We start from the raw sequence: 72,089 nt of genomic DNA, 5'->3' as shown, positions 1-72,089 counted from the left end.
TTTCGTTACGGGAATGCGTCTACACAGTTAAACCCGAACTTTCAGGGATCGAACCAGAACATATCGCAGGGAAATTATCGCTAGGGCGGTTATCAGCAGGGTTCGTATAATCAGAATCAAGGGTATAACAGAGATGGTAACCGGGGTGGAAATTCATCTGGTAGTCAGGCCCAGCATTAAGGGTCCTCGGGAAATGCAGATGAGTCGATACACTCAAAGTTGGACACATTGTTGAAGATTATGACATATCATAAGGCTGAAACGAAGAAACAGATTGAGTTACTTGATAAGTCGTCAGAGGCAATGTTAAAACAGATTGGTCAGCTCGCAGCAGATATGGCAAAGTTGCAAAAGAGTGCAGGTAAACTCCCGAGTGATACTACAGTCAACCCGAACAACTACTGCTCTAGCGCCAAAAAAGGAAACAATGTGCACATCAATGCGGTAAGTCTTTTACCTAATTTTGAAATTTCTAGTGTTGAAGTTGATCCACCACCACAGTTTGTTGAAGGGGTGGTGGAAGGTGTTAGTGATGAGAGTGATTGTGTTGGTCAAAATGAAACGATTTTCCAAAATAACTTAAATTTAACAGCAAATGAAACATCTTTTTGTGAAAATTGTTCTTGTGATAAATGTTAAAATGGTAAATTGACCAACACAATGGATGAAGGGGTGGAGCATGATATCACCCTTAGTAAACTCCAAGACCTGGGAGTGCCGTTTTTATCAATTCAAATTGGGGAATTTAAAACTGATCGGGCACTTTTAGATCTTGGAGCATGTGTTAGTATCTTTCCCAGTAACTTCTATGATCAGTATGAATTTGGCCCGTTAGAAAGGGTAAACACCACCGTGGTGTTGGCGGACCAAACTCATACACTTGAACGCATCAAAATACCAACTTTTATTTTATATTACTAATTGTATTTCAAGTGTACCATCATAGCAAAAGCTAAATGTGGGGATACAAGTGCTTTTGGTAAAGTTGGGATTTTGATGCGTTCAATAAAGTTTTTTTTTTCTCGAAAATGAGGTTTCGGTTAAGCGACCCAGAGTGCTTTCATGTTCATTTTGCTGTGGTTAATCCAGTTACGTGTATATTTTGTTGTATTTGGAACTTTGTGGGTGTAGTTCACTATAAACCCTCACGAGACCCCACTCGTCCTCCCGGGCTACCGGGAGGTTTAAGGGCTTGTTGCATATGCTAAATTCAATCGTGATTCCTACGAAAGTGAGTTACGTATTTTAACTTTTTTAACTTATTTAACAAAATTTATTATAAAACGAGTTAATTCGGCTCGGTAATTGTTTTAATAGAATTAACAGAAAATCATTTGTAGGTCCGGTTGTCAGTTTGGTACTTGATCGAGACGAGGTATACGAGTGTTTATGAGAGTTCCCGAGCCCAGTCTCATTGATATCTGGTGATTTCAGTTTCATAATTTATTTTGTATTATTAGTTTGAATTTTAAAAGTGTAATTGTATAATTGTTAGTAGAGCCATCACATTTGAGCCCCGAGTTTTTAAATTGCTTAACAGTCAAAAAGTCAATTTCAACCATGTCCCTCAAATGTTCATTAATTGCTTCAATATTTTAACATTGAGGATAATATAAACCTCAAGTGTGGGGATGGGGGAAATTTGAAAATTTTAGCCCGATAGTACCTCGAAGAGTGTTCAGAAACCAAAGTTGTTAACTGTTAAATGTTTCCATTAATGCCAAGTTATAGGTTTCTGTTCATGGTTGGTTTTTCAGCTTCTCGATAGTCTTACTCACAAATGTTTTCATAACGAGAAGTTGAAAATGGGGTCGTTTAGGCGGGGATAACGAGTCATGGGGACAGGTACACATGTTTATATCGACAACCTAATTCCTCCGGTACGTGTGTGAGTTTGACCACATATATATGATACACATATAATACATAGTACACACATGTCATTTGAGTGCTTTCTTCAAGAGTGATTTGATTTTCTTATGGATTGGGATCGTAGTTGGCATAAATGCAAAAGTGATAGAGGCAATTAGGTTAAGCCTCGTCTGGATGAGTGAGAGTGCGGGTACTAGGGGTTTGGCCTCATACATTATACATATGAGCGTTGGTAATGTGAGGGGCGGGGGGTTGGTTCCCTTAGAAAACATTTCTTGGACCTATTATTTCATTCGATTAACCTCGATGTTATATTACGAGACGATCCGGCTTAATAGGTTTCTTTGTATTTGTATTTGTTCTTGTATTTGTATTTGTCCAGTATTAAGCATCACGTTTATTATGCTTAAACAAAATAAATAAATAAAAATAGCAAAAAGCCAAAAAGATGTCTGTTTATATTCGGTTATGTAATTAGTAGTCCGTTTGTGTTTGGTAAAAAAAAAAGATAAAACCAGTGTTTATTTTAGTATTGTTAGTTAGTTGTTATGTAATAAGCCGGGCCAGATCGTTTGAGCTACTTGAAAATTCCCTTCCATACCCTTACACCTAGCCCCGTTACAACCCTTTTTAAGTCCTCTTGATTTGCGTTTGTGTCAAAGAAGTTTATGGATGGACAATTATTTGTACTGGGTACTGAGAGCAGAGTGATACTAGCACATCTTTTGCTAGTCCAGATATTAAACCGAGTGGAGAGATGTTATATTATGAGTGGTATGAGCATGTGTGCGGCTATGTTGTTTTTATTATATCATTTAACCTTATTTGTGGGATGCCGATCTAGAAAGTGTCAGTCTGGGAAATTGGGTATGACCTTAAACCTTACTTGTGTTAATGGCGATAACTGACATACCTATGATGGAGGTTAATGTTTAGTTTACAGTTTGCTTGAGGGAAAGCAAAAGATAAGTGTGGGGATGTGATGGTCGGGTATTTTGTATATATATTAGTGTATTAATCATGTAGTTTTATTGAGTATATTGTTATAACTTTGGTACTTCATACGTGCTTTTATATTTCAGGTCATTGATCATTAAAGATGCTAAATTGGAGACTTGTACAAGCATGGAATGATATCTCGAGAAGACCAAAGCATGATTTGATGTCTTGGGAAATCATAAGCCGATGCTAAAACTGAACAGGATGGGTTGACAAAACGCGACACAGAAGTAAAACGGGCATATCCTGGGCTAGAAAATTAGTTACGGGATCCATAATATATGAATTTTGGGTTTATCGACGAGAGGAATTTGAATATGAGGTTTTCTAAGGTCGCGATACGCGATGTAATGGGTCTATGTCCATCGCGATACGCGATGGTCATAAAAAGCGTTAAAAAACATGTTTTGACCTATATCTTTTATTTTACGAACCCTAATAAGTTATTAACGACTTCCAGCAGTTGTTAGGCAATTTTGGGTGAATTCTAGGGCTACCAATCATCTCTTGATTAATCCTAATGGCCTTCCTTATCATAATTGAAGATCTATCGATGACGATGCTCGGTTAGTCTTCTCTGAATCATACCCGGGATGTAAATTTGTATTATTCATTTTTCTCATGTAACTAAGAACGTTTATGTATATTTGTTTATAGTTAATCTATGGCTATTGATGTTTAGTATGTCTGTGTGTTCAATCGGTTTAGGTTTACGTTGATCTAAACGATTAGTTACCAATTGCTTTAATAATTGACCATAGGGTTGTTTGATTAGGTTGAATACGATAAAGCATATAATTGCCATTAACTGAGTTACACTGGCAGGGACTGTTTGATAATCAGTGTCGTGTGTAAAGTGATTGTTGATGCCTAAGGTTTTGTCTAGTTGATCAGTCTGTAGTTAACCGTTAATAATCAATCTCTTAGGTTGCCCGAGATTACTGTAAGTTACTTACTTGAAGTCCCAGGTGTGATTTGCTTTTGCTATTTGATTGAATTTTGTTTACTTGTTCGTTTGCTTAATTTTAAACTAAAACCATTTGCTTGTGTGATCAACACTAAAACTTGCTACTTCATAAGATTTTAAACTTGTTTGCATGATTCACATTTACCACATACTCCTGGTGGATACGATACCTTACTTATCTAGCTACTTAGATTAATCAGGTTTTTGCATGATTCAAACGACGGTCATCAATCATCTCCTTCGTATGATAACGAATGAACTCACAATTCGTTAGTTAAGTCGTTATTCCTTCGTTAGTGATTCATTATGATGAATTCGTGTTTAAATATTTACAACGAATTAAGCAATTCGTTATAGCGAATTACCTGATTCGTTATAACGAATGAGCCAAGAATAATAACGAATGACACTTTGAATTATTTTGAAATTTCAAAATTTAAAATTATTAAATAATTTAAATGTTTGAATGTTCGTTTTACTAATCTCGGGTTTATGTATTTTCAGTTATGGCTGACGAAAATGTCCAGGATGCTCCCGTAGCTGAGCAACCACAGGTTCAGCAACCACAGGAACCTGAACTCCCAATGTTGCCATTCGATAAAAATCATAACATCTGTGCTTTCGTTGGGTTGAATTTTTCCGAAGAGGACGTATTTCGCGTTATGCTTGCTTTCATCCGACGATCTCGTATAGGCTATGCTGTTACTTCTGATACGAAGATCCATTTCAGCATTATCCGACCATTTTATAATTCAGCTCGTTACGTTGAGTCTGACAACCAAATCGTCGCCGAGGTCAACAAGAAGCTGGTCGTCATTACACCTAGGGTTATCAGACGGGTGTTGTGGTTTGTGGATAATATGGACAACCCTTGTGAGTTTGATAAGGGGTTGACACGCGGATTATTTCGTCGTGTGTTCTATGTTGGCGCCCTTGACCGTACCATATACAACAAGGATAACTTGTGCCCCGCGTACAAGTATCTACTACATGTGCTAATACATTGCCTTGGTGGACGTAAGGGTGGATACGACAAGTGCCGTATCATGTTGCAATCGGCATTCGTCACTCTGATTTTGAACAAGCCGTTCAATTTCTCCGAGATGATCTACTACCATCTAGAGAAAACTTCTTGGTCAAAAACCGATGCATTAAATTCCTTATGTATCCACGATTCATTCAGCTGATCATTCAGGATCTTATTCCTGATTTGGAGATCAATTTGATGCTCAGAGACGACGTGCTGAAGCTCGAGCATATGAATGCTGACACACTTAAGAGGATGAAGTCGTATAGGTAGGAGACGCCGAGGACCAAACGTTTGCTAGGTCATTTGTCAAACCTGGCGTATGAAAGTCCTTCTAATGATCATTGGATCCACGATGATTCGGATTCCGAACGAGAGGAGGGACCAGGTGGGAACGAAGGTGGAGACGATGGAGATGACGGTGGTGATGTTGGACAAGGGGTTGATCAACGACGTGCTGACGTTGTGGCAGCAATTCTCATGCTGCACAACGAAATCGAAAGGGCAAAGCGATAGCAACTGAACATCCGCCCAAACGTCGTGTGACTCATGGATCTGGTGTGGAAATTGGTCCACATGAGCCAAGGTCGTCTGCTCCTCAAAGTTCGGCAGTGCCGCTTACTACTAGCACCCCGGAACTCACTTTGACGACTACACTTACATATGATCCAAGGCTTAGCATGATTCCTCAGTCCGCATTATCTATGATGCCAAGGCCTGCTGCTTCGGTGTTTCTCTGACATCGATTATGATGCCGACTCATCCTCTGGATGTCTCATTTTTGAGAATCAGCCGTCCTTAGGATCCAGTGCAGCTGGTACCTCCGACATTTCATTCTTTGACCCCAACCAATCAGATGGACATGCTCTTGAGTTTGATTCATCTTTACGAGAATCAAATGGCGGCCGATCATCAAGCTCAAGAGCAGATTATGCAAAACCAACGTCTTCTGATGGGTTACGTCTCTTACTGCCAAAAGGAGACGAAGGAGCTTCGTGAGATTGTCACGGCTCAGGGGGGTGAAAATCAAGGAACAGGAGGATCTCATCCTTCAGCTAACGTGCAAAGACGATGAACTGAAAAAGCTGAAGAACGATGATGAAGATCCTAACACTCCAGGTGCTAGAGGAAGTGAGCCGAAACAAGCTCACGGCTCATCCTCAGGTGCTAGTATAAGCGGTGGTGAAGGAAATGATAGACAACTTGTGGTCTATCATGACTCGACAAACGCTCAACCCATTAAGTCGATCAAGTCCAACACCATCATGTTCATGGATTTCAAGAAAGGAGTAATGATGAGCACTGCTAACCTTACGACATTAAAGAAGGTCAGTTCGTTTATCAGTCCCTAACGCGCGAACATATTTCATATTGTTAGGGTTGAATAATGAGGAACTGGACGCTTTGGAGGCAGAAGATGACTTGGAGGTGGTGAATGACGAGGAAGTATTACTTGATACGACTATTCCACACGGGAATACGTCGTTTATTTACGAAGACGAGGAGATTGAGATAGAAGATGTGACAGTAGAGGAATACCCCGATCTATACCAACGATCAAATGTTGATCAGGGTGTTCCTACATTTACTGAAGAACATGTTAAAGCTGCTGAAGACCATCTGGAGAAGACGTTGAAGAATAAAGCCAAGATGCAAGAACGGGATTTTGATCCGTCCGAAGCTGACATTGTTGGCTGGTACAAGAATCGCAACAAGCATGTCCGTAAGTTATCGAGGCCTATCGATACGTTGACCGAGAACAACAACTAGACGTTGTTGCACGGGCTAAAGCGAATCAGAAGACAACATCAAATCTGTGTCGACTGTGAAAGGTGACATTGTTTCTTGGTTATACGATTCTGAATTAAAGGTTTGTAAAATCAAGTGGGAGAACAACGTTTAGTATTATCAACATATCACTGACGTTCTCTCACTACCGCGATGGGATGTCCGTACCCTCGCGAGTCAGCCGTTTATTAATCGCGGTAAAGATCGTCGAGCAAAATGGTTTCACCAACATTTGCTCTTCGAGGTAAACCGTGGTTTTAAGTTCTTTAAGTCACAAGTCCCAACTCGTAAGCGCATTGACGAGAATGATCCTCGTACGGTTAGATAAAACTTGTACTAAAAGTTAAACCGCCCAAAATAATGAAGCGGGTACCTGTTAAGACATTCCGGCAGAATCTTAACTTATCGTTTAATCGTTGATATTATGATAACCGAACGGGTGAGGCAGTCATTATATTGGGTAAAGGTTTGAAGACCAGTTTTATTAGAGTTATCGACCCGATGTGGCTCGTTAACATATCTGAAACCGACAATGACGTGCTGTTCGTGAACAAGATTTTGATCGAGGCCAAGAAGACTACTACCGAGCTATGCAATTCCAGCGTGTCGTACATGTGTCACGAGTTCGGGATCCAAGAAAACAAAACGCTCAAGACGAGGGGTGTTTGTTAGTGCACGGTTTTGTCGTCTCGAGTCTTTGTAATTTATCGTTGTAATTTATTATTATAATGAAAGGGGTATTTATGGAAAACCATCAAGTTCGTTATGTATAGGCTAATTCGTTAAGGATATTTAACGAATTATCCAGTTAGTTATTTGTACAGTCAATTCGTTAAGGATGTTTAACAAATTGACAATAGTTTGTTATGTATGTTTCCCATTCGTCATGGAATATTGACGAATGGGGGTATAGCAAATCACTGATTCGTTATGATTTCCTTTTTAGGTTATGTAAGTTAACGAATTGAGCCAATTCGTTACGGGATGTGTAACGAATTGGGTTCCATCGTTTATATAAGGCCTTCATGCCTTGAGTAATTTAAGTATTGGTTATCTATTACACCGAACCTCTACTCATTCTCTCTCTCGTGCAATACTTCATTAAGATTAATAATATTACTGTTATCAATTACTATTATATATAACTAAGAACATATCCATTAACTAGATCTAAAGTCTAATCAATTGAATACGATTATGGATTGATCAGATATGAGTATTAAGGTAATTTCACATATGTCGGAGAGGATATGTATTGAAAGAATGGATAAAATTCATTTTAAAATTGGGTGAATCATAGTGCAACGTGGAAGCTATCATTTCATCTCAATCTATGGTAAATTATTTGTCTTCTTAGCTAAGCAAAAGAAAATTTATTATTTATAAAAGCCAAGTTATATAACTTTATAAAACTTACATAAATCACCAACCCCTTTTCTGTTTCTGAACACACTCCAGAACTATGGCCACTCATCAACGTTTGAAAGGTATATTCTTTTGTTGACAATATAGTTAATATTTATATGTATTATAAAAATTAAATAAAAGTTATTAATGTAAACTAATCATCACAGCCTCATGAACTTATATAACTATGTATTGAAAGTTCTATGAAACAAGAACTTAAACCTACATGTTAAAAATGAAATTTTTGTAGTTTTCATAACGACAATTTGTAAACAAGTATTTTTATATATTATTTAATTTACTTGACAAATAAGCTATAAATACAGATATTGTAGAATATGTGAGTTTTATATTTTACTCACTACTATAAATAATAAATACATTTAAATCTAATATAATTTGGTAAGGGTGAAAATCTACTGCATGAGACCAATTCTTGTTATATAAAATTTGTTATTTTAAGGATTTCATAAAATGATTAACCCACTTTGTTGGTTAACAATCATCACAGATAATGTGGATTATTATTATTATTATTATTATTATTATTATTATTATTATTATTATTATTATTAGAAATAAAATATGTATTAAATGAATTCCACGTCATCGTTATATTGTGATAAACTATAGAATTTGTTGTAATTTTAGAAAGGATTATTATGAAAACATTAAAACGTTAACATCTAAAAGCAATAAAATAATAAATGGTTAAAATAAGTACAAAATTTAGACGTGATTTATATCAGACAAGTTTCTAAAGGAATATAGCTGATCATATGTAGATCTTTGCGAGCACTTTTAAAACAAATAAGTATCACCTTGAAACTTTAAAGGTACGGATCCTTACCCCCACTCTTTATTGCTTTCATATTTAGTTGATATAAACCCATTGAGTTAATATATAATTATAACTCCTCACGTCTTTGAATTATCAATTCACTTGGATGTTCATTGGATTCCAATTCTAATAAAACAATGGTTTTAACTTTAATGTCATGCGATATTATTATGTTTAATTATATCGCATGTTCCAATATATGTTATGATAATATATTTTCTATGAGTTATGTGAATAAGATTTGTATTCCGATACCCTGAGTGCCGCTTCTCGTGGAGTGTCCCACGAGCATCTTGTTGCGAAACCGAGAACATGTGCACCAGCCGTGACGGTGAGATCAATTCATTGCATCTCTTAAGTACAAGTGGTACATATGACTATTAGGAGGTGTATGGATCGGTCATATGATTAATATTAAGGAGATGGATAGCTGGTATGCCAACTCGCCATCTCGTGTGATAAATATGCAGGAGTAGCTACCTGTGTATTGTCACGTTTTATGTTCGCTCATAGGTACAACCGTATGATACGATTTATTTTATTTAATAAAGTTACTTTGCATCGTATCATTATCATAAGTCCAATCTAAATAACGTTTCATTAAATTATTTTGAGCCTATTATTCCGTACTGAGCATTCGGCTCATTCCGTTGTTATTTATATTTATCAGGTACACAGGTTACTTTGGGCGGGGTTAAGAGAGAAGAATAAAGCATCAGCAATAAAATATCATTTAACCGTGCAATTTTGTAAAATAGCCTTACGTTTGCCTTGTCTAATGTATTATAAATTTTACAAGTAAATAAATAAAAATTATGGGTTTTGTTCAGAAACTATGTTTATTGTGACACATCAGCCCAATCCTGGTCGGGGTGTTACATTTATTATATAATCCTGTCCACTTTGTTAATTGATTTTTTAAATAGTTATTGTTTTCTATTGTCAAACTTTGCATCACTTTTCTCGTTGGGTTCATCAACATTTAGGGTTAGCTCTTGTGTCACTAAACTAATAATCGCTAGTCATTGCAATTTAATTGGTTTTCATAATATAAACTGGTAATTGGGTAGACCGGGTTCAGTTGTGTCAACAATTCGGTTAGGGTATTGTTTGTCATCACAACCTAACTATTAGGTCTTGTAATTAATACTGAAGGGTGGTCCATTGGACAACCCTTAAGTGATTTAAGACCGTTGATAGTCGTGCATTTAATCGGTTTATCTTGTGGAATTAGATAACTACTGTGTTGCTGTCATTTGCAGGTTAAAAGGAGGTTCCGGAGCTATTATGGTGTATAATGAAGAAATCAAAGGAACCGGCAAGTCAAGAAGATCAAAATAAGTGAAAAGGGGAGATTGTGGCTGAAGTCCACCATGGCCCACGGTCCAGACCGTGAGCCACGGTCCAAATAGCAAAAAGGAACAGAGGTCACCGCACCGTGGCCTCTGAGTCACCGTGAAGACCACTGTGGCCCACGGTGGAGACCGTGAGCCACGATTCAACATATCATGAACAACACCATGACCCACGGTGTAGACCGTGGGCCACTGTCCGGAAGCTGTAACTGCCGGTTTTTAGCTTATTATAATCGGTTTTTGTTGGTCTTTTCATGTATCTTCCGTTCTAAAACACCCTAGAAATGATTTTGGAGTCCATGAACAATACTTTGGTGATTGTGATCATTATTTTGGTGTTTGTGATTCATTCTTATAACTAATTGATGTGATGATGAATCAAACTTTGTGTGGCTAGTACTTTTTATGTTCTCTTCCGAATTATAAGGTTTCAATTGACTATTTGTGAATCGTTTATGTTATTTTTGGGATGGAAATTTGATCATTTGATTGTATTTCTATGGTGATTATGAGTTTGTTTTGTAATTGTTAGTATAGTATAAATTCGTGTTCTTGACTATCCATTCTTGGTTCCATAGGCAATCGAGATTTATTAGAAGAGAATTAGGGTTAACTATATTAAACTGATTATCGAGTGACAACCTTGCATTTTTATAATCCAAGTACTTAGTCCTCTTTTATCACTTTCAAACACATTCTCACGAACTATGTCTATGTAGTTCATCCCAAAAGTAAACGTTAACATTATCAATATTGAAAACCTGAAATCGGGGGAGAACATTGTTTCTCATATTGTTTTAAAACTTGTTTATTTGTTTCAATTATTTTCGTTAATCAAAATCAACAAATAAAGTACTTGAATTTACTTTTTGCACTTAGTTTAATATTAAGTAAATATCATAGCTACTTAGTAACACATTTTTCACAAACTCTCTATGTTCGACACCCGCTTACCGTTATCTAATTAGTTGTAATCGGTTTATTTTTGAGTGAGTCTTCGACCTCATCGTCAAATTTTGGCGCCATTGCCGGGGAGTAGTGCGCAACGTATGTTAGTTTTTTGTAGTTATTGTTTGTTATATTGGGTTTACGCTGGTTGTGTTAGTGTGCAGGTACCTACAGGTGTATGCATACTAGAAGATCTAACAGGTCATCACCACTAGTTATTGACCCTGAGATTGACCGAACACTTCGAAGAAACCGAGTCTTACTTAGGGAGAACAAGCTTCTTGGCTCTCAAACTGCATCAAACAGCACCATGGATTCACCAGCTCCCACTTCGGGTCAAACAATCCCAACCACACCTCCACCAAATCCACCTCCACCGATCACTACTACTATACCTACAACATCAATTGAATTGCAACCAACTCACACAACCGAACCCATAGTTGCTCATTACACCTACTCAACATCATCCACATTGTCTTCTATTTCCAACCTTTTTCCTACCTTTGGTGCATCGTCATCTCAACAAAACCCACAACTAACCTTTCAACAATCACAATCAAGCTACCAATATCATCTCCAACCTTTCATGCAACATTCAAGATCACAAGGTGACGGATACGGATATGGGTTTGGCAGTGAATTCGAGGGGTATGAAGTGGAAGGTTACTACGTGGGAGGTGATGGAAGCAAAAGGGTAAACCCGGGAAGTTTTGGTTATGGTCAATGGCAACAACTGGAACCGTTGCAACAAATTAATAGACAACCACCACTGGTTGTTCAACAACAAGCTCAACAACAACAACAACCGGTTGTTGTTCAATAACAAGTTCAACCGCCAACGATTATTCAACAACCACAAGGGCAACCTCAAGATCAACAATTTCAAAAACAAATACCCCAACCACATTTTCAACAATTTGCACCTCCAAGGCCCGTTTATAGGCAAATGGGTCAACCAAGAGTACCAATAGGGGTACCAAGAAGGCATGCAAGAGAAATGGTGAGGGGGATTGAAGCCCATGTTAGACCGATAATTACTAATAATCCGTCTCCGGTCGTTATTCCTCACAATCAACAAGGGAGGACATTTGAAGTGAGAACCAATTCCCCTCAAAGTCTCCCGAAGTATAAAGATCTAGCAACGGAGGAACCTTACTTTCACTTGAAGGCATATGACTCCATTTGCAATACAATTGGGGGTCAAGGTTTTACATTGGATGAAGTTAAGTTGGTCATATTTCAGTTTTCATTGGATGATAAGGCAAAGAGATGGTTTTACATTTTGCCTTCCGCATCCATTTATACTTGGGCCGAAATGCAACAAAGATTTTTGGAAGAATTCTACACGGCTCAAAAGACCAATGATGCGAGAAGGAGTTTGAGAACCTTCCAACAACAATCAGGTGAGATGTTTCATGAAGCATTCGAGAGGCTTAACACGATGAATAAAAATTGTCCTCATCATGGTATTGCTCTTTAGGAGTTGTTAAATGCTTTTCATGAAGGGTTGAGTATGAAGGATGAACGAGATTTGAGGTCGATCACGAATGGTACATTTGGTACCAATTAAGAACAAGATGATTGGGCATATTTGGAACAAATGGCGGTTACATCAAAGAGAAAGGCCCAAACTGGAAGAAGAGCAAGACCGGCGATTGGTAGACCACAAGTTCAAGACGTGGAAGAAGGAGGGGTACAAACCACAAATAAGTAATTGATGTTTTTACGAATTGTAACGAGTTGGGTCATGCTTCGGAGGTATGTGCAGTAGGTCAAGTACAAGTAGAAGAGGTGAATGCACTTTAAGGGGGGGGGGGTGGTAGGAATACAACATGAACTCCAATACTTACCACCCGGGTTGAGAAATCATCCGAATTTTCGTTATGGAAATCCAGCTACTCAATCCAACCCGAACATTCAAGGAAATCAAGGAAATTATGTTCCTCGCCAACAATATAATAACCAAGGTAATTTTCATGGCGGGAATAATCAAGGGTTCCAAGGTCAAGAGGGTGGTGGTCAAAGTGGGTCCGCAGGTCAAGGTTCAACAAGATATGTAACGGAGAAATCAACTTGATGAAGCTCGAATGCAAAAGGATGAAGTTCGAGATAAAGCCATCCAATAATTGCAACTGAAGTGTCAGAATTGAAGAAAAATAAAGGCCAACTGTCAACCGACACAAACCCGTCTCATAGTTCATCTTGTAACGTTCCTATAAATCATGTTAGTGCGTTAAGAAGTGGTAATGAATACAAAAAGTACTTCTCACCGGGTGTGGTTGATGGGGAAGTCGGGACATTACAGGTAATGAAAGTGATGATGAAATTGAAACCAATAAACCCACTAAACATGTCACATTTGAAAAACCGTTACAAAATCCGGGTCAAACCTCAAATTTAAAAGATAAAAACAAGGAAGTCGAACCAAATGCGGTTCCATTTCTTTCGGCTTTGCTTGACCCGTGTAAGAAAAATGTAATTGTTAAAAGGGTTCCTCAAAAAGAGGAGATGTGGGAAGTGTTTAAACAGGTAAAAGTGAATTTACTTCTACTTGAGGCAATAAAACAAGTACCCGCGTATGCTAAGTTTTTAAAAGAGCTATGCACTCAAAAGAGCCAACAAAAAGTTCCTAAACGGGTGGATTTAACTAAGCGGGTAAGTGTGCTTTTAAAAGGAGATCTTCCTCCTAAGCTTCAAGATCAGGGAACGCCCTTAATTAATATTCAAGTAAGCGATTTTCAAATGTCTAGGGCGTTACTCAATCTTGGGGCCGGAGTAAGCATTCTTCCGGGGGGGGGGGGGTTATATGACCAATATGACTTTGGTCCGTTGAAAAATGTTGAGACCACGGTTGTATTGGCGGATTTGTCTCATAAACTCCACCGTGGAATCGTGCGGGATGTAATTGTGAAAGTGGAGGATTTTTATTATCCTGTGGAATTTTTGGTGTTAGATTATTCATAGGGTGACCCTAGTCAACAACAAAATTTTATTTTGGTTCAACCCTCTTTGTACACTGCCCAAGCAATCATTGATTGTATATTTGGTGATGTTGACATGGCGTTTGGTAATCGAAATATGCGCCTTAATGTTTTTACTACCGTTGCTAATTCTTTGGGTAGTGAAGAATGTTTTATGGCAGATTTGGTGGATCATTGTATTCCTCATGAATATGATGAAGATTGTGTGGAAGCTTGTATTTGTGATGACTCTGAACAGGTACACGTGTGTGCTTTGAGGATGGATGAACAAAAACAGGATGTCTTAGCTATGCAAGAGGGAAGGCCACCATGGATACATCAATTTGAGAGCTTGCCAACGGAGATCAATTCGGACACAATGCCGTCTTTGGAGTGTCCACCAAAGTTTGAATTGTAGGAACTCCTAAGTCACTTGAAGTATGCATTTTTTGGGGAGAATGAAACCCTTCCGGTTATCATCGCTTCTAACTTGGAGAAAGAACAAGAGAGGGCGTTGGTAAAAGTGTTGGGAGCACATAAGGCTACCATTGGATGAACTCTTACAGATTTAAAGGGTATTAGTCCTTCAGTTGTTATGCATAAATAATTATTTATGAGGAGGCTAAACCAACAAGGGAGACTCAAAGACGGTTGAACTTGAATTTTCGAGAAGTGGTGAAAAGGAGATTATCAAGTGGTTGGATGCGGGGATCATTTATCACATTTCAGACAGTGCATGGGTAAGCCCGACACAGGTGGTACCCAAGAAAGCCGGCATCCAGGTAATAAAAGGTGATAATGGTGAACAAATCACCACCAGAACGGTAACCGGGTGACGAGTGTGCATCGATTATAGAAAAATAAATAATGCAACCTCAAAAGACCATTTTTCATTACCATTCATTAATCAAATAGTTGAAAAACTTTCCGTTCAAAAAAATTATTGTTTTTTGGATGGATATTCGGGTTACAATCAAATTGCAATTCATCCCGATGACCAGCATAAGACCACCTTCACTTGTCCATATGGTACTTTTTCCTTTAGGAGAATGCCATTTGGACTGTGTAATGCCAGGCTACTTTTCAAAGATGTATGATGAGCATCTTTTCTGATATGGTTAGGGATTCACTTTTGGCTCAACATTCGAGTCGTGTCTCGTTGATTTAGAAAAAGTTATAAAACAATGTGTTGAGACAAACTTGGTGTTGAGCTGGGAAAAAAGTCACATCATGGTGCAAGAGGGCATTGTGTTGGATCATGTGGTTTCAAGTAGGGGAATGGAAGTTGACCAAGCTAAAATAAAAGTAATTTCATCTTTACCACCCCCGAAAAATGTCAAAGGGGTGAGGTTATTTTTTGGACATGCCGGAATTTATAGGAGATTCATTAAGGGATTTAGTTGAATTTCAAAACCTTTATGTAATTTCTTATTGAATGATGTCCCCTTTGAGTTTACTGATGAATGTGTGCAAGCTTTTGACAGATTGAAGGAAAAGTTAGTAGAAGCACCCATTTTACAATCACCGGACTGGTCAAATCCGTTTGAAATCATGTGTGATGCTAGCTATAGCACGGTTGGAGCGGTATTGGGTCAAAGAGTGGAGAAAAAGTCAGTGGCGATATATTATGCGAGCAAAAATTTATCCGAGGCGCAATTGAATTACACCACCACTAAAAAAGAGTTACTTGCGATGGTGTACGCCTTGGATAAATTTCGTTGTATATTTTGGGAAGGAAAATTGTGGTGTACTCGGATCATAGCGCGGTCCGATATTTGATGGAAAGGAAATACGTGAAACCACGTTTGATTCGATGGGTGTTATTATTGCAAGAATTTGATCTTGAAATCCGGGACAATAAAGGTTGTGAGAATGTAGTGGCGGATCACTTGTCTTGGATTCCACTTGAAGGTGATCCGATGGAGATAAATGAAAAGTTTCCGGTTGAACAGTTTCTCGCCATCTCAACCGCAGCGTGGTATGCCCACTATGTTAATTATTTAGCCACGGGTGCGATTCCGGAACAATGATCAAAGAAACGGAGGCAATAATTCATGTCCCAAGTCAAACAATACATATGGGATGAACCGGACCTTTTCAAGATTGGAGCGGATCAATTTTTTAGAAGATGTGTACCCGAGAATGAAGTGCAAGAGATTTTGACACGTGCTCATTCATCAGCATGTGGGGGGGGGGGGGCATTTTAGTGGATCAAAAACGGGGTATAAAGTACTAACATGTGGGTTCTACTGGCCAACTTTTCAAAGATGCTAATGAATATGCCCGACAGTGCTTGAATTGTCAACGAATGGAGGGTATATCTAAAAGGAAGGAAATGCCTTTACAACCCATTTTGGTGGTCGACATTTTTGTTGTTTGGGGCATAGACTTTATGGGCCCAATTCCGAACTCGTGTGGGTACTTGTACATCCTTGTTGCGGCTGATTATGTGTTGAAATGGGTTGAAGCGGTTGCAACAAGAAGTAATGATCATTCGTGGTTTGTAAGTTTGTACAAACTAACATTTTCTCAAGATTTGGTATCCCAAGAGTAATGATAAGTGATGGTGGATCGCACTTCAAGAACTTCATGTTTGGTAAGTTGTTAAAGAGTTATGGTGTTAATCATCGCATTGCAACACCTTACCATCCTCAAACGAGTGGCCAAGTTGAAGTTTCTAATCGCCAAATTAAGGAAATTTTAATGAAAACGGCTCGGGTGGATAGGAAAGATTGATCGGTTAAGTTGGATGATGCATTATGGGTATATCGAACCGCTTACAAGACATTGATTGGTACCACTCCTTATTGGTTGGTGTATGGAAAAGGGTGCCAATTACCAATCGAGTTGGCTCACCGGGTATTATGGGCACTTAAGAGTGTTAATATGGATTACCATGAAGCCGGAAAGTTGAGGAAGTTGAAGTTGAGTGAACTAGAGGAAATCCGGGATGAAGCGTATGAATGTGTCTCAGCGTATAAAGAAAAATTAAAAAGGGTACATGATGCTAAGATAACGAAGAGAACATTTGAAGTTGGGCAAAAAGTATGGTTGTACAATTCGAGACTCAAATTGTTTCCCGGGAAGCTAAAAAGCAAGTGGATGGGTCCGTATGTCATCACAAGAGTAGGGAGGTTTGGTGATGTAGAGATTGAAGATATGCAAAATCAAGTCAAGCAAGTTATGAATGGACATCGTCTCAAACCATACCTAGAAGGAAAATATCTTAATATGCTTGAAGATGACAAGACGAGTTTCTTCCTAAGCTCACCGGATGCTTCCACTTAGTAAAGGTCCAGGTATGTTGTATAATTTAGTCTAGCTTTTTGTTAAACTTTGGTTTTAAAATTACATTTCTCGCTTTGGAGTTTGTCCAAATCAAGTGTGGGGAAGTTCTTATGAATTTCTTTACCGTGTTGGGGACAACTTGGGTTTTTCATGGGGGGTAGGGTAATTTTATTTTTAATTTTTATTTTTTTATAAGTAAATTTTTGGTCATTTATGTTATTCTTAGTTCTTTTTCTTAAAAAAATAAACATGAACCGTGGACCACAGTGTAGACCGTGGCCCACGGTGGTTAACTGTGTGGCACGGTGAAGGCACGCACCACGGTACGGTGCCTTCTGTTCATTTTGATACACTAACACCGTGACCCACGGTGTGAACCGTGGGCCACAGTCCACTTCCAATAGACGAGCATACATGAGTCCACTATGGCCCACGGTTCGAATCATGGCCCACGGTCCGGTCGAGACAGCAATGGGGCACCCGGTTTTAGGTTATGCAAACAAGAAAAATTCAATTTTTCATCAATCTCCATCACATAATTTACCTACTCTTCATTATTTACTTCCATTCTCTTCATCTTCCTTCAAATTACTCTCTACAAACCCTAGCCTTCACATCCTAACTTCTTCATATCACCATCAATCTCAAAGATTTTTGACCCTGTTTTCATTGGATTTTCGTGAGGATTAACAATAACAAGTTTAATTACACTCATTGTTAAGTATTAATCCGGTTGTTGAGCAAAGGGTTAATGAATTTCTTAAGAAATTTTGGGGGTTTTTGTTATTGTGTGAAGAAAGAGTTAGTGTTCATCCTATTCAACTCTCAAGGTACGTTCTTTGTCAATTTTCTTGTAAATATTGAAAAATTGCTAAGGTAGAATTGATTTGAACTATATACCCACTTGCTTGTTTGATTAATTAGTATAATGGTTGTACATTATGGTTGTGGATAATAGACAAATGTTACAAACATATGGTTGTTACATTGATAAGTTAGAAATCATGTGTTGAAGCAATTCTTGAAATTTTTGGTAAATTGATTGATGAGTAATCCACAACCATAGTAACAAGCAAGTGTGAGGAGGTTTATATTGACCTAACTTGGTTTGTTTGGGTTGTTTGTTGTGAGTAGATGGGTAGAACCTCGGATAAGGGAAAGGGAAAGGCATCAACTTCTAGCGGTCGAGCAGCCCAAGCAAAGACTTCATGAAGAACAAGCATAAGCACATGTACCAACGGAGAAACCCACTTGGAGAGGTGGGGTGTTGTCAAAGTACTCGTTGGAATGGCAAGCGGAGTTGCTTATTGATAAAATGGCCACTTTGAAAAATCGGATCGAGGGGTACATGTGTGAGAAAGAGGTCACAGATCCCGGGTTTGAGGCGTTCGGGTTAGTTGAAAGATTTAAGGACTTAGGTTGGGAAGAAGCTCTTAAGTGTTACGATGAAGAGAGTAACACTTTGTATGACAGAGAAATCGAAGAGTGGGTGTCCACATTGAGATGTCCCACATACAAGAAGGGGTCCGACATGAAATTAATTGGAACTGTGGGGGGACGTGAAGTTGTGATGTCCTTTGACACATTCAATCAGATAGCTCTACTTGACAGTAAACCAAGTAATACATATGGGTACCCTTCTGCCAAAGATTTGTTTGAATGTCCTGACAAACATCCCCAATGGCACAACATGCTAGTAAAGTTTCTTAAAGGAGGTCGAGGTTTGAGTGATCAGATTAGGAGAAAGGACCTGAAGATTGAGGAAAAGTTGTTGATGTCCATTTGCTTATACAATGCGATGTCCCGTCGATGGGACATTTCATTAGTGAGGAACAGTGATATTCCCGTGTTGTATGTGTTAATGTGCGGGAAGCCATCATTTCTTTCCGATATTTAGTAATTGATGTGTGAAAAACGTATATAATATTAAATACCAAGTTTTACCGAATTCACCTAAAAAAACACACAATCGGCAAATGTACCGGTCGCAATGTAGTTAGCAAGTAAGAACGGATATCGAACCTAGGACACTATGGGTAAACTCTAATTATTAAGATGAATGACATCAGACGAGATATTATTAATATTAAAAGTTTCACAGATCCGCACGAATCGGGACAAGTATCCCGGAGCATCTTCGTCATCCAAGCTGTGGAACTGAGCAGAATTAGTGATGAAATTCATTACGTGAGAGGGAATTTGCCAGTTTTGATTATTAGTCGCAGCAGGTCGGACAATTGCAGATCGGGCCCCCATGATGCCATCGTTGGCTCTAGCATGAACGGTTTGTCTCGGTGGTGGAATGGCGTCGCCCATATCTATTCTAGGAGTAGAGACGCTAACCTGGATGTCGGGTGAATCGCTCTCGCTATCTGTAGTCTCCTTAAGTCGCTCCTGAAACTCTCTCTCGGGCTCTTTTGATGCAATGAATAAAGGTGGGCCTTGAGAACGGGTATTATGAATAAACTAAAATAAAAAATAATTTTGAATTTTTTTTTGTTTTTAAATTAACTAAAACTAAAGGAAAAAATAGCAAGTAAAAGCACCTAAAGGAAAAATAACAACTAAATAAAAAAAACAAATAAACAGATCAGATAATCAACTCGGTTTAAACAAAGAATTTGCCAGTGTCCCCGGCAACGGCGCCAAAAACTTGATGTGTGAAAAACGTATATAATATTAAATACCAAGTTTTACCGAACTCACCTAAAAAAACACACAATCGGCAAGTGTACCGGTCGTAATGTAGTTAGCAAGTAAGAACGGATATCGAACCTAGGACACTATGGGTAAACTCTAATTATTAAACCTAAAAGATTACTAACCTAGACTTTCTTTTGATTTTTTTTTAGAATTTTTTTATATTAATTAAACTAATAAAACTTAACTAATTAAAATTTAAACTAAAAATAAAACTTTATAAAAATTGGGTTTTAATAATATGCGAGAAACGACTACCTTGGTAATGGAATCCTACTAGTTAAACTTAATAGCTAACGAACTTAACTTGGTTGAAAAACAATATCTTAAAAAAAATATGACACTAAAGACCACTAAAATACGCTAGATCGCCTCCCGGCCTCACCAACGACACCCTAAAACTCTAATGACATGTGAAGCTCAATTGTTAAAGGGTTGGATCACCTTCCAGTCTCACCTTACCTAATAATACTATGGTACCCCACAACCCAAATCACCTCCCGGTCTCTTCGGATACAATATATATTAATATAAAGGGGGTATTTTTAATTAACTTGAACAAAACTCGTATCACAATAATCTAAGGGACCTAGGATAACTCACTCATGTGCAATTACTACCCAAACCCACAAAATACAAAGATGACACAACACTAAATTACCTCCCGGCCTCTCTAGTGAAAGAACAATAAAATCTAAACCACTTTCAATACTTATTCCTACGATTTTTTCGACCATAAACCGCAAACAAGTTGAAAACACAAAGTAGACAACCTAATCATGCGCCTAACAATCTCGAAAAAACAATTAAACACAATTGGAATAAAAATTAAAATAAGAAACTAGATTTAATTACTCAACAATATTATGACCAAACCAATTATAAACTTTAGCATAAAATTAAAACAACCAAAATCAATAAATAGTTCGTCAAACAATTAATATAACATAGTACTCAACCAAAACTTAGGCGGTGTAAAGGTTTAGCTACTCATAATAAAGTACGAAACAAAAGTAAAATAGAGATTATGGTTTATCGTAAAAGAAAATAAAAGTTGAGCAGTATGCCTGAATGTTTTCTTTTCTTGCGTGGACTTTCGTGACCAGCCAGGCAGCCTGCTTATAAAATTTTCTTTGTCTTCTGACTTCACGTCACTTCTTCCAACAGTAGCGGTCAAAGAGAAGTAAAGAATAATAATAATACGTTTCAATTCTCCTCGTTGACTTCAGACACTAGCCGGATCCTTCTCTTGTTATTATGTATATATATTTTGTTGCTTTGTCTGCCTTTTTTCCACACCAAACAAGAACCCCAAAATAATATATATATTCAACTTTCTTCTTTGACTTTTGCCTTTCGTGAGCCACCAAACAAAACCAAAAACCCTTTTTATAATATATATATTATTAATGTAGTATGGTTTCTTTCCCTTAATCTTTATCCAAGTAATAGCCTTACTGCAAAGGGCTCTCCCTATTAATCTCTTGGCCTGCATTGGTATTTCTCTTTACTTTGATAGTCCATGTGACCAAACATAAGCCCAACCTTTCTTGATTTTGTGAGCCACTCTACATCAACTCATTTGTAAAAAATAAAACTCATAAGTAATTGAAGCATGGTTAACATGGAATATTAATTTTTTATAAGCATGTGAACATGAAACTCCATAAAATATGTGACCATTTATTCCACCAATTATTACTTTGATGCCATTGTCTCAAGTTTAGCATAAATACTTTAATTTAGCTCGTTTAAAAACTTAACCTTTAAAATCCATTTACGAGCCAAATAGAAATATATTCAATAAAAACTGGCTCGAAATACTTGAAAATTGTAGGGAATATTTATATAATAACATGTATATTTTAAACCATATCAAATATCCCCACACTTAAACCTTTTTCGTCCCCGAAAAATATATATATATTGCAATGGAATCAGAATTTAAGACTAGTTTTCAAAACATATAGGTTATCTTTTAAGCACAGGTAAACGCAAAAACCGCGATTGCCGATATTGTTGTCCACTTAAACCCAGCCACCAGCTTATCAAGCCCCCAATTGCATTAAGCGCTTTAAGTTCAAAAACCACGGCTACACCTACCCCATCTCAGACAAAGAGAGCTAGAAAAAACTAGAGTCAAAGCAGACTGGTTTGACAAATCACCATAAGCCAAGGACTCGTTGATGGTACTAATTAGATGCACTTGGTGAAATTTTGATGGATGAATGGTCATGTGGAGGCCGTAGGAACTATTCCTAAATATTATTGGACTTTGTCCTTTAAACCTAAAACTTTATTTATTGACTAAGAACCTTCGAGACCCAATAGTGTATCCTCAGAGTCACTATCCCCAAGGTAACACGTAAATTCTAAGTCCCGTCTAGTATGTGCATCTTTGGCCTCTTTTACTAACTTTAAAGAATGCTCATTTGCCATTTTACAAGACAAAACTTTCTTCACAAGTATTTTGCTTTTCTTGAACAACTTTTGATAATACAATACATAACTTTCATAACAAACTTTCAAAACATACTTTTTTTTTCTTTTTTTTTCTTTTTTTTATATCACCCTAAAGTATATAACTATTTCTAAGCTCGTAGAAAGATGGACATGTGGTGGTGTGCTGATTTGAGTCATCTAAGTCTTACCATCTCAAAGTTTTTAGATTATGGTAATCCTCCCTAAGCATCGAAATTCGGTTTCACCGTTTTTCAAATTATTATATATATAAAATATGCTAAATAGGACTATCAAAGCTAGCTGGGCCTACCGACACATCCCAAGTTTAGTGCGTTATCTTTTATTTAATCTCATATATAATAGTAGTTTTAAAAAACCAATCTCAAATTTTTCTTTCATTTTCCATTATTTGCAAAAAAATCATTAAAAATTCGGGACATTTTTTTTTCTCTTCTTAAATTTTTATTATTTTTTTAATTTTTATATTTTTTTCTTTTTTTAATAAAATTTGAAATTGTTTTTTTTACTTTTTATTTTTTTAAACTTTTTTTACCAAAAGAAAACGTCAGTTCCCATCCCCACACTTAAAATCTACATTTTCCCCAATGTAGGAATAGAAAAAGACAGAAAATAAAGCAGAATAAAAAAAATTGTAAGAAAATAAAGCTATAAATTGGAACAGACTCCCCTGGTAATTATGTAGTTATCTTCAAAAGTCTCGTTCCAAGGCGACCGTATAGCATTTCATTCGCGGCCGCAGCTTCCGGGTGTCCTCTACAATATGATAAGCTCAGAAAATCCTCATCCGAATGGAGATTGAGTACGAACGAGAATATCCAATCGTGCAAAATAAAACTCAAAACAACCCAAAGCAGACATCGAACAGACTCTAAGGACTAAAACAGACTCTTTGAAAAATAAAATAAAATAAATCAGAATAAAAATAACAGAAATTAATGCAACTAAGTTTCTTACAAACTCTACAACTCGGGCAAAATCCCGAGTGTGCTCTCCTCCTCTACTCTCCAGGCGGATCAAGGTAGATCGCCTCCTCCTCGCGATCACCAAGTGGACCTCCAACATAATGCTTCAGTCTATGCCCATTCACTTTCCAAGAATGTCCATCCTCAGCCTCTATCTCAACTGCTCCATAAGGAAATGCCTCCTTCACAACGAACGGACCAGCCCAACGAGATTTCAATTTACCCGGAAACAACTTCAACCGGGAATTATACAGAAGCACCTTATCCCCACACTTAAACTCTTTGGGCCCCTTAATATGTTTATCATGACGTTCCTTTGTCTGCTCCTTATACCCCCAACTTCTTTCATACGCCTCATTCCGTAACTCCTCAACCTCGTGAATTTGAAGAAACCGACTCTTTCCCGCCGCAGATAAATTAAGATTTACGGCTCTTAAAGCCCAATAAGCACGATGTTCTAACTCAACAGGCAGATGACACGCCTTTCCATAAACTAGCCGAAAGGGAGTGGTCCCGATAGGCGTTTTGAATGCAGTACGAAAGGCCCAAAGTGCATCATCTAGCTTTTCAGCCCAGTCCCCGCGACTGTTACTAACTGTTTTCCCTAAGATCCTCTTAATGCCACGATTGGTATTTTCCACTTGACCGCTAGTCTAAGGGTGGTAGGCCGTAGAAAGTCGATGGGTGACCCCATAACGTTTCAAAACCTTATGTATCTGAGCATTACAAAAGTGGGTACCCCGATCACTGATCAGGGCCTTAGGAGTACCAAATTGAGCAAATAGTTTTCGAAGGAATCCCACTACAACTCGCGCGTCAATTTGGGTAAGTATCAGGAGGAAGCTTTTGAGGAACTGAAGAAAAGACTCACGCAAGCTCCAATCCTTGTCCTACCCGATGGTGATGTGGATTTGGTGGTTTGTACCGATGCTTCTCATCGTGGGTTAGGTTGCGTGTTAATGCAACGAGGTAAGGTGAGAGCTTATGCGTCCAGACAGTTCAAAGTTCATGAGAGTACCTACCCGACGCATGACTTAGAGCTAGCAGCTGTAATGCATGCCCTCAAGATCTGGATATATTATCTATATGGTACTAAGTGTACTATTTATACGGTACGAGTTTAAAGTGCTTCTTCGAGCAGAAAGAGTTGAACATGAGATAGAGGAGATGGTTAGAGCTGATAAAGGACTACGATTGCGATATCAAATACCATCCTAGTAAGGCTAATGTGGTCGCTAGCGCGCTAAGCCGTAAGAATGAAGAAGTTATTGCAATAGTGAAGTCTTATAAGTTAATCATTAACTCAGATCTTCTTGGAGAGATCATTAGGGTGTAGTCAGAGGTGCTTATAAATGAAGGATTAATGAAAGAAGGAAAGAATTTTTTGATAACAAGGTGAGCTTATGGATAACAATCAACGAGTAAAGCCCATGTCCGAATGTATGTGGATCCACACCATGGAGATCTTAGAGGTCGAATCGGAATTGTAAATGAATCTCATAAGTCGAGGTATTCGATTCATCCGATCCATAAAAATGTATCAAGAAATGAAGAGAGACTAGGGTGGCCAGGTATGAAAAATGATGTAGTAGATTATGTCAGTAAGTGCTTAACTTGCTTGCGAGTCGAAGCAGAACACCAGAAACCTTATGAAAAGATGCAGCCATTAGAGATTCCAGAATGGAAATGGGAGCACATCACCATGGACTTCATAACTAAGCTACCGCGTACAGCTTAACATCATGATTCCGTTTGGGTGATAGTGGACCGTTTGACAAAAAGTGCTCACTTTCTGCCTATACGAGAGGCTATCTCATCAGAAATATTGGCAAGCGTGTTCATAAGAGAGGTTGTGTCTAAGAATGGAGTGCCATTGTCGATCGTATTCACATTTTTGCTTTCTGCCGCCGTTTGAGATGTTGTATGGTAGACGTTGTAGAACTCTTTTATGTTGGGGAGATATTGGTAAGAAAGAGATTGGAAGTTTAGAAGTTGTGCAAGAAACCGCTTAAAGATTTGATCAGATCAGGACAAGAATGAAAGCTGCTCAAGACCGACAATAAGTCATATGCCCATAAGCGTAGACGACCGATTGAGTTTAACATTGGTGATAGTGTGATGCTCAAGTCTTGCCTTGGAAGGGAATTATTCATTTCAGAAAGAGGGGAAAGCTAAGTCCAAGGTACATTGGACCGTTCAGAATCATAGATCGTGTGGGCGAAGTGGCTTAGAAACTGTATTTGCTTGAAGAGTTAGAAGGGATTCACTCTACTTTTCATGTTCTCACTTGAGAAAATGTCTAGCTATGACACATCTCAAGTGCCATTAGTAGATATTGAGGTTGATGAACAGTTAAACTATGCTGAGCAGCCTGTAGAGATAGTCGATCATAAGGAAAACAAGCTTCGTCGTAAGGTTATCCCTTTGGTGAAAGTGATATGGAAGCATCATAAGGAATCTGATGCTACTTGGGAAGTCGAAGAAGATATGCGCAAGTTTTACCCCGATTTGTTTAAGTAATAGTTAGGTTTCGGGGACAAAACCACTTTTAAGGAGGGTAGACTTGTAACATCCTAATTTTGATAATAATAATAATAATAATAATAATAAATAAAATAATTTCGTTTACTTAATGATGTGTTATTATTTAGTTAATTTAAATAAAAATAATTGAGTGTGGGTTAAAACAATAAAATATGGAATAAGGGATAGTGATGGGCCTTAGATCCATGGGCTTAGGGGTATATAAACACCCTTACCCCCCCCCCCCTAAAACCCTCATTTCCTTAAATGAATATTTCCAATAAAATGTGAACAAAGGAAATCATTGAGATTAACAATTAAGTAATGCATTGGTCTCAAATTGATGAAATATTGAGATCAAGAATAACAAAATGTTTTGAATAAAACATTGAGCGGAAAAGAGAACCAAACAAATAACCAAAAAAATTCGTGTAAAAATAATAATAAACTCTGCATGTATATGTGTCTTCTATTAGATAGTTATAAACATAGCCCTGGTTTTAAGTAAACGAATCCGTTCAGAGGTAACTGGTCATAGATAGTCAAATGTAGAAACACGGTTTCTATTAGGTAACTATGTACACAAACATGTTCTTAGTCCCAATTTCCACTAAAAGATTACGTTTATGGGAAATCGGTTATAGACCGCGAGATTCAGATAACAAAAGTAAACCGATCTGTTAGTGCACGGTTTTGTCGTCTCGAGTCTTTGTAACTTATCGTTTGTAATTTATTATTATTTTAATGTAAGAGGTATTTATAGAAAACAATCTCATTCGTTATGTAAAGGCTCATTCGTTAAGGATGTTTAACGAATGAGCCCCTTCGTTATTTATATTGTCCATTCGTTAAGGATGTTTAACAAATGGACCTTAGTTTGTTATGTGTGTTTCTCATTCGTCATGGAATATTGACGAATAGGGGTATAACGAATGAGTCATTCGCTATACCCTTCGTTTAACTTATGTAAAGTTAATGAATGAAGCTCATTCGTTAGGGGATGTGTAACGAATGGGATGCATCGTCTATATAAGGCTGTGTTGCCTTAATTTAAGTATTGTTTAAGATATACACCGAACCTCTGCCCAGTTACTCTCTCGTCAATACTTCGTTAATTTTATTACTATTATCATACTATTACTTAATTAAAGGCATATCATATAACTGGATTCGTGTTCTATTCAGTCTAATACTGTCGCACCCCGACAAAGGGCATAGGTGCCTGACCAATAGTTGGTACATGTTTTGTAAAAATATGTGAGAGTTGCGGGTTGTTTTTAGCGGAAGACTTTGTTTATAAATATATATTTATTTTGAAAACTTCTCGGATAGTGAATATCCATGTGATTGATTCATAAATTTTTTATAAACTTGTTTACAATATTTTAATAATTAAAATGAGTCATCTCCATATAGCGAACCTCTAACTCCATGAGTGACTCTAATCCTTGCTACATGTACTATACTTGCTTTCCTGAAATGTTAAGAAAAATACGTCAGCTATATGCTGGTGAATAAGCTAACGCAAAAATACTTTATTTACTTAATTACCCCTCGAGACATAACTTGGGTCTCGGCTCATCGTGGCTTAGTAATAACCAAGTTAAAAACTAAATCCCAATTATAAACAAGCTCGAATCGAAACCGCTCAGCAAACACCGCAGTGTTCGAGATTACTTAGCTACCATCTGTATACACATGATTACCCTCTCTCGGACATAACTTGGTTCTGACCCGTCATGATGAAGGCATATAACCAGGTGTGGCGCGGTGTGTCCACCGTCTAACCACATATGTAAGGATCCAAAAGATACGTAATGTCATGTAATCAATTTAATTTGACTCGATTAAAGATGTTATAAAAGTTTGGGACGTATTCACATTTTTGCTTAATCAGCTTCACTTCACTGATTGAGTTCGTCTTTCTTGTTTTCTCGGATCTCACACGGGTATTTGGAGTATAAAGCTTAAGGAAAATGGGCTGATACCTCAACTATACGTTGAGTGTCCGGAATGGTTATCGAGATAATATGAATATGTTTAGTTGGAATTAATGCAATGAAGAGAGAATGGATGAGAGAAGGAATAGAATGAACAAGGGAATGAAATGGATCATTACCATTCCTTTGTCTTGTTTGGTTAACCTATGGGAACGAAATGAATAATTACTTTATGTTGTTTGGTATCCAAAAAAAATTGTACGAATGAAATAGAAATAATAAAATATTCATATCCCAAAATATATATTTTTTACTGAAAAGAAAACTGAAATGGCGAAGGTGGTGGTAGCTCCGGTGACGAAAATGGTGGTGGTGGCGGTCAGGCGGGGTGGTTTTGGTGGTGTGGGGTGGCGGTGGTAGAATTGGTAGTGATGGCGATGGTAGGGTGACAACGACGTAGGTAGTTGTCAGGTAGCGATAGTGGAGGTGGTGGTGGCGACGGCGACAGTGGCGGTCAGGTGGTGGTGGTGGTGGTTGTTTTTAGTGGTGGTGGTGGTTGTTTTTAGGTGGTGATGGTGTTGAGAAAGTAGGGTGAGGGTGGAATGGAATGAAATTAAAGAAGGGTGAGAAGGAATGGTGATAGAATGAGATTCCATGTGTAATGAATGATTTCATTCCATTGAGCAACCAAACACCACTTTCTTCATTCACACGTAATGAATCATTTCATTCCTCCTGTAAATCCTGCATACCAAACGCTACCTGGGTATTGAATCGAGTTTTAAAATGAGTTAAGATACCCTCCGGGTGCCCCTTTTATAGGTTGACCTTCGGATGCGTCAGCCTGCCACCGACTCCTCGAGTTGCCTCCGTCTGCCATGCCCTACCTTGCCGTGACGCGTGTCATCACCACGTTGTTTCAGTCTTTCAGAACCCGTCCTTCCCATCGATTTATTTTTACAATGGGATTCATCATAACTATACAAAATTACTATCTATATTTTTCCTTGAGAAATAATCGATGGTCGTTGTTTGGTTACCGTGTCTTCTGCTAGTATACCATCTCTGACTTATCTTACTTATTTATCTCTTGTTATTGTCATATAAATCTTCTTATATGTTCAATAATTTGAGAGAACAGAATGTCAATATATATATTCTATAATAGTAATGTTAAGTCGGTTTTGTACAACACGTGTTATGCTATATGTTTGACGGCGTACAAATTATGGCAGCACTATAATGATGTGGTGGCACTCAAGAAAGGCGTGGCAAAATACTTAAGGGTATTTTATCATATATTATGATAGTAATAATTATGATTGTAATATAGAACAGACAATCTTTTCTTAAAACTGATTTCAATAATGCATACATGATATACATGGTTATAATACACGGGTAAAGTTAAAATATAAAGGACAACAAAAATGAGAATGGTGAGAAGGAATCAAGTTCATTGATTCTAGATTTAAATGGCTGAGATAAATTTAATGAATAAAAACTAATGGAAAGAGCATGAAGATAATAACCTACCTTTGTTGACTTTCTCTCTCCACATGCAAGGCACATGTCAATTTCCCTCATCATTTTAAAATGTCCATAACTTTTTTCATACGACATTATTTAAAAAAAAATCACTATAATAATAAGCGTTTTTTATCTTTAATATGAATATCATATTGTTATATAAAAATATAAAAATATTAATGGGTTTTTTTTAATTGTGTTTTTTGTTGTTCATTGTGTCATTGTGTAATATGTTGTTTCTATTGTGTTTTACGTTTCAAGTCATTGTGTTATATATATTCACCATTGTGTCTTAGGTTTTAGATCATTGTGTTATACGTATTCACCATTATGTCTTACGTTTTAGGTCATTGTGTTATACGTATTCACCATTGTGTTTTACGTTTCAAGTTATGGTGTAACATGTATTAATCATTGTGTTTTATGTATTACATAATTTGTTATTTTATCATTATTTTTACATAATATTATTACACAACGTTGTTATTAGTATTTAAAAAAACATAATGATGAGACAAAATGACGAAAAAACACAATGACGAAAAAAGACACAATGATAAGCGAAAAGACACAATGGTGTGCAAAAAAAGACACAATGATAAGCGAAATGACACAATGGTGTGCGAAAAGACACAATGACGAAAAAAGACACAATGATAAGCGAAAAAACACAATAGTGTGCGAAAAGACAAAATGACGAAAAAAGACACAATGATAAGCGAAAAGACACAATGGTGTGCGAAAAAAGACACAATGATAAGCGAAAAGACACAATGGTGTGCGAAAAGACACAATGACGAAAAATACACGATAATAAGCGAAAAGACACAACGGTGTGCGAAAAGACACAATGACGAAAAAAGACACAATGATAAGCGAAAAGACACAATGGTGTGCGAAAAGACACAATGACGAAAAAAGACACAATGATAAGTGAAAGTACACAATGGTGTGCAAAAAGACACAATGGTGTGCGAAAAGGCACAATGACGAAAAAAGATACAATGACGTGATTTTTGCTTTAAATTTTATATAACAAAAATCATACTCATATTAAAGATAAAAAAACGCTTGTTATTACGATGACTTTTTTTAAAAATAAAAATATCATTCGAAAAAGTTATAGACGTTCAAAAATGATGAGGGTATTAACATGTGCCTTGCATGTGGGGAGAGAAAATGTGTACAGTTACCTCTATACCCTTTTTCCTTTGCTCCCCACTTGACACATGTTAATTATTTATGGCTTCTCACACTTCTCATTTTTATTACCCTTTGTAGAATAACTTGACCCTATAACACACACACACGCGCACGCGCACACACACACACACACACACATATATATATATAGATATATGGAAGAGATATTTTGAGAACTTAACTAATATAATGAAACTCACATTCATAACTAAAACCTTACGTAATAAGAAGAAATATGAATTCACAATTTATCTCTATAAAATCATCTAGATATACGATAACTCCAAAAAAAAGGGGGGAACAACCACATCACGATACATAATATTTTTATGTTTTCATTTATTTTCATACAAATGTCCCATAACTTAAACGATGCTTTTATTTTTTTCTACTAGACGCTTAAGCTATAGTATTTAACCGAAGTAAATTTATATTTTGCTAAACGACCATTTCTTATAATTACGCCCACTTAGTTTTTCAGGTATTATAACTTGGTTTTTTTTAAACATTACAAAGTTGACATTTTCGATATGAAAATTTGACGTGTGTTACAAATATGAATATGGACTGATTGGATCCAATCTGTGATTAACATGATTCAATAACGCAACTATGAATTATGTATGTATTCTCGCTTCGTGCTTGAGAGTAAATACAAACGAAAATACATCAATAATCAACAAATAACCGAACTCAATATAAACTTCATAAACAACCCTCGAAATAATTATATACATAAAGTTATTTTGATTATATCCAAATAGGATAATATGTTGAAAATATATATATGAAGAAGAAAGAAAGAAAAACAAACGAAGCTTGCGATGCTTGTCTTCTCGAAGGTGGTCTTGTGGTATAAAACTTATTATGGGGGCGGTGCCATTATTTCTTAACCGAAACTCATTGGCATTGACAAAGAGGGGAAAATTTTCCTTGGTTAACTATAATTACTAAGATATACTTACAAAGTTGTTCCAATCTATTAATTGGCATTAACCCTAGATCGTTGCCCCTGAGAAATTAATCAATACTTTCTACTCAAGATCTTTTTTCCGTTTACACCCATTGTCTCAAGTTTTGCATCGAACTAAGCCATTGGCACAAATAGTTCATGGGAGAAAACCAATGTTGTAAAAGTAGGTCTACAAGGCCGGTACTCGCTACAAGGTATGGTGCCGAGGGGAGTTTCTTTAACTCCGCCTAGTTACTAAAAAATGGTCAAAGGTGGTCAACATTAGCCTGAATCACATCTAGTCGGTTAACTTAGGTCTATTTTGACTTAAAAAATTCAACATAATTCGTATTTCTATAATATTAAAGAGTGAATATCATTATTTTTAATTAATGATTAACATTTTTTAGAATAATTTAGTGTTTAAAAATGTATTTCTATTATTTATATTGATAATCATTTATTTTGTTATAAATATTAGTAAATTTATGATATTTGAAATATATATATTACCCAAAATCTAATTTTCTTTATATTTATCATGTCCGATTACTCTCCGAGTACTCCCCGAGTACTCCGAGTACTCCCTCCAAGGGGGTCGGCCGCCTAGGGACCGTCTAGAGACTTTTGCAACATTGGAGAAAAATGAGTTATTTGGGCCCGATAGGATTGACTGAGCGAACTGCTACTTTTCCAATACGAGATATTCATCCTAGTCACGATGGGCGTATTTGCCCGATTGACACATTTGAAGGAATAAATTTGGGGGTCTCTAGAAAGTTCGTTTTATAAAATTTCTGAGATATCAAAAGGGGCGCAGATGCTTTATTTATCACCGGGCAGAGATGAATACTATATGATAGCGGCAGGAAATTCTTTGGCCTTGAATCAGGGTATTCGGGAATAACAGGTTGTTCCAGCTCGATATCGTCAAGAATTCTTGCATGGGAACAAGTTCATCTTAGAAGTATTTTTTCCTTCCAATATTTTTCTATTGGAGCTTCCCTCGTTCCTTTTATCGAGCATAATGACGCGAATCGGGCTTTAATGAGTTCTAATATGCAACGCCAAGTAGTCCCTCTTTCTCAGTCCGAGAAGTGCATTGTTGGAACTGGATGGGAAGGCCAAGCGGCTCTAGATTCAGGGGATCTAAGTCTATTGGAATAAGTTTGATTCTATCTATGTTCCTTCCTTTCGAAGAAAGGAAGTATCCCAAAGAAGCGATCTTTCTTTAGTTGTTGAATCTCTCTTTGATTGAGCAATGTGTGATATTCAAAATCCTCATTACCAATGGAATCAAAATGAACTCTGAATTGATCAGAAGATCCTTTAAATTGGCTAGAATCCCTTACTTGAACAAAACTAGATCTTGTGGAATCATATTGAATATTTGACGATACATTCTGTACCTTCGGATCATCCCTATAATATACAAAGACAAACTCCAGATATTTGAGTTCTTTCTCTTTGAATAATATCTCAATTCCAGCGACGGTTTCATTAGATACCCACTAGTCCTAGCTTTTAAATAAAAAATGAATCATTTAGAGCTCAGATTCTAATTCATTCGATTTTGGTAGATCGATCGTGGAATTTCTTTGTTTCTGTATTTCTGGAAGATGAGTGTGTGACTTGTTATAATGGATCCTATTTATAGTACAGAGAATGGGTCTGTCATCTTGATAGAGATGATTCTCCTTCGTCGGATATTTATTCTATTATCTGGAACACGGAATATATGAAATAGATTAAGAAATATTTGAACTATGATTCATACTTAATATTCAAACCTCGCGTTCAGACTTCAAATTGTTACGAACCATACTTGGCATGCGGGTATATACTTCAAAAGAAACTTGTCTAAAACTACCTATAGGCGGCAGGGGTCGGGTTATTGATGTGAGATAGGTCCAGAGCTCTAAGACAGATGAGACCGAGAAAACATAAAGTATTCGTGTATATATTTTACAGAAACGTGAAATGTACACAAAAACATCTAACAAATATATGAATTTTAGCATCAACAAATATATATATAAGCTATATGAAACTACATATAACCTACACATGTGTATTATAAAATACAGCTTCCAAATGTTTTTGTTAATATTAAATGCACATGTGTAGGTTATATGGATTTTCGTTGTAGGTTATATATAATTGTTGATCCTGAAATACAAGTATAAATTTATGTTTTTGTGTAGGGTTTATATTTTTATTAATATTTAACGTACACACGTGTATGATATATGTATTTTCTGTGTAACTTATAAATACATATATTTATTGATGTTGAGTTACATGTGTAGGTTGCATGTTGTTATGTAAGTTATATGTTTCATTATGCTAAGAACAAGTGTGGGTTATATGTTTTATATATAGGACTCTAGGTTGTTTACATTTTGTTATATTATAACTAATTTTTATCTCCCGTATTACGGGGGTTGTTTAAATTTTCATTTATAATATTGTGAATGTATTTTATTTTATTTTTTTGGATTTTAGTTTATTTATTATAATAAGTTAATAATATACTTGAACCTGTTTTGATTAATTTATGTTTGGTTATGCTCAATTTTTAATGAAACGTTGAATGAATAATTTTTATATTTATTCGTTTATGTTCATTTGTTATAATTTGGATACTATTTTTTAAACTTTTCATTTAAGTTAAACTTAAAAGAAAAAACAATTTCTAATGTAACTAAATCCATGTTGAGAAATTAAATTAGGGTTTGATTACGAGGTTGTTTTACATTTTTTACGTTTATAATATTTATATATTATTTTGTATTTAAATTTATTTATTGTAAGGATATTTATAATATACTTAGTGTTTGATGATGAAATAGTTTCATAAATAAATGAGATGCTATAACTCGTTTAAAAGCTATATAGGTTTGATGAGACCCATGACCCGCTTATTTTTTATACTATAAAATTGTTTCATAATTACAAATAAAATCTTTTTATAAAAAAAAATCGGATATTAATTCTTGATATATCCCTATTTTATAGGATTTTTATATCAAATATTTGGTGATATTATTTTTTTAATATAATGAGATGTATAACCCATTTAATGATTATCTGGGTTTGGTGAGACCCATACCCGTGAATTCGGGTCAAATCCATTAGAAATCACAATTTACAAATAAAACAATCTTGTGACTTGAGAGAAAATAGGGAGATTTCGTTTATATATATTTAAGATACAAACATGTGTAGGATATATTTTTTTTGTTTCATTCATCACAATGTAAATTAGTGTTAGTTTATGTAAGTATGTTAATTAAAGATAATATGTATTGATCGCTATGAAAAAAATGCATGTTAATGGTTATTGATATATTGAGTTAAAATAAATAGTTTTGCAGAGAAAAAAATTGTAATGTAGAAGTAAATTGTATTTCCGTAGAAGAAAAATTCAATAGGTGAGAGAAATAAGTTACAAAAATAGATTAATTCTTTATACATATTTTAATTATTTAAGTTTGATTAGTTATATTAATTGTAAAGAGAAATTAATGATTTTTTAGTTGTATTAGTTGTAGAGAGAAAACATTTATTGTTGCATTTAAATCATTTTCATTTGTTTTTAAACATTTATGATTTCAAAATAGCTTATGGTCTATTGATTTCTGAGTTTTTTACCAAAATGAATTAGGGGAGAAATTTATTTACCAAAATGGATGATAAAAGTATTTATCAAAATAGATTTTTTTATAAAGTTACCACTTCTCACTCCTAACATTATTAGTTAATATTAATTTCTATATAAAAACATTAAAAAATGAATTTAAAATATAATGAAACTCACATTCATAACTAAAACCTTACGTAATAAGAAGAAATATGAATTCACAATTTATCTCTATAGAATCATCTAGATATACGATAACTCCAAAGAAAGGGGGGAGCGACCAAATTACGATACATAATATTTTTATGTTTTCGTTTATTTTCATACAAATGTCCCATAACTTAAACGATGCTTTTATTTTTTTCTACTAGACGCTTAAGCTATAGTATTTAACCGAAGTAAATTTATATTTTGCAAAACGACCATTTCTTATAATTACACCCACTTAGTTTTGTCAGGTATTATAACTTGGTTTTCTTTTAAACATTACAAAGTTGACATTTTCGGTATGAAAATTTGACGTGTGTTACAAATACGAATATGGACTGATTGGATCATATATGTGACTAACATGATTCAACAATGCAAATATGAATTATGTATGTATTCGCGCTTCGTGCTTGAGAGTAAATACAAACGAAAATACATCAATAATCAACAAATAACCGAACTCAGTATAAACTTCAATAACAACCCTCGAAAAAATTATATACATAAAGGTATTTTGATTATATCCAAATAGGATAATATGTTGAAAAATATATACATGAAGAAGAAAGAAAGAAAAACAAACGAAGCTTGCGATGCTTGTCTTCTCGAAGGTGGTCTTGTGGTATGAAATTTATTATGGGGGCGGTGCCATGATTTCTTAACCGAAACTCATTGGCATTGACAAAGAGGGGAAAATTTTCCTTGGTTAACAATAATTACGAAGATATACTTACGAAGTTGTTCCAATCTATTGATTGGCATTAACCCTAGATCGTTGCCTCTAAGAAATTAATCAATACTTTCTACTCAAGCTCTTTTTCCGTTTACACCCATTGTCTCAAGTTTTGCATCGAACTAATCCATTGGCACAAATAGTTCATGGGAGAAAATTGAGTTATTTGGGGCCGATAGGATTGACTGCGCGAACTGCTACTTTCCCAATACGAGATATTCATCCTAGTCACGATGGGCGTATTTGCCCAATTGAGACGTCTGAAGGAATAAATGTTGGACTCATTGGATCCTTAGCAATTCATGCGAGGATTGGCCTGTGACATTCATCAAGTTTCGGTGTCGTATTTGTATCCGTTTTATTACCCTTTTGTAATCGGATCTTTATTTTTAATAAAAACATCCATTTATTAATTATGTATTTCGGTTTGGTCTTTACTATAATTACGCGTATTCTAAATCGTTTAAAGTATCTATTGTTTGCACTTTTAACCCCTACACTATATTGGTTACCACAATTGACCATCAAACCAATCTTGAAGGAATTGTTTGCAAATATTATTCAAACTCCCTCCTTTCCTCTCCCTTTCCCGTCAACACCATCAGCCCCCCCCCCCCCCCCTTTCCAAGTTTGATTTTGTAGGTTCCCAGCCGGATCTACACGGAAGTATCTCGTACTACGTAGGTGCGGAATCCCTACGTAAGACGATACGAGTGTTCGATGCGATATACGTTAAAACCAAGCACAAATACACGTTACAATACTCAAAAGACATGTTGTATTGCAACCTTCAACACGTGATGTTCAATCACAATTACACGTTCTGGAAAACTTAACTAAAACAAGCCGTAGCCAAGGCTTATAATGCCATCGACAACTTTGCCTAACAGACTAGGCGAAGTTGTCAATAACTTCGCTTGTCCACAAGTTCGCTTATATCAGGCGAACTTGTGAGACAACCTATTTAAACCAAAACAAAACAAACTAACACGATTACAGACACTAGATACTGAACTACTGACATCATGAACCAACAGACTCCCCCTTGGCAGTAGCTTCATATCTCTATCTTTAATCACGTGTCTGGTAATCTTAAAATCTTGTATCTCCCGTCTTCAAGCATGAACTCCCTGTCTTACACAGATAGAGACAACTCTCTGGTATTTCTTGGCTTCTTCTTTCCATGCCGGAATATAGAATATCTTTTTCTCGTTCAGCACCTGCAAGTCAGCTTGAGACAAATTCAGCAAGTGCATAGGATCATACACTCTCAGCACCTCTTGTTCATCTTCATCCTCCATAACCACTTCAGCTGTTTGACTGTCGACATACCACCATTTCAGATCCTTTAGGACATCCTTGGGCATTTGTTTCATTGGCACTTCTTTTAAACACCGGATAGGCTTATACTTCATTACCATCCAAGGTTTGCCATTAGCTCTCATTCCTCTGTCTTTATCTTCAACAAGCTTCCCTTTCTGCGGCTTTAACAACTCGAACTTTTTCTCTTTTATACTTTCGTTCCACACGATCTTTCCAATAATCCTAGCCATATTATCAACACTCCTGTTTATCAACCCCAACTTGGCTAAATCCTTCACCTCACACTCCAGCAAGGTATTCAATGATCTCAACAACCTTTTGAAGTACTGAACTCCGTCAAAACGTTTACTCACAAACAGCCTCAACTGCTAATCATATAACCAGCATATAATCCCCTTCTTTGATTCAGCATACCCTTTGATATTATAACTCTTTTTAAACATAGTTGGAACCGCTGGCTTCTTTGTCTTTATGAACCATTGAGCGTAGCCTTCTTTCCATCTCGGCTGCTCTTCCCATTCAGTCTCATCACTTCCCATATCTTGACCCACATTTGACTTATCAACATCTGGAATTTCATGTTCTACATTATCCTCCACAATCTCTCCCTCTTCAATCTCACTGTCAATCACAATCTCGGCTCCTATCTTCTCTATCTCTTCAACCGGTAACACATCGTCGTCACCTACAATATCGTCATCCAACATCTCCTCGTCATCCACTACCACCATATCATCACCCCCTGATCCACCTGCTGCACCAGCTGACTCCCCCTGAGATGTGGAAGTCCCAAGACTTTGTTCAGTTCTTGGCAACTTACCACCTGCACCTTTCGATGCATTGGGATCATCGTCTCTATCATTACTCTTCTTCGTCCTCAACTCATCGCTCTTGCAGCTTGTCTCCCCTGAGATGCTAAGAACTGTTTTAAAGCATCAAAAAGTTTACCGTGCTCAACCAGGAGGGACGACTGAATCTGATTTTCTGCAACAAGGCGCTGGATAGCGTGAGTCTGGATCAGGTTGATTCTTGACTGTTCTGCCACGACCCTTTCAAGAGCTGCTATCCTGTCTAAGTCAGATAAAGTTGCATCAAAATCAAATCTCATATGAGAAATGTCTTGAGCATACAGTGGAGGGATTCCCAAGGTAGCCGGAACATCAGAAACAGGCTGATAAGTAACCGCAGGTGGTATTGTAACAGATAACCCTGCAGTGGCAACCAGTGTCGACTCAACGAATCTTGCAACAACCTCCGATGGAGTAAGTGTAGGAGGTGGCAAGGAAACAATTTCTGGAGCCGAAAGCTGAAAGGTAGTGGGTGGAATGCCAAAGGAAGATGATGTAGATATCACGGGAACATACGAGGTGATCGGTCCTGTCACAGTCATCGATGCAGGGACCATAGTCATACCAGATAAGGCGGGTGGAGAGAAATGAACCACCCTCGAGCTTTCACCAGCTCCCGAGCCTTCACCCATTCTAACCCTTTTCGAACGACGAATCAAACGATCTAACTCCTCCTCAAAATCAGATTCACTGTCATCTGTATCTTTCTTTCTTTTTCCATGAATTCTTTCTTGGGCGACTAGAATCTGTCTTGCTTCAGCAACATCATCAGCTGAGGAGTCAGAATCTGTTCTCTCAGAATCAGCTACAGACGTAGCTACTATCGAAACATCACACCAGAAACCTCCACTACTGAGACCTGAATCTCTGCCTCAGGATCAACTCGCTCTATATCAAAGAATCCTTGGCCACCAAAAGCAGCTTCAAGGTCTACTTGTTCCTCCGGTGCCACAACAGGAGCCGCAGATGATGCCTGCTGTACCACAGGTGGTGGTTGGGAAACAACTGCCTGTTGCGGTGCCAGATCCCGAAACTCGTCTCCACGAGGAGCAACATACCCCAGGTTTATCAACCAAATAACGGAGTATGTCGTGGACGAAGCTCTGGTTTACTTCGAGCATTCGACGGTCTACATTGTGCGAATATCCTCTTGCTGACACTCTCTACATATCGAATTGGACGGCGCTGAGGTAGCGTAGGAGCCACATGATTCAAGATCATTTGTAAGAATCCTGGATACATCAAGAATCTTTCACGAGCTACCGCACGTCTCTGACGGTCTATTTCATAAAACACCATCTGACTGAAGCTGTAACGCTTGTTGTAAGTCAGTGCTGTCATTGCCGATTGCATCGTCGCACCCATCCCGTCCGTACCATCCTTACGACCCGACATGCACACGATCATCACATGCATGAGAAAACGCCATTGATCCAACAAAAATCCCTTACGCCTCTGAGTGTCACCCAATGGACCAGAATAGCCCATTCGTAAAAATGCACCATCTCTGAATGGAGCAGTAAAGTTTGTAGGATCATCTCTAGTTTCATTCCCAAACTGCAAGGCGACCCTTATCTGTTCAGATGAGAACTGCACCTCCTGATTGTTAACTGTGGCGCGCATGACTGGGGGCTCGACTCTATCATCATATTCTACCGTTTGCCGGAAGTCTTCAATGTTCGGTAGAGAAATAGGCAGAGTTGTAGTAATAGCATGGAAGATACGCGAGCGAATAAGGAAAGTGATGATCTCGCGATAATCATCAACACTGCTAGCATCCGGATCCTGAGTGATGTACATATTGTGACCCGGAAAGAATTGACGGTTGTTATCACCACCTTCCTCACCACCAGCACCACCGGCTCCTGCTACAGCTGCCATATTTGCACAACATACGGTCTAAGTTAGAACATTGACAAAGCAAATCATAACTTCTCCTATTACCATGAGCGAAGTTAAGATAAACTTTAGTGTGCAGGCGAAGTTGTCTAGGGCGAAGTTGAGCACAACTTCGCCTATACAATAACTTCGCCTGACAACAGATTAACTTTTAAATAATATGTAAAGCACCAGGCGAAGTTAGGGATAAGGCGAAGTTAAGGATAACTTCGCCTAACCATAACTTCGCCCCTTGAACAACTTCGCCCCTGATTAGTTAAAAATTAAAGCAGCAGGCGAAGTTAAGCCTAAGGCAAAGTTGAGAACAACTTCGCCTAAACTTAACTTCGCCTGAACTGAAACGGCGAATGTTCTGACGGCCAGACGAGGTTGTTTGGTGAAATTGATGATTGTGGACAATAAAAACATGTTACTAAAGAGATCTAGAAGATCAAATTGGTTACGAACACATCAAAAAAGTTTGAAAAGTGGGTGTTTAAAGTTTTGCATGAACGAGGTCCCAACCCGGACCAAAACAGGATCTTATTAACGCCATTGACACGAATTATAAGTCATCCCGACCCTACACACCTTTAACACGGATTGAAATTGAGAAAAATAATAAGGTTTGATTCGAGTAAACAAGTTCGCCGAGGGTTAAGTTGTCTGATAAGTTCGCTTAAAATTTGAGAATATGAAAGGTTTGACTGTGTTGACCTTTATATATGCTTGAAAAAGCTCAGGCGAAGTTATGGTTAACTTCGCTTATCCATAACTTCGCCCTATAGCAACTTCGCTTAGTATTAAAATTTACACTACAGACCCTTATAAATTTGAACATTATGCAATTGTCTTTTAAAACTTCCTTTAAAGATTTAAATGTTACGTTCAACGACCAAGTAACCAAGTTTTATACCATAAAACGACATATGCAATGAAAATTTTAGAAATAAAGTACACGGGATCAAATTTCAGTCTTGACAGGGACTAGCATGTTTTAGAAAAGATCCGAACAGGAATCATACTAGTTAAGTGACTGTCACATAGATCCATGTTTAGCGGTATTATGACATAAAGAAATAGGTTGTAAGCAGGTAAACAACTTAGTACGGTTTTCATCGCTTCTGTGATACGGATTAGGTACAATTAAGCTCAAAATTTAAATGGACAACACATCAGAGATTGTGATGCCTCCCATCTATTCTCAAAGCTTATTTGACTTTCCCTGAGTCACCATGAGTTGACCTCGACCCGTAGTGTCTGATTAAACAGTAAGTACATCTTGATCTTTAGAGTCTTCTTCCCGTTCTCTTTATCGCCTCTTGATTGATAAGCATAACATGATAGGCTTCAGAAGGCTTAACATCATCATCATATTATTTTTTTTTTTATTTTTTTTAAATAATAAAGATTTACATAGCTTCATAACAGTAGACTACTGCAAGTCCCGAATCTGGATCACTGCAGGTACTTGACATACTCTCTTCTTGGAAATCAGAACACTCACGGGCTCGTGTATGACTGGGTAATTGCTTTTCTGCCTATCATTCGGAAAGATGTATATGGAGACATACACAACTCTGAATGAGTCTCCACTTTAAATCGAGAAGATTTAGTTAGTATCACTTCTACTTTTACGCACCATAAAAAGCTACCATAACATACAATGACTGTGCTAGAGTCTTTTAGGCCTAATAACTTCACTAGTTAAGCACACAGAATTAGTTTGTGTATCATTTTCCAAGGTTGGATCAATTTTCTTAGAAACACTGTATTGAAACTTCTTACGAAGTTATAGACTTGAAAAGTTATATCATCTCCCTAAAAAAAATTTTACATTCTATCGCCCCGATCAAGTCAAAGTCATCAGGTAAACGGCTATCCTGAAGATCCAATGGATCAGCTGGACCGACCACATACGAGTATGTGTCTTTCTAACTAAGTATGAACGACTATTTTTCAGCGCAAGCACAAAACCCATCATAAACCGCCCCAGTCACTTTCAGTCATCTGGTCAATGGCTATCCTCATAATCTACTAGTAGAAGTAAGGACCAAACATATCCGAAGATGTGTCCTTCAAACTGAAGCAACCGACATAATTCTAAGCGATAGGGATGGTTTTTTTTTTAATAATAGAAACGAGAAACACTGTTACTCGGGATTGATCATCCCATTAAACTCAACAAGATTTTGAAAACGAGTTCGGTAAAACGCTTTAGTAAAAAGATCAGCGAAATTATCTAACGAATCAACCTTTTCGAGCACTATTAATTTCTTCTCAGCACAATCCCGTATAAAATGATGACGAATGTCAATGTGTTTAGTTTTGCTATGTTTTACGGGATTGTTAGTTACTGAGATTGCAGCAGTGTTATCAATGCAAATAGGAGTTTGAGTGAAATTCAGACCGTAATCGCACAATTGCTGTTGTATCCAAAGAACCTGGGAGCAGCAGTTCGATGCTGCCATGTACTCTGCTTCACAGGTAGAAATGGCTACTGAGGTCTGCTTCTTGCATTGCCATGACACCAATCTTCCACCCAGAAACTGGCAACCACCGGTTGTCGACTTCCTATTCTGATTGCAACCTCCATAGTCAGAATCCGTGTAAGCAACCAAGTCCAGGTCTCCCCCTTTCGTGTACCACAATCCCAGCTTAGGCTTGCCTTTGAGATACCGCAATATCCTCTTCACTCCCTTGATGTGAGATTCCTTCGGGGTTGCCTGAAATCGAGCACAAAGACAAACTGCAAACAAAATATCAGGTCTAGATGCAGTTAAATACATTAAGGAACCTATGATTGCTCGATATTGGGTGGGGTCCACGTCTGAATCACTGTCTGAATCAGCACCCAGTTTGTGGTTGATGCAAACTGGAGTCTCAAATGGAGTGCTTTCCTCCATCTTGAAGCGTTTGAGTACGTCTTGGACATATTTTGTTTGATGGATGAACATCCCATCTTTCTTCTGATCAACCTGCAATCCTAAAAAGAAAGTTAATTCACCCATTGCACTCATTTCAAACCTCTTTTTCATGACTTCTTCAAATTCCTGACACATGGCGACTTTTGATGCAGCAAAGATGATGTCGTCCACGTAGACTTAAACTAGAAGAAAATCTCCCCCTTTTCTCTTGACGAAAAGCATGCTGTCGATCTTTCCTCTTTTGAACCCATTCTCAAGTAGGTAATCAGATAAGGTTGCGTACCAGGCACGAGGGGCCTGATGTAGTCTATATAGCGCTTTATTCAGCTTGTACACATGATCAGGAAAGTCTGGGTCAGGAAAACCTGGAGATTGTTCAACGTATACTACCTCATCGACTCTACCATTAAGAAAAGCACTTTTCACGTCTAGCTGGAACACCTTCATCTCATTGTGTGCAGCAAATGCCAAAAATAGTCGAATCTCTTCCAATCTTGCCACAGGAGCAAACACTTCATTGTAGTCGATCCCTTCTTACTGATTAAACCCTTTTACTACCAGCCTCGCCTTGTTTCTTATGATTATCCCTTTCTCATCTCTCTTACATTTGAAAACCCATTTGGTGCCAATTGCATGCACATTCTTCAGTTTTGCAACTAATTTCTATACTTCCATCTTCTCGAACTGGGCTAACTCTTCTTGCATGGCTTCGACCCACGAGCTATCCTTGAGAGCCATTTGATAGTTCTTTGGTTCAATCTGACTGATGAAGCAGGTGTACAAGCATTCATTAATGATACCCGTTTCCTTAATGCTTGCGTAAACACAGGTGTGCTCATTCAAGCTTTGTCTTGTTTGTACACCATCAGACAGATCACCTTACACGTTCTCCAAAGGATGATTTTTGTGAACTCCAGTAGTCGGAACCGTACTGACTCCCAGATTGTTTTCCAAGTTCGAAGAGAGTTCATCAATGGGTGATTGGTGTTGAGAGAGAAAAGGATTGTAGAATTCTTCCTCAGTAGAGGCAGCAGGAATATCAACGGCACTTGATGAGGAAGGTTGACATTCATCGTATCTCGGACGGGGCACAATATTATCTTCCTCATCATACAGAATCTGTGAAGCAATTTTCTCATCAACTTCTGCAAAATCCAAGTAAGGCATATTAAAAGATTTGAACAGTTTATCATAGTCGAAAGCTTCAGCGGGTCCCATGCTAGGCTTTGGTGGTTTGTAACTTGTGATGTCAGTGTTACATACCACCTCAACCTTGATGTTCGATAGATTAAAGACTCTTTTGTTGGGTGTCCCAACAACATATCCGACTAAAATACCTTCGTCGGCTTTCTCACCAAATTTCGAGTTCGTCTTTAATATCGTACATGGGGACCCGAAAGGTTCAACACCATTCAAGTTTGGCTTTCGACCATGCATAAGTTCATAACAAGTTTTATTCAATCTTTTAACAGTTAATACACGATTAAGGATATAACAAGCTGTTGCAACAGCTTCAGCCCAGAACACCACGGGAAGTTTAGCATCAGCCAGCATGGTTCTGGCTCCTTCAATTAGCGTCCTGTTCTTCCTCTCAGCCACTCCATTTTGTTGCGGAGTATACGGGGCGCTGTACTGGTGGTCTATCCCTTTCTGTAAGCAGAATATCTCCATCTGGTAGTTCTTGAACTCTGTCCCATTATCACTCCTGATGTACTTAACCTTTCTCCCCACAATATTTTCAACCTTGGTAATCAGGTTAATTACCAACTGAACCGTCTCATCTTTTGTCTTCAGAAAGTACACCCAAGAGTATCGAGAGTAATCATCGGTTATTACCAAGCAGTATGATGTTCCACCTAGACTCTTTACATTCACGGGACCGAAGAGATCCATGTGAAGTAGGTCTAGGGTACTGACTATTGAATTAACCTTCTTGAAGTGATGAGGTTTCTTGTGTTGCTTTCCTTTCTTGCACGATAAGCATTGGTCTTCAAAGTTAAAATTTTTCAAGAGAACACCAAGCACCAGCCCATTCTTGACAATGTAGTTCATTTTTTGAAGATGTAGATGTCCCATTCTTCGATGCCATAATTCAGACTCAGATTCAGTTGCCTTTGACAGAAGACATGACTCTTCTGTTGCCATCTCAGTTGACCGCATATCCATTACATAAGTGTTCTTTTCTCTTGGAGCTTTCATCACCACCCATGCCTCGGGTATCTTGAAACCAGGATACAGAACAATTGCTTCATTTTTAGTAAAGTGTACTGTGTACTCTTTGTCACAAATCTGAGACACGCTTAACAAATTACGCTTCAATTCCTCAACAAAATTCACCTTTTCTAACTTCATTTTACCATTTGTCACAGTTCCAATACCAGTAATTTTACCACCACTCTCTCCAGCAAAACTTACCCTACCTCCTTGAACAGGTTTCCATTCGTGTAACAAATTCTTGTTACCAGTCATGTGCCGGGAACAGCCACTATCCACAACCCACAGATTGTTTGCAGCCCTGTTCAACTGTTCCTGCATGATTAAAGAAAAGGATTAAAATCTGGGGACCCAAGACCTACTGGTCTTGGGTCGATTAAATCTGTTAAACGGCCTCTAGTACTTTGGTTGCCCAAAAGTCAGTTTGAAAATGACTTCTGTAAGTTCTAAAAGGATACCTTCTAGTGGATTGACTATGAGGCCACCCAAACTGTCGTGAATTAGTTGAATTATAATTGGTGGTTTGGTTGTTACCTGGGAAAAACTGAGATTGATTTCTTTGACATCTTGGATAAGTCCAATGTCTGAAATTTGGTGAGTTCGCATTCTTCCCAGTATAGTAATTACCATTCGATTTATTTTCAGTTTTCGGAGGCCTCATGCCTCTGAATTTTCTCTGATTTAGAGGACAATCAACAATCGGGTGTCCTATTTGATTGCATCTGAAACAACTCATGTGTTCAACTTTCGTCTCGACAGTTGTTTCAGATGTTGAGGTTGCAGTACTATCCGTTTTTCTAACATATGGTGGGACAAACGGGTTAAGGGGAGAGTTCTTTTCAGTTGGCTTATATTCCTCCCCACGTTTTAGTAATACTACCTCTTCTTTTATCTCACCCGATTCGGATTTCTTGTCCGAATTTGATGAGACAGAGTTAGGAACATAAATTTTAACATCCGAAACAGGTTTACTCGTTTCGTTTTTACTAACTCCAGGTTCTTTAATCGAAATTTTGACAGGAACTGTCTGACTAATCTCAACATCAACAGATTTCTGATTACTAAGATCATACGTATAGTTATGGTTATACGGTGGTGGAACTTCAGAAAATCCAATTCCCCCTTTGTTAACTGGGGAACGTTGAACACTTGCTTCATTTTTAGTAAAGTGTACTGTGTACTCTTTGTCACAAATCTGAGACACGCTTAACAAATTATGCTTCAATTCCTCAACAAAATTCACCTTTTCTAACTTCATTTTACCATTTGTCACAGTTCCAATACCAGTAATTTTACCACCACTCTCTCCAGCAAAACTTACCCTACCTCCTTGAACAGGTTTCCATTCGTGTAACAAATTCTTGTTACCAGTCATGTGCCGGGAACAGCCACTATCCACAACCCACAGATTGTTTGCAGCCCTGTTCAACTGTTCCTGCATGATTAAAGAAAAGGATTAAAATCTGGGGACCCAAGACCTACTGGTCTTGGGTCGATTAAATCTGTTAAACGGCCTCTAGTACTTTGGTTGCCCAAAGTCAGTTTGAAAATGACTTCTGTAAGTTCTAAAAGGATACCTTCTAGTGGATTGACTATGAGGCCACCCAAACTGTCGTGAATTAGTTGAATTATAATTGGTGGTTTGGTTGTTACCTGGGAAAAACTGAGATTGATTTCTTTGACATCTTGGATAAGTCCAATGTCTGAAATTTGGTGAGTTCGCATTCTTCCCAGTATAGTAATTACCATTCGATTTATTTTCAGTTTTTGGAGGCCTCATGCCTCTGAATTTTCTCTGATTTAGAGGACAATCAACAATCGGGTGTCCTATTTGATTGCATCTGAAACAACTCATGTGTTCAACTTTCGTCTCGACAGTTGTTTCAGATGTTGAGGTTGCAGTACTATACGTTTTTTCTAACATATGGTGGGACAAACGGGTTAAGGGGAGAGTTCTTTTCAGTTGGCTTATATTCCTCCCCACGTTTTAGTAATACTACCTCTTCTTTTATCTCACCCGATTCGGATTTCTTGTCCGAATTTGATGAGACAGAGTTAGGAACATAAATTTTAACATCCGAAACAGGTTTACTCGTTTCGTTTTTACTAACTCCAGGTTATTTAATCGAAATTTTGACAGGAACTGTCTGACTAATCTCAACATCAACAGATTTCTGATTACTAAGATCATACGTATAGTTATGGTTATACGGTGGTGGAACTTCAGAAAATCCAATTCCCCCTTTGTTAACTGGGGAACGTTGAACACTTACGATGTGATCAAGCATTGCTGAGGAATTTCTAAATTGTTCAATTTTCTGTTTAATTCCACCACTTTTACCTGGTAATCAGCTATCTGTTTATCCCTTTCAGCAATTAGTTTGGTTTTTTCCTCTAACACTTCATAACTAAGATCAATTACCTGTATTTTATCAGCTAGATTGGCTTTAAGACTTCTGATATCTTTTTCACTAGCTTTTATTTTTACCGAGTAACTGTTTTCTCTAATTTTAGTGTAATGATAATCTTCTTTTAGCGTTTAAAATTGAGCGTCCAAACTAACAAACTGATCAGTTACTGTTTTCAATTGTTCAAACAGATTTTCACATTGCATACAATGAAGTTCAGAACTTACCTCAGAGAGCTGATCGTTCACTTCTGCCATGTAAGCTTGATTTTCTCCCGTTTCTTTCTCACTTCCTGCAGTTTCGATGTTCACCAAATTTGCCTGTTCGATGACTTCCTCAACCTGTAGATTCCAGTTATACCCACCATTGTGTCTAGATACCATAGCCCTATTCTCACTACCTCCCCCATTCTGTTGTGCAGGCCTGTTCTGACTACGTTCGACTCTCTCATTTGTACATTCCTTAGCAAAGTGACATTTTGTTGACAGTTGTAACATCTAACCTTTGATTTGTCAAAACCTGGTCTTTCGCCAACGAACTTTCTACCCGTTTTCTTCATGAATCTTTTAACCCGTCTTACTATCATAGCCATCTGCCACTGCAGATCCATCTCTTCTAGATCATCAGCATCAATCTGATCATAGTCTTCATCCAAAGTTGCGGGATCGACTATTTTACTTTTGATGTAATTCTTATAAGATGCAATGAAAGATGCATAGAGAGAAAACTGATGTTCAGCTAATTTAACACTCATGGGAATCTGTGAGTAGTTGTTGGTTGGAACATTTTATGAAATGTTACCAGTTGTGGCTTGAGGTTTTGAAGAATTACTACCTGCAGCTACGAAACATACATCACCATCCATGTTGAGAGTCACATGACCATCCTGAGTTGAATTTGAGTTTGAGTCTCCCTTTGAGTAATAAGTAGAGGATTCTGACTTTGTACTTGAACTTGAAGTAACTTTCGCACCATGCATTCCCGGATCCTGAACCTGATCAGTTGGTGTCTCTTTCCGAACCATGTTAAGTTCAAAAGTTCGTAATTTATTGACTGCTGTTTCCAAATTGTTATTGGCAAACTCTTTATCTTCTCTCATCAAAACCGTGTACATTTCCCATTTCGGTGGAAGAGCATCAAGAAGTTTCTCGAATATCTCCTCTTCTTTGTATACAATGGAGTAATTTCTGAGTTCGGTCATCAGGTGATAATATCTTGTGATGATATCATCAAGTGATTCATTTTTCAAATATTTGAACACCGAGAATTGGGTTTTTAGTAGCTTAATTTTGGATGCACGTATCCCCACATTACCTTCATATCGATTTTCTAACGCTTCCCATAACTCTCTAGCGGTTTTGTATTTCCTGAAGGTGTGAAGAATCTCTTGTGGAAGAGCCATGGTGATCATCGCATGAGCTTTACTCTCTGCCTCATACATTTTCCTCTCCTCCTCATCCATCTTACTGTAATTCTTTATTTGATCACGACCCTCAAACAAGGCCGTTGGTGGAATGTATCCATCTTGTATGCACACCCACATCTTAGCATCTTGATATTTAACATACTGTTCAAACCGATCTTTCCAAGCAACGAAATCGGTACCCTTAAGCATTTTCGGAGCCTTAGTTGCTGAACCGGCCTCAACTTCCTTTTTCACCAGTTCCGTGATGTTTATCGAAGTCATCGCTGTAAGAAACACGACTTGAAAACACTCAAAACAAAAAAAAAAAATTTTTTTAATTTGAACAGTGATCAGTAGGCGAAGTTATTCTTAACTTCGCTTAAGCTTAACTTCGCTGAAACTCTTAACTTCGCTTGATGACAACTTCGCTTAATGACAACTTCGCTTGATGATAACTTCGCTTAAACTTATAACTTCGCCCAAACCCTACGAACAGTGACGGCAACTTCGCCTGATGAACACAAGGTTTTTGCAGGTTTTAATTTGACGTATTGTGAGGTATGCGAAGGTGTAATGGTTTATAATTGATAGTGGGAGATGGGTAGGACACAAAAACTCGGTATTTCAACGTAAACTCGTCCCACGAATAGTCGAACGGAATGATTTCTACACTCGTGTGATAATCCCGAACCACACAATCACGAGCAAATGCTCTGATACCAATTGTAGGTTCCCAGCCGGATCTACACGGAAGTATCTCGTACTACGTAGGTGCGGAATTCCTAAGTAAGACGATACGAGTGTTCAATGCGATATACGTTAAAACCAAGCACAAATACACGTTACAATACTCAAAAGACACGTTGTATTGCAACCCTTCAACACGTGATGTTCAATCACAATTACACGTTCTGGAAAACTTAACTAAAACAAGCCGTAGCCAAGGCTTAAAATGCCTTCGACAACTTCGCCTAACAGACTAGGCGAAGTTGTCAATAATTTCGCTTGTCCACAAGTTCGCTTATATCAGGCGAACTTGTGAGACAACCTATTTAAACCAAAACAAAACAAACTAACACGATTACAGACACTAGATACTGAACTACTGACATCATGAACCAACAGATTTTGTTTGACCTCCAAATCACGGGTTTTGGTTTAATTAGAATGATCCTCATCATACACGCTCCTTCCTATTATAGTATAACGCGTAAATTGACAGCTAATTCGCATCGGATTGAATCAATTCCGTTAATTAGGGCTGCGGACTGATTTGACCCTTAACTCTATAAATATACAACCAAAATGCAATTAAATGTGCATACACCACCTCTTCACAATCCGGAAGCAAAACCCTAAGATAATTGCAGCTAATAAGCAGTTCTTGACCTCGTTTGATTTCCACTTTTGGCCGTAAACCCTAACTCATCGTTCGCGTTCAATTCATACACGAACAAGGTAACTGTTACATGCTTTTAGATCGATTTTCAGTAGGGATTACAAGCACTTTGTCAATTTCATGTGACAGAGGGCAAATGATCTTGGTTTGGGATTAATTTCGTTCCTAGGGTTCTTATGGTTTAGAGATAACTGGAATTACTGGTTATATATTTTGTGTTTCATAAACTAAACGAATAAGCCACTAGCTCAGTTGGCCAACACTCAGGTTGTATTATCGAGACCCGGCCAGGGGCGCAGTTTCGAATCCCCCCTGGTCCGGTTTTTGGTATTTTTTTGTTATTCATTTTATTTCTTTCATTTTTATTATTATTTATTTAATCAAATGTATGCTTTTTACTTAAAACTTTAATTACATTAACACCTAATAAAATGTACACTTTTTTAATGAACCAAACACTATTAAACTTTCAATAATAAATTCTCGTTAAACGTTTTTCGAGTATATATGTATGTATACATATATACATAATCAATTAAAAGTATATATACTTTCATTTTTTATAATAATAATAACATAGATAATAATAATAAAAACGAATTTTTAAATATTTAAACTAATAAAATTTTCTTATACATAAATTTTATGTGAACCCTTTAACGATCCCAAATAGATTATAAACCCATGTTTATTCTTGTCTTTAGTTCGTGTACATTGTTTTAGATATTTATTTCGTATATACTTTAATAACTAGGACAAATAACCGGGACTTCTCGCAGAACCATCTAGTTGCGTTAATTGTAATCATCTCCTCATTATCGTATTCCCTAATCCAAGTGAGTTCTTCATAACCCCATTTTAACGCTTTTAATATTTTTGGGTTGTTGTATGTCACAAGTTTTTACCTTGTTACTTATGTGCTTATTTACAAACCGATTCAAAATTTGCGTACATGTTAATATTATTCTTGCATATTGTTTATGATTATACGTGAATTTGCTTGCAACATGTTTACTATTCTTATGGTGGAAGTTACGCAAACGCATACACATAGTGGGAGGGTCTGACGGGACGTACCTACGCCGTCTAACGTTATGACTTCGGTTGTTCGTAAGATGGTTCTCATTTCCCCTATTACTACGGCCTCGGCTAAAGGAACGGGAGGACGACATTAATTGATTTCATTTACTTTACGCTTGGATATTTATTACATTACGAATGTTGAATCGTGTCTTTCATATATATGTATACTTAAAAACTTATGAAAACTCACCAACTTAATTGTTGACAAATATATTATTTTCAACGTGCTACAGGTTGAATCAATGGCATGCTAAGGATGAAGATCACTAGTATACCTTAGGATATTTGAATAAAGAACTTATTATTTGTTTTGATGAAGAGTTTTTTTTAATTATGAATAATTCGGTACTTGTTACGTTACGAAATGAAATGATATAATTATTGCCGCTTTAAATAGTGTTACGAGCTATGAGTGATATGTACGTTACACCCGGGCGTATTCCGCTTAAAGCCTGGGTGTTACAGATTGGTATCAGAGCCGTAACTATAAGATAGGTTGTTTGACGTATCGGCCTAGTATAGTTATAGTTTATTTTAGGGCCCCGAATTGAATGTATACCCTATGTGTTATATGCCCGCACTTTTATTAAATTCATTCACACGCTCAAATTTATTACGTTTTATAGGGTCACATGTACACCTATTCACACACAAAATCCAAGGCTTATGCCTAAACAATTTATTTTATTTTTTTTATCTATTTATTTTTCTAAAAAAAACGATTTTCAATCCTCTTAAAGTTGGTTCTACGTGACGGGTATGTAGTAACTAGAAGGGTGACACACTTGTTTTTTTCGAACCCTTGACACCAAGGTTTTTAAACCTAAGGATAAGCAATGCGTATAAATCCCAATCAGACGCGGGACCCGGTTGCTTACCTGGAGGGTTCGAAAAAGGGTGCTGGAACTTATTAGGCCAAATCATACCATGCAAACGTCATACGAACCATAACTTTAAGTTGTCGAACGTGACCATTTTCCTTTGTGAATAGAGAATGGTTGCATTCCTGCTTTTAATCTCATACAAGTCATGGTGGTAAATGAATATCCTAATTTCAATACAATTTTCATGTGATTTTAGTATTATCAATATTTTTTTTATTCAAAAGGTTTAAGTATTCCACTCCTCGAAATCTTCACTAGATAACTCACGCGCGTAGTACTCTCTCTTTTCAGCATGTCTGCTCGTTTCCCTCGTCGTTCTGCAAGAAACTCCAGCCGCAAGATGACAACCCAGATCACTAAGCAACTGACTGTTGTGCTCCCGAATATGGTGGCTCAACTGCACCAAACCATTGCTTCCAATTCAAACTCAGCCACTTCGGGTTCGAACTCCAACTCTTGTCGTTACAAGACCTTCACCGATACGGATCCTCTTAAGTTTGATGGATCTGAAGGTGCCACTGCCCTACTGGAATGGTACCAAAGTATGGAGAGTACTTTCCTCCACATCGAGTGTCCCGAGGACAAGAAGACACGCTTTGCTTCAAGTGTCTTCAAGAAAAGAGCCTTAACTTGGTGGGTACAAGAAAAATCCACTCGTGGTGCTGATGTAGCCATGGCTTTTCCATGGGAGGAACTTAAGGGAATCATGACCGAATAGTTCTGTCCACCCAATGAACTCATGAACCTTGAGGCGGAATTTTGGAATCTTAAGCAAGAGGGTGGTGATAACACTACTTACACTGCTCGCTTCAATGAGCTTAGCGTCTTGGTGCCACATCTTGTCACCCCTCTTTCTCGTGGGATTATCAAGTATGTTCGGGGTTTGCCAAGGCAAATACAAGACTCAGTCCAAAGAAGTGCCCCCAAAACTCATCGCAAGGCTGTTGTCCTTGTTGCATCCTTGTCTGACAACCACGTTAAGGCAGGAACCCTCAAAGGCAGCAAGAAGAGTGTTGAGAAAACCGAGGCCGAACCTTCCAAAGAGGTCACGGCCAAAGCCACACCCAAACCAAACCGCAACAACAACAACCATTCCAAGAAACGTAAGCAAAACTATGCCTTAACCCAACAAAACCCACCTCAACCTCAATACCAACCAACCCAAACCCAAACCTAAAACCTTCAAGCTCCACCTCTAAAGAAACCTTACAACGGACCACACCCGTTTTGCCAAATCTACCAACGACACCACCAACTCGGCATCCCTTGCCGACAATGCACTCATTGTGGCCGTTTCGGACACCTGCTAGGCGCATGTTTCGAATTCATGCGTACCCAGCCAACCCTCACCAAACCACCCCGCACTCCCCAAGCTTTCAACCAAAACCGTGTTTTAACTCAAGCTCAACCCATTGCTCAAGCCTACCCCACCCCCTCGAGTGTGTTTCAATTGTGAAGATCCTAGTCATTTCCGCAACGCGTGTCCTCGACTCGCATATCAAGTCCAAATGGCCGCTCCGCCTGTGTACCCTGCTCAAACCTATCAAGCTCAGGCCTTTCAACCAGTTCCGCAGCTTATGTCAAACCAAGCTGTTCAACCGGTTCAATCCAATCAAGCCTCGACTTCTCAAGCTACACCCATCGTCCCCAATGCTCGCGGGGGGGCATTCGTGATCAATGCAAATCAAGCTCAGCATAACAATGATGTGGTGAACGGTACGTTCTTGGTTAATAACGTTTATGCATCCATTTTATTCGATACCGGTGCCGATATGAGGTGTCTTTTGATTTTGAGCCTATGCTTTTGTCGTCTCGTTCTAAACTCGAAAGGTCCTTTACGGTTGAAGTCGCGAATGGTAAAACTAACTTGATTGACTTGGTTATTCGTGGCTGTACTCTAAATCTCAACGACTATGATTTTTCTATTGACCTCATTCCTATGCAACTCGGAAGTTTTGATATCATTGTAGGCATGGATTTGCTAGCTCAACACCGTGCTGAAGTTGTGTGCTTTGAGAAGTATATTCGTATCCCACTAGACGACGATCGGATTTTGCGTATTTTCGGTGAAAAGCCTTCCAAGGGGCTTAAGCTTATGTCATGTACTCAAGCCCAAAAATACTTACATAAAAAGTATGTGGCTTTCCTTGCCAATGTCGTGGAAAAGAAACAAGAAAAGAAGACAATAAAAGACATTCCGGTAGTTCGTGATTTTCCCGAAGTTTTCCCTGAAGATGTTGTTGGTTTACCTCCTACTCGTGAAGTGGAGTTTCGTATTGATCTTGTGCCTGGTGCAAATCCCGTCCCCAAAGCTCCTTATCGTCTCGCACCTTCGGAAATGCAAGAGCTAGCGAGTCAACTCCAAGAACTCTCTAGCAAAGGTTTCATTTGCCCAAGTTCATCACCTTGGGGCGCACCTGTTCTTTCGTTAAAAAGAAAGATGGTTCCTTAGAATGTGTATCGATTATCATGAACTCAATAAACTCACGATTAAGAACCGATACCCTTTGCCTAGAATTGACGACCTTTTCGATCAACTCCAAGGCGCATCTTGCTTTTCAAACAATGATCTTAGTTCGGGTTATCACCAATTGCGCGTTCATGAGGATGATATACCCAAAATCGCTTTTCTAACTCGTTACGGTCATTACGAATTTATGGTTATGCCTTTCGGCTTGACTAATGCACCTGCGGTGTTTATGGACCTCATGAACCGCGTATGCAAGCCTTATCTTGATAAATTCATGATCGTGTTCATCGACGACATTCTCATTTACTAGAAATCTATAGTTGAGCATGAAAAACATTTGCATGATATTCTCTTGTTGTTGAAGAAAGAACAACTTTTTGCTATGTTTTCCAAATGCGAGTTTTGGTTAAACGAAGTTCAATTCCTTGGCCATATCGTTAACGAAAAAGGCATTCATGTTGATCCCATTAAAATCGAAGCCGTTAAAAATTGGAAGACCCCGACTTCACCCATGGAAGTTCAATCCTTTCTTGGTCTCACTGGTTATTACCGTCGTTTCATTTTGAACTTTTCCAAGATCGCTTTACCCCTCACCGCCTTAACTCATAAGGGTAAACCTTATGAGTGGGGGGCTAAGCAAGATGAATCTTTTCAAACCTTGAAGCGTATGCTTTGTGACGCTCCTATCCTAGCCCTTCCCGGAGGAAACGAGGATTTTGTTGTCTATTGCGATACCTCGAATCAAGGTCTCGGTTGCGTTCTCATGCAACAAGGCAAGGTCATCACCTATGCGTCACGACAACTTAAGGTTCATGAAAAGAATTATACGACACACGACCTTGAACTCGGAGCTGTTGTATTCGCATTGAAAATTTGGAGACACTATTTGTATGGGACGAAATGTGTGGTATTCACCGACCACAAGAGTCTCCAACATATTTTTGACCAAAAAGATTTGAACATGAGACAACGACGATGGGCCGAACTTCTTAGTGACTACGATTGCAAAATACGTTACCATCCAGGTAAAGCAAACGTAGTAGCTGATGCCCTTAGTCGCCAACCCATGTCAAAAGCATTCTTCTTGTAAGTGTTGTTATCCAAAACGATCTTCAGCTACGTATCTTTGACGCCCAACACATCTCCGTCACTGAAGGAAATATGTACAAAGAGATGTCGTGTGGTGCTGAACTCCAACTCGAAACCAAGCGTGATGGTTTGCTATATTTTCTTAACCGCCTTTGGGTCCCGGATCGTGACAATCTTCGCACGTTTATAATGGACGAAGCTCACAAGTCACGATATTCTATCCACCCCGGTGCGGATAAAATGTATTTCGACCTTCGAACTACTTTCTGGTGGCCCAACATGAAGAAAGATATCGCTATCTATGGGGGAAAATGTTTAAATTGTGCTAAGGTAAAAGCCGAGCATCAAAAACCTGCTGGATTGCTCGTGCAACCTTTTATTCCGGTCTGGAAGTGGGAGGACATTATGATGGACTTCGTCACAAAACTTCCCACCACCAAGAGGCAACATGATAGCATTTGGGTAATCATCGATCGATTAACCAAATCAGCTCATTTCATTCATATTCGAGAAAAGCATTCGATCGAGCAGCTCGCTCAAATCTATGTCAACGAGATTGTTTGTCGCCATGGTATACCCTTGAGTATTATATCTGACCGTGATGGTCGTTTCGTGTCTCATTTTTGGAATTCACTTCAAACCTCTTTGGGAACACTTCTAGATCTTAGCACCGCTTATCATCCTCAAACGGATTGTCAGTCTGAAAGAACCATTCAAACTCTTGAGGACATGCTAAGAACTTGTGTGCTTGATTTTGGTGGTAATTGGGATACTCATCTTCCATTGGTTGAGTTTTCATACAATAATAGTTATCATTCAAGCATCAAAATGGCTCCATTCGAAGCGCTCTATGGCCGTAAATTCCGTTCTCCTATTTGTTGGAACGAGATCGGTGAGACTCAGCTCACTGGACCTGAAATGGTACAAGATACCACCGACAAAATTGCACAAATTCGTAATAATCTGCTTACTGCTAGAAGTCGCCAAAAGTCTTACACTGATAAGCGACGACGACCCTTGGAATTCGAAGTCGGCGACCTTGTCCTCCTTAAGGTTTCACCTTGGAAAGGAGTAGTCCGTTTCGGTATGAAGGGTAAACTAGCCCCTCGTTTTGTTGGTCCATTCATAATCCTTGAACGAATCGGAGATGTTGCTTATCGCCTCGAGCTCCCGCAATAGCTTCAAGGCATCCATCATGTGTTTCATGTTTCGAACCTTCGAAAGGTTCTAGCTGACGAGAACCTTCGTATCCCTCTCGACGAGGTACGTATCGATAAGACAATGCACGTTGTTGAGAGACCGGTGGAAATAGTATATCGAATGGATAAGGAAACCAAGCATAGTCGGATCCCTTTGGTCAAGGTTCGCTAGGAATCTAAGCGCGGTGCTGAAGTCACTTGGGAACATGAAGACCAAATGAAGTCTAAGTATCCGCATCTTTTTACTACGGATGTTAATTCCTAATTTCGGGACGAAATTTCCTAAAAGTTGGGAATGTTGTGACATTCGTCAAGTTTCGGTGTCGTATTTGTATCCGTTTTATTACCCTTTTGTAATCGGATCTTTATTTTTAATAAAAACATCCATTTATTAATTATGTCTTTCGGTTTGGTCTTTACTATAATTACGCGTATTCTAAATCGTTTAAAGTATCTATTGTTTGCACTTTTAACCCCTACACTATATTGTTTACCACAATTGACCATCAAACCAATCTTGAAGGACTTGTTTGCAAATATTATTCAAACTCCCTCCTTCCCTCTTCCTTTCCCGTCACCACCATCAGCCCCCCCCCCTCCAATTTTGATTTCGTTTGACCCCCAAATCGCGGGTTTTGGTTTAATTAGAATGATCCTCATCATACACGCTCCTTCCTATTATAGTATAACGCGTAAATTAACAGCTAATTCGCATCGAATTGAATCAATTCCGTTAATTAGGGCTGCGGAGTGATTTGACCCTTAACTCTATAAATATACAACCAAAATGCAATTAAACGTGCATACACCACCTCCTCACAATCCCGAAGCAAAATTCTAAGATAATTGCAGCCAATAAGCAGTTATTGACCTCGTTGGATTTCGTCTTTTGTCCGTAAACCCTAACTCGTCGTTCGCGTTCAATTCATACACGAACAAGATAATTGTTACATGCTTTTAGATCGATTTTCAGTAGGGATTAAAAGCCCTTTGTCAATTTCATGTGACAGAGGGCAAATGATCTTGATTTGGGATTAATTTCGTTCCTAGGGTTCTTATGGTTTAGAGAAAACTGGAATTACTAGTTATATATTTTGTGTTTCATAAACTAAACGAATAAGCCACTAGCTTAGTTGGCCAACACTCAGGTTGTATTATCGAGACCCGGCCGGGGGCGCAGGTTCGAATCCCCCCTGGTTCGGTTTTTGGTATTTTTTTTGTTATTCCTTTTATTTTTTTTCATTTTTATTATTATTTATTTAATCAAATGTATGCTTTTTACTTAAAACTTTAATTACATTAACACCTAATAAAATGTACACTTGTTTAACGAACCAAACACTATTAAACTTTCAATAATAAATTCTCGTTAAACGTTTTTCGAGTATATATGTATGTATACATATATACATAATCAATTAAAAATATATATACTTTCATTTTTTATAATAATAATAACATAGATAATAATAATAATAAAAACGAATTTTTAAATATTTAAACTAATAAAATTTTCTTATACATAAATTTTATGTGAACCCTTTAACGATCCCAAATAGATTATAAACCCATGTTTATTCTCGTCTTTATTTCGTGTACATTGTTTTAGATATTTATTTCGTATATACTTTAATAACTAGGACAAATAACCGGGACTTCTCGCAGAACCATCTAGTTGCATTAATTGTTATCATCTCCTCATTACCGTATTCCCTATTCCAAGTGAGTTCTTCATAACCTCATTTTAACGCTTTTAATATTTTTGGGGTGTAGCATTTCACAAGTTTTTACCTTGTTAGTTATGTGCTTATTTACAAACCGATTCACAATTTGCGTACATGATAATATTATTCTTGCATATTGTTTATGATTATACGTGAAGTTGCTTGCAACGTGTTTACTATTCTTATGGTGGAAGTTACGCAAACGCATACACATAGTGGGAGGGTCCGACGGGACGTACCTACGCCGTCTAACGTTATGACTTCGGTTGTTCGTAAGGTGGTTCTCATTTCCCCTACTACTACGGCCTCGGCTAAAGGAACCGGAGGACGACATTAATTGATTTCATTTACTTTACGCTTGGATATTTATTACATTACGAATGTTGAATCGTGTCTTTCATATATATGCATACTCAAAAACTTATGAAAACTTACCAACTTAATTGTTGACAAATATATTATTTTCAACGTGCTACAGGTTGAATCGATGGCATGCTAAGGATGAAGATCACTAGTATACCTTAGGATATTTGAATAAATAACTTATTATTTGTTTTGATGAAGTGTTTTTTTTTGTTTTTTTTTAATTATGAATAATTGTGTACTTGTTACGTTATGAAATGAAGTGATATAATTATTGCCGCTTTAAATAGTGTTACGAGCTATGAGTGATCTGTACGTTACACCCAGGCGTATTCCGCTTAAAGCCGGGGTGTTACATGGCCGTTGGGGGTCTCTAGAAAGTCCGTTTTATAAAATTTCTGAGATATCAAAAGGTGCACAGATGCTTTATTTATCACATTGAGTTATTGATATATTATATGTAATTATTGTTATATTTTTTAATCACTAATTATAATAATAAATTATTGTTACGATTTCTACTACTTATAATTAATTAGATCTTATCACTGGTTATTGGGTATACACAGGTCATGATTCTACTAATTGCCTATCGAATTGATTTATCAATTATAAATACATACTCATATCATACACATAATATTAGAAACACCTTTTCTTTCTAAAAACAAATAGTAGGTTAAAAAAATCATAAAAATAAATACCAACACCAACTATGATAATACCGATATCGGCACAATGGTACCGACGTTGTTATGTTGGAATCGATTTGATTAGGTTCGTCGTTATTACTAGTACGGTGTCAATACTTGTAAAACTTGATATAAAAAAAATATAAAGCTTTTGTTTTAACTCGGTTTTGTTAACTAAACAAAAATATGAATTTTAAAAATATTTCTCAACACACAATTTTTGTTATACGTTTTTGGAATGCATATAAATAAATCGAGACGAAAAAAAAGATTATGTTTTAATATTTTTTTAATTATTTTTTTATGTTTTTTAAATAGAAAATTTGAATAGAAGTTATTTTTCAACCAATAAGATTAAGAGTAATAAATGATAACTTTATAAAATACCTATTTTGGTAAATAATTTTTAAATCACCCATTTTGGTAAATAAATTATCCCCTTCACCCATTTTGGTAAAAAAAACTCTTGATTTCTCACACATCTCGCACTAAAATAACTTCTCGTCTGACCAATTCCCTATATATTATGTGTTGCTCTCTAGCCCACCCCACCCTCCCCTATCGAGCGACCAGATTGTTTAATTTCTAAATGGTGAGCTCTCATTCACTTAATCCAGTTTTGACCCGTTTAAGTCATCATTTTTGCGGGTTATGGATTTCACCAAACCAGAGAGCCCTTTTGTAACATTCGTTAATTTTCAAACACGTAACTCGTTGTTTTTAAATTTTGGATTTGTTTATATATATATATATATATATACAAACACATACATATATAGGGTAAGGATCCTAAATGAACCATTTGAAAATTGAGAACTTGAGAACCATTTTGGACCACTAAAATAACCTCTAAGAAAAATATTTAAAAAAATCATAAAACAAAAAAATAACAAAAGTTTTTTAGAAAGTAAATAAACCATTTTAGACCACAAATAACACTCTCTTTAACAAAAAATTTAAAAAAATTATAAAACAAAAAAAACTCGAAAATAAAAAAGTAAAAGAAGCAAAAAAATTTTATTTTTCATCCCGGTTTTATAAAAAAAATAAAAGAAAAATTGAAATAAAAATATCGGTTTAACAAAATTATACACGTATGTATAATACTTATTTTTTTAATTTTATGCATGTTTTTTTATACACATATGTACAATTTAAGGTAAATAATAATGTACATATGTGTACATTACGTAATTAGATATAAAATGAAATTATACACATGTGTAGGAAGTTTTTTTTTATGAAATCGTGATTCTAGATAAACGTTTTGGTTTTTTTACTCTTTTTATTTTCTCATTTGTTTAGGTTTTATAACTCTTTTTAAAAGGTTTTTTTAAGGTCCAAAATGGTCCTCAAAGTTCTCAATTTTAAAATGGTTCTCATATGATCCTAATCATATATATATATATATATATAATCAACGAAAGCTCAAAAATCCTAAGTGTTGCGATGTGATCGCTCCCCCCTTTTATGGAAGCCACCAGATTGCTTGATTTCTAAATGGAGGTTTCTCATGCATTTGACCCGAATTCACGGGTATGGGTCTTACCAAACCCAGATAGTCTTTAAACGGGTTATAACATCTCATTAAATTAAAAATAATCTCACCAAGTATTTGAAATGAAAATCCTATAAAATAGGGATATACTAAAAGTTAATATTTGTTTTTAAAATTTATGATTTATAATTAAGAAACAATTTTATATTAAAAAAATAAGCGGGTCATGGGTTTTACCAAATCCATATAACTTTTAAACTGGGTTATAACATCTAATTTATTTGTGAAACAATTTTCATCATCAAATCTTAAATATATAATTATTAACTTCCTTACAATACATAAAATTAAATTCAAATATATATATATATACTAGTTTTTATCTGCCGTATTACGGGGGTTGTTTTATATTATTTGTTTATAATATTTATTTATTTTTTGAATTTTTTAATTGTATGAAAGTTAATAATATATTTATGGTTTGATGATAAACTGTTTCTCAAATAAATTAGATATTATAACCCGATTTAAAAGTTATATGGGTTTAATGAGACCCAAGACCCGTTTATTTTTTTTTTTACTATAAAATTGGTTTTTAATTATAAATAATATATATCTTTTTTTAAATAAATCAGATATTAATTTTTAGTATATCCCTACTTTATAAGATTTTTATATCAAATATTTGGTGAGATTAGTTTTTAATTAATGAGATGTTATAACCTGTTTAAGAAATGTCTGGGCTTGATGTAATCCATACACGTGAATTCGGCTCAAATGCATGAAAAGCCTCCATTTAAAAATCAAGCAAATATGGTACCTCCAAAAAAATGGGGAGCGACCACATTGCGACACATATGATTTTTATGGTTTCCCGTATTACGGGAGCTGTTTGTTTTAAATGTTTATATACTTTTTTGAGTTTAATTTTATTTATTGTAAGGAAATTTATAATATAATTAGAGTTTGATGATAAAATAGTTTCACAAATAACTAAGATGTTATAACTCGGTTTAAAAGTTAATTGAGTTTAGTGAGACCCAAACCCGCTTATTTTTTTTTACTATAAAATTGTTTCTTAATTATAGATAATATCTTTTAAAAAATCATATAATAATTTTTAGTATATCCTATTTTATAGGATTTTCACATCAAAAATTTGGTGAGAATAATTTTTAATTTAATGAGATATTATAACCCGTTTAAGGAATATCTGGGTTTGGTAAGACCCATACCCGTGAATTCGAGCCAAATACATGAGAAGCCTCCATTTAAAAGTCAAGCAAATCTAGTGACTTCAAAAAAAAGGAGAGCGACCACATCGCAATACGTAGGATTTTTTTTTTCGTTTATATGTATTATAGATATATTAGAAACGAGTAATATAAAATAACCCATAATACGAACGAAACCTTTAATATCCTACATGCCGCGCTCTGGTCACTCTCGGCCCCCTCTCAAGCCACCAGATTTCTTCATTGGTAAATGGAGTCTTTGTATGCGTTTGAACAGCTTTGACTGGCATGGGGCTTCTAATGAAACCTGGATAGCCCACGGGTCATAACAACTCATCTTAATATTTTTCCTCTTTCCTCTGCCTGCGAGACCTTGCTCACACCCATCTTATTACTGGTGTCGATTGAAATAGGGAGAAGACTGAGCGAATGTCATGGTGGATTGGAAGCCTTTCTCTATCTTCACAATTGCAAAACCTTACCTTTCAATCAACGATTTCATGGTGCGATTTCATCGCTTCAGCAACACATTAATTGCGCACTAATTTTGAATACTTTTTTTATATGCGTCTTTTTCTTATTATGTTAATTTCAAATCGAATTCAATAAATAAGTTGTATCATTGCCCCTAATCTATATGTATACCTAAAATTGATTGGTTTTTGTTCTATTTTTAAGATCGGCATTTGTTAACTATTAAAGGTTCATAGTTCTTTATTAATTATGTTTTTTCATTAATATTTTTAAGGTTTTATGATATATATTATTATTGTATTCAAATTCAAAAGGTTATTTCCGTTAGTGTTCTGATTGGGGTTATTTTTCGTTATGCCTTTGTTAGTTATTGAAGATCATTTGAGGTTTATGATCCCGGTAGCAAAATCATGACCGGATAAGTTGCTGAAACTTTACACCCTTCTAAATCATGTACATTTATTATTATTATTACTATTATTATTATTATTATTAATAATTTGTATATGATTGGAGCGGTTTGTTACAATGGAACTTTAATTGATCTAGAAGAAAGCCATCACTGCTATTCATCGATGTTAAAATATCTAATTGCTAAAAGTACTATGTTTTATAACTATTAATCTTTGTTTCTATAGGTTTGATCACATCCAGATTCATCTTGATTTTATGTTAGATGTTTTATTGATAAAATCCAAAATTGTGATATACAAATTTATGTTTAATTTTAATCAGAGGCTTCAAACTGAAGTGAATTAAATTTTGTTTACTTTCAAAGTTAAAGTATCATTTTATGTTAGATGTTTTATTGATAAAATCCAAAATTGTGATATACAAATTTATGTTTAATTTTAATCAGAGGCTTCAAACTGAAGTGAATTAGATTTTGTTTACTTTCAAAGTTAAAGTATCATATTATTGAGTATGATAGCTTTAATGTTTTTGCTAAACACCTCAGTAGGGTATTCTGATGTAGTTTGACTTTAATGATCAAACATTTATTTTTAAAATTTAATTTCATGTTGATTGGTTTTAATTTACTTAAGTACTTCAGTGGGGTATTCTAGTAAACTTTGGGTTTCATGGTCAAATAATTTCTTTTATGCAAATTGGATATAACTTATTTTAAGAATTTGTAAATTGTTTTATCTCCTAATTTATTTGTAGATCAGAACTCACTTTAATTTAGATGCTTATTTAATTTGCAACGTTTTTTGTTTTTTTATTCACATTTGTTTGTTTGACTTTTGTATTTATATGGTTTTGTTTAATAATATATTTTTTAGATAACGATATTGTTGGTGTTTTAAACTTCACTTTCAACTCAATATTACTACATGTTTTACTTATTTGTAAGTTTAAGTATATCTAAATTGAACGAAAGTGTTATCTGCAGTTTTGCACATAAATAAAGAAATAATATAATTTCGCATATTACAAACAAAGAATTGTTCTTGCAAATTGGGTTGTGTGCTATTTCTTTGAAGTAACAATCTTATGAGAGTGTCTTTGAATTAAACCCGACATAATGTCGAGTTTGCGCCCGACCAAAACAAACTACTTGTTGAACTAACTTTTCTTTTCTCCCGTTCTGCTTATATTGAAACGAGCCAGATATTTTAACTTGATTAATACCTAACATAACCCAAAACTCCTATTAAAATATGATACTAGACAAATTAGAACAACGACCATCAAATCTAGACACCTATAATGTAATATATATATTTAGACTTTATCACCAAAAACCTCAAACTTAGAAAAGAAACTCCATTTTTTTTATTCGTTTTACAATTTCTTTCAAACCCGATATTTGAAAAATATTCTAGGATCGCTCGTTGAACCAAACTTGTCTGGTTAAATCGCTTAAAACTACTTCAATCTTTCTTGATTGCACCAGTTACTCACGTGAGTTTCATAACCCCTTTTCTACATTTTACATTGTTTTGGGGTGTAACATGTTACCAAGTTTTTCGTCATTTCATGTTTACATGTTTTCAAACCAATTCACATATATGTCTTGCATGTTATTTTTTTCTTTCATTTTGTTTATGACTTATATGAACTACGTGCTAAGTGTTTATTGCTCTATGGTGGAAGAGACTCATACATATACACATATGCATGCCCAAGTGGCATGGTCCTTAGGATGCACCTACGCTCCATAGTAATTTGCCTTTACGTCAAATAGAACGGGGGTTTTCATCATGATCCTTAGTAAACTGGCTTTACGCTAAAGAGAGCGGTAGTTTTCATTTATTTGCTTTCCTATACATTATGTTGACATGTGAATGGATGTGTTTTCATACTGCTTATATATTGCAAACTTTTGAAATCTCACCAACTTAATTGTTGAGAAAATATATTATTTTAAACTTGCTACATGTTAAAGATTGACGCGAGGATCGAAGATAAATAAGTTGGACCTTAGGCTATTTTAAATGAATAAAGTTTGTTTAATCGATGTATTGTATTTATTTTGTTTTTAAGAATAACAAGGTTTTATACCGCACGTTGCAGCGCGCGTTGCAGCTTGCACGTTACGACTGGGCGGGTATGTTGAGTAGTGGCTTTGTGACTTGCGAGTACGTGGAGTAGTGGCTTTTTCTTCAGGCATAGTATAGTAAAGTTTCTAAAAACTCAGTTGTCTTGACAAACACAACTTTACACCATTATTTCCTGAACGAACACTAACTTTACTACTAATTACGTAGTATGTTGACTAATATTATTTTTTTGGGATATTCCTGTGGGGTTCTTGAAGACCATTAGTTGCTGTCAGTGTAGTTGCATTGTTTTTGCAGGATGTGTTAATCAAAATGTATCTCAACCTGTGTTTTTAATCATCATACCGTGTTAAAGAACCTGAAAACCCAACATTGCCACCATTTTACCATAGCGAAACTACTACGGGCTAAACGTTCCATTAATTGGGATACCAATTTGGTCATGTGGTCAATCTCTTGTAGCTTGACCCGGTTGCTAAACGGGTCGTGTTACCGGTTCGGAACCTGGCACCAACCCAAAATTTTACTCCACATGTGTTCGCGGGTTAACACGAACATAAAAAGTTTGACCCGGGAGGATATTTGTGTAATTTGTTATTGTATAATAATACTTCAACTAGGGTATAAATCCGCGTGGCACGCAAGTGGAATAACATGTCACTAAAAAAAATCAATTTAAACATACGTTTAAGTTAACATACTACTTGTTCATATTTGTTACCTATAAAATTACATTGTCTTAAGATTCAAACTTCAAAATTACAATAATTTAATTTAAACAAAACCACCAAAAGACATTAACAAAAACACTAACCATGTTCTTTGATATTAAAACATCATCAAAGTTTTCAAAAGTTATACCAACATAAACTCCCATTTTATAAACACCTGAAAAGTTATAAAAACAACATAATATTCAATTAAATTAAACTTAACATAACAACATGTTTAATAATTACTAACATCTAAGCATTATAAAGTTGTTATGTACAACCTACAAATCTAAAGTTCATAACTATAGTTATTAGTTGGTCTAAAAAGATGTTGACAATATACTTATTTTATTAAATCTATCAACAATATCTAAAGCATTAATATATTACATTCTCCTTCATCATCGGACAACAAACTTTCCGGATAACCATCATAATCACTTTCATAGTTTGCACATTCGGCTAACCATTTAACCTTCAAACCCACCTCCCTTTCCAACTCAAGATGTGCAATTTCTTTTCTATGATTAGATAACTTCAACATATCTAGCTCTCTTAAAAGGAACAAATCATCACATGACAATAGTTGTTTAAGATTCAAATTTTTATACTGCCTATTCTCAAACTTGATAACAACTTTTTTTTGGTTAGAATAAAAAAACCAATCCCTAACATGTTCAAATGGTAATACATCTTGGTGGAGATCATCAAGGTAATGATGTAAAAGATTTATGAGATTGGTTTCTTGTATACATGGAGAAAGTTTCCGAACACCAATCTCATGAATCTGATGTTTAAGGAGGTTATTAAACATCATCACAGATTCAATATTATCTTTGTGTATCATGAGGAAATCGCTAAACATAAATTCATATTTACGTTAACCGTAGAAAACTTCCAATTGACAATGATAGACAATTTTTAGCAATTAATTTTGTTATGAAAAGCTTTAGAGTGTAAAAAAAGAAGAAGAAGAAGATGATGAATTAAATTAATAATTATAAAATATAAAACTTAATGTATAAACATAAAAAACAACCCATGATAAAAATGTTCATAATTAACCAACAACATCAGTGAGTATCAACGAATGAGTAGCATCAATTTGAATAAACCAATATTTTTCTTTATGATACACTACAACCGGGTGCATATTAACACTTGCTTCAAAAACTCTTTCTCAGACATTAGTCAGAAGTACCTTAAATAAATATGATTTGGTAGTTAAAGTATAATGCAAGAAACAAAACATCATTAAAATAGCTTGTTAATTACAAGTCTACAAATACATACCGTCTGTCCATTCAAACTATCATAGAAAATGCAAACCGCAGGAATAACAATATGTTTTGTCAAAAAATTATAACTAAATTAATAATAAATATTACGCAATAAAATTATGATAAAAAGACTAAATGATATCTTAATTTTTTATGTCATAATAAGCCCAATAGAAACATATGTATGCCAAAATCTTAATTAAACAAATCCATTAACACATAACAATAATAACCCAACAATCAACAACCAATAAGTTGATACTACCAACCTGATAAAACAATGATCGATGTTTAATCACAAAAATATTACAGTTAACACCCTCAAGCATGCACAGAGATTTAAATAAAGTTTAAATAAGTTGAAGACGAACTAACTGAACAGCCTTAGGGTTATAACTAAAACCTAAACAACAAAATAAAGATTCTGACTGTTTAGTACATCTTCGATCACTTTAAATTAGGGCTAAAAACATAGGCACAGTTTCAATTAACAGAATGAAATTATTTGAAAAAATAATACTTACATTTTCCATATATTGAGATAAATACGAAACAGTTTGAAGTTCTGCAAATCGTCGATTAAATCTTTGTTTGCATTGTACTTCATAAACTATTGAAAAATCGAAGACAAATTATTTATTATGATAATTGAAGATTCGTTGATTTTAAAATTGATAAAAGAAGATATCTATGGGCCTAAATTAATGGCTTATTCAAATGGATCATGTTAAAAACAAATAAATTATGGACAAATTAAAATATAATTAAATATTAAAAACTTATATTTTTTTCTAAGATTTAAATTACGTTTTTTTAAAAAACTTACTAATTTTAAAACACACAATATTGTTAAAAATATATTATTATATTTAAGGTGTAATTTCTTACCAAATTAAACTCTAATTTAAATATTGATAAAGATATATATACAAACAATATATGTGATGCTCCAAAGCCTCAGAACTCTAACCTTAAGAGTTGATGTTGATGTTTTGAGAACATCAATTTCATTTAGCATGGTAAAGGTTTAAGCTTCCATTGTTATATGCTTAAAATGAAAATATAAAGCAGTTAAATAAAGTGGCCGAAAACTAAACACAATTATCAAAAGTGTACAAGCTTACATGGCAGAAAATACGAATGGGATAAAAGGGATATGATTATGAAAATTGATTATGTGGTTACATATTATATAGTAGAATGTAGAGAATATCAATTTTGTTAAACGTATTATGTATAGAAAGTTTTTAAAAATAAGTTTGAATATAATCAACCGGTTTATTGTAAATTATATATCCAAAAATAAAATATTGTTTTGGAAAATCAAAAATACTATTATTAGACTAATAATACCTTGAAGATTATAAATTACAAACATAATTTATATTCAAATCATAATATCCAAAAATAAAAATTTGATTATCAAAAAAAGTATATTAAGAATGTATGATTATATACTACTCCGTATTATTTAATATTCATAAATATTATATAAAAACAAAAGATTAATTATTAAATTATTTCCTTAAATATAGTTATTTTAGTCAAACCTTTAATAAATTTGAAGTTCAAATTTAAGTCTAAACGTAAACTAATAATGAAATCAGTTAGGTACATTAATATTTATAATAATTTATAGAATAAAATATATTAGGAAGATGAATATTATAATTTAATATGTAATTTAAATTTAAATTACATATTAAATTGGCCGGAAAAAAAATCAAAAATTGGATGGAAATTGGTCGAAAAAAAAAACATAAATTACAAAGTGGCCAGAAAACAATTAAGAATTTTCACGAGAATTCAATTATGAATGTTGACTAAAGAAAAAAAATAACAAATTGGCCGGAAAATATCATTAAACATAAAAATATGTTTATAACAAAGTGGCCGGAATATAGTCATTGGATATTATAACAAAACAAACTGGCCGGAATATATTCATCGGATCTTATTATAATAATTAAGTATCTCAATGTGCAAAAATCATCTGTTAATTACCTTTAATATGTTCATCGGAGAATCGATTTGTTATACGAATCATCAATTGAGGCAAAAAAAAAACTTATCACATCTCCTATGACAAACGATGAATTGAACGAAATCCAAACGATTGGAGACCTTTCCACATATGGAAGTGAAGAATAACATGGTGAATAATGGAGAAGTTGGTATATGACGGCAGGAATTAGAGTTTAATAGTAGCGGCGGATTAGGTTTAGTATGTTCGTATAGAGATTAGAGAGAAAAATGATTTGGTGGATTGTTTGTGGGTTATGGAAAATGGAGCAGGTTTTTTTTTGGGTTTTGTGGTTAAGATGACACATGGAAAATGGAGCAGGTTTTTTTTTGGGTTTTGTGGTTAAGATGACACATGGCAGCAAATTAGAGACTCTTAGAATGGAAATTTGATAAGTTGGAGGCCTAGGTGGGCAGCCTAGTAGAATGACATGTGACATAATTATATTGTTTTAATATATTAGTAAGATTTTCTGAATCTACTACTTATTCAGTTTATTTTTGATTTTTTGTTACAAGTATGTATAACTTTTCCAGCTAAATTTTAAAGTCTTGATTCATCTCAACGTTTCTCATGCCAAGTGCACTGTCCACGTCATCTGTAGTCAACAATGTTTTGCATAGTGTTAATTTGATATCCAAAATTGAACCATCATGAAAGATCAAACAATAGTGTTTCTTTTCGGTTCTTGAGTATTGGAAGAGATAGATTTATTAAAGAAGGATTCCAAAACAAACATTTAATCAATTTTTATAAATTATCAACAAATTATAAGAAGCTTCACTACAAATTTCGATAACCAACAACCACAACATCTGATCAAAATCACAAAAACCGTAAATAAAACACGAATATAATCAAATTCCTTACCTTTAATGAAGAGACCTAATGAAAGAACAAGATTTAGGGTTCACGGTTCAATGGTTCTAACAGCATCGCGCGATTTAGGGCTTGTCGTCATCAGGAATGGAGTTGTTGATGATGGAAGATGTTCGATTTGATCGTGGCGAGTGATTTGATGGAAATACCAGTTACAACAGTCAGTTGGTGTGACAACTGCCAATTTTCAGGTTAACTCCGTTAACTAAACACAGTTAAATCTTGTTGACTATGTCTGTAAACTCAGTTAGTTCTGTTAACTATGTTAATGAATTCTTATACATGTAGTGTCATGTATGCATACATTGAGTTAGTCATATCGTTCGTGACCTAAGTGAGAGTGACTAGTTATTGATAACTAGAATAATAAACTTGTCACGCACGTTATATGTTATAATAAACTTGTCACACATGATATGTTACATGTATTATCTGTGATAGATGTAATTGTGTTACATGCTTAAGATGTTACATGATTAGTTGTTGCATACTCATATGTTGTAAGAGATTAAACAATTAAATAACATAACGTATAACATATTACATGGTAAGTAACAAAAGAGAAGTGCACAACATATGGTTACTAGGAAATGTTTATAATAAAATGTAACATGTCACAAATTAAATGAAATAAAGTTATCTAAAGTTTAATCAAATTGATGATGACTTAATGAGGGTGTAAATGAATGTGTAATGATGAGTAAATAACAATGAAGGTTAAAACTTTTCATTTTCTTCCTTTGGCCGTCCATTTCACACCCACACACACACTTTGTATTTTCTAAAAATTCTCTCAAATATCATAAACAACTTGGTGATTCTTAGAAGCAAGGGTGTAGAGTTCTTGGACCAAGCAATAGGTAAATATGGTTTAGTACATATTATTATTCATATTTTGATTTTGGGTTACGAAAACCTAGTATCCAAATAATCGAATTTGTGATCTGAACTAAGAATAATCAAGGTTGATTGTTAAAAGAAATTTTGTGTTTTGTTATAAAAGAAAAGATGGAAACCTTTTTGTAATTAAATGTTATTTTATGAATCAGTAAAATAATGAAAGACATGATATTAGATTGTATAAAAATGTTCTTTAATGATTAAAGATCATAAGGATATAAGAATCATGATATTTTTGTGACTTTTGGTTTGAATCTGCTTGTTGACAGATTCTGTGTTTTAGATTGTAGATTGAATAACTTGATGATACGTTGGTGTTTGATTTATTTTTAATACTAT

The 72,089-nt window shown here is 36.1% G+C and overlaps 1 protein-coding gene across 1 annotated transcript; it reads left to right on the top strand.

Annotated features, from left to right (window-relative positions):
* Nucleotides 1-54,502: 54,502 nt before the first annotated feature.
* On the top strand, nucleotides 54,503-56,264 carry LOC143536941 (uncharacterized). Its single transcript, XM_077030820.1, has 2 exons — nucleotides 54,503-55,085; nucleotides 56,200-56,264. Exons 1-2 carry the CDS (start codon nucleotides 54,503-54,505, stop codon nucleotides 56,262-56,264), a joined length of 648 nt encoding a protein of 215 aa, XP_076886935.1.
* Nucleotides 56,265-72,089: the final 15,825 nt, after the last annotated feature.

Source organism: Bidens hawaiensis, unplaced genomic scaffold, assembly GCF_021521415.1.
Source record: "Bidens hawaiensis isolate Kalapana, Puna unplaced genomic scaffold, B.hawaiensis_p1.1 tig00011072_1, whole genome shotgun sequence".
Lineage (NCBI taxonomy): Eukaryota > Viridiplantae > Streptophyta > Magnoliopsida > Asterales > Asteraceae > Bidens > Bidens hawaiensis.
The sequence above is the reverse complement of the archived record's forward strand: the minus strand, read 5'-3'. Positions and strand labels throughout refer to the sequence as shown.

Bases quoted from the DNA above. Each gene is read 5' to 3' on its own strand.
- LOC143536941 (XM_077030820.1), top strand. From the start codon at position 54,503: ATGCTTTTGTCGTCTCGTTCTAAACTCGAAAGGTCCTTTACGGTTGAA. The intron at 55,086-56,199 runs GTTTCATTTGCC...GTTACCATCCAG, and splicing joins CCAAGAACTCTCTAGCAAAG to GTAAAGCAAACGTAGTAGCT.